The sequence below is a fragment of the Vanessa tameamea genome, chromosome 11, assembly GCF_037043105.1.
Source record: "Vanessa tameamea isolate UH-Manoa-2023 chromosome 11, ilVanTame1 primary haplotype, whole genome shotgun sequence".
Classification (NCBI taxonomy): Eukaryota; Metazoa; Arthropoda; class Insecta; order Lepidoptera; family Nymphalidae; genus Vanessa; species Vanessa tameamea.
The window spans coordinates 8312772-8384860 of NC_087319.1; the positions used below are offsets into that span (position 1 = coordinate 8312772).

General features: G+C 30.3%; 1 protein-coding gene across 1 annotated transcript; it reads left to right on the plus strand.

Moving 5' to 3' along the window:
* Window positions 1–17735: 17735 nt before the first annotated feature.
* Window positions 17736–46614, plus strand: LOC113402575 (uncharacterized). Its single transcript, XM_026642864.2, has 7 exons — window positions 17736–17804; window positions 34651–35065; window positions 40077–40234; window positions 40389–40484; window positions 44199–44357; window positions 45044–45217; window positions 45419–46614. The coding sequence occupies exons 1-7, from the start codon at window positions 17736–17738 to the stop codon at window positions 45599–45601; spliced, it is 1254 nt and encodes a 417-aa protein (XP_026498649.2). The 3' UTR covers window positions 45602–46614.
* Window positions 46615–72089: the final 25475 nt, after the last annotated feature.

A 72089-nucleotide genomic window follows, 5' to 3' on the forward strand; every position in this document is an offset into this window, starting at 1 on the left:
GTAATTAATTAAATGGATCCTTTTCATCTGATTAGTTACATTTGAAACGTATAAAAAAAATGTTTTCCGCCAATGGAGACAAATCATCTTAGTTACGACAGTACGACATAATCATTTAAAATTACTTGACACACACACACAAATTACATAATCATGTTATATAAATAATCAAACGATATCAAAATAGATAAAATATAAAACGAAATCACGAATTATAATTTTACGATATTGTATTCATTCTGATCATGTTATTTAGATAAGTATTTAATATTATTTTCTACACTTGACTTTGGATAAAATTTTCCCCTATACGACCCAAAAGACAATTCCACCACCCCACTCGGGTAACGTGCTTAGCTTACCAAAGGAACAGTCTTTAAATATAACTCACGATGTTTTCTTTCAATGCTGTGTATGGGATGAGTTATACAAACAAATGAAGCAACTTAAAAACTCATTGGTACTTACCGGGTTGAAACCCTCAACATTCCTTTGAGATTCTGTTGTGAGCAATGTAATGACGTCAGCATATTTTTATATTTATATATTTCAAAATAATATTTGTGTGTTCAATAATAATAACCTTCAGTATAGATTTTTTATTTTATTGCCAACAATTCATTTGATCTCATTATATATTATTATTATATAATGATTGCGTGTAGAGAAACTTTTATGAAAGAATCGATAATAATAACCAGTCGAAGAATAACAAGTCCGCACCCACTCTATTATCTGCCAATTAAATGCATTTGTAATGTTTTCCAATAACTCGTAAGAATAAAATAAAAAACGTGCTCCCAAGTACGTTCCATATCACAATGAAGTAAAATATTGCCGAAATAAAACTTTGAAATTATTTATTCTTATTATCATATTCTTCGACAAATTTCTTAGTTGCAATTTATATTTTATATAATATAGCCTGATATTATATTATCTATAAAATCGTTCCTAATAAATGGACTATTTATCGTTAAAATAATTCATAAATCAGATAGATCTTGAGAATAACGCGCTCATAAAGACAAACGTAGTTTGTTCAGCGTTATATAGTCATTTAAATGTTATAATATAAAGTAAACTTGCTTAGGCCCATTATATATCTTATAAACTTTTTACCTTTGACAGATAAAAAATAGTATGAGATCAAATTGACATGAAAAAGGCCTTAACCTTTACTTAAACAATCTGTTGACGAATCCCTGTGTCTTATTTACAGATGAATCGCACAAAATAGGACCTAAGTTAGTGTAAGTAGTAGAAACTTGGAAAGAACGGTCATGCACAGTTTCAAGATACAATTAAGTCTTATAATAAAATATAAAAGAGAATTGATTATATTTTTATTTCTGTCCATTATGGAATTAATTATTTGTTTATAACATTTTTTTTAGGTGTTAGCTTGTCATGGATTTAATGATTGACAAATATTAACCACAACAAAAAAATAAACGCAAGGTCTTTGATGATTTGATAATCTTTGTAACAAATAATACAAAGAATTTGCCTGAATGTACGCTTATAAAACTGAACATTGAATAATAAAAATAATTTCAGAATGTTGTCAAAATCGTCAAAAGTGGTTCATTTAGAAAAGATTGAGAACCTCCAACTTTTTGGAAATCGGTTAAAATCGTACAAAATGTCAGACCAATGTCAACTCATATAAGTAGCTGTTACATAACCTTGTCGAAATGACATTTGTCATTAATGTTAATGCATCAGAACTAGTTCAATTTCTGACTTTTAACAAACTATTAGAAACATTCCAATCCTACGAGCTAGAATATATTCTCATAATATTTTATAGTTTATGAATTAATGTAACATGAACCATTACAAAGCGTTCGACTAATGAAAATAGAATCTGAAATAATAGTACTGGTAGATTCAATTTTGCTTGTGCGGTATGTAAATAGACATCTAATTTTGGCTTTTCGATGGTTGATACACCTAAACCTAACCGTTCATTCGATAATACTAATGCTTATACATACTTATACATAGTAAATAAGAATATATCTGCTCTACGGCTTAATGTATATATTTTACTGATTAAAATAATCGCAAATAAATAAGGCTTCTACTACACTAAACTTGGTCTGGAGTTGATGCAAGCCCATCTTGATGTGTACCATCCACTAATCACTTACTTTGATCATAATGACATCATAGTCCCAAAGTTTGGAGTGCACTGTTGATGCTAAGAATGTATTTTTAAAATGTCTTACAGCGGCAATGTCTATGAACGCTGGTGAACATTTACATACTATCAGGTGGTCTACCTATGATATTAAGTAATAAATGATAGTACTAGATTTTTAAAGGTCATAGTTTTAAGTGTGTTCTCTATAACTATTTTAAAATTATTATTTCAAACTATATTTGCATTTGTACCATACATCAAAACATTTTCAGACAACCACATGTGGCTATTATCGCACACGCTCTCAATCTCAAAAAAGAACATCGGACACGTTCGTATAAATATGATTAAATATATCCTAAATATACAACAGAGATGGCCCAGTGGCTAGAACACGTGAATTATATTTTTTAACCGATGATTGTGAGCTCAAAACCAACTATATTTTAAAATATTGGATTTTTTATAATTTATCTCGTGTTCAGCGGTGAAGGAAAACATGTACAAATTTTGCACATGTGTATCTATCGCCTCGTATAGAAGCAGCGTGGTAAAATATACATTTCCTCAAAAGTAGAAGAGGTCTAAGTCCAGGAGTGGGGCATTTAAAGGCTGATTGTACTTTACTTGCCAAAAATTCGATGCTCGTAGGAAAGTCGGTTAATTTTAAGCAATAATGGACAAGTGACTGATGAATCTGACTAACCAAAATATTCATTGTGACTGACATTCACAGAAGCTTCACGATGAATTAATTTCTTGTAGTTAATATCAAATACAAAGGGATCAATCAATTTGCATGATGATGCCAGTTTTATATTTTTTTCCTAGAAATTTTAATGGTTATTTAGTATTGCGATAATAATACCGACAGTGCTCATTTTTTTATTAGATAAATATTTACGTTTTATTATTTTTATTTATATGATAGCTTCATCTGATAATACAGATTTGGGTGTTTACATGGATAGTCTTCAAGAAAATATTATACAAAATTTCTAATGTCGCGAATGGCTATGTGCAATGGTAACCATTTACCATCAACTCGCACGTAGCAGTAGTTTATAATATATTACTTTATTGCTAATTAAAGAGTCAGATAAATTAAAGATACGATTCTCATAGTGTCTCAAATAGAACTATATACTCGTATTTAAGTATAGCCAGTAAAACAAATATAGCTAAGTGACTTATAAATCAGCACGTGTGTTTCACCAGCAGAAATTAGTATCTATTAGTGATGACCTAAATACATGTGTCTTGACATATTCGAAATCTATACAATTAAATGAAAAAATATTATTATAATTTTAATTTATATTCCGCCCTGCTTTTGAATTACAGTACATTGTAGTAATTGGCCTTATTTCGATTACGAAGGGTGTGTTTCTTTCCATTTGTGCTAAATCAAGTTTAGGTCCTTGGACAGTAAAAATTTGGGCGGTGTCTGTACCAAATTTAATTCTTCACGGTATTTAATTATTTTACATTATACAGAAATTAGTAGGCGGGGCATCTGCCATAGCCCATAGGCCTTATTACGCTATGATTGTTTATGGTCTAAGTTATCAGGATTTAATTTTAAACCAACATCATGTGCTCTATATGTTGGAGATGATTCTTATTATTAACTCTAAATATGTAACTTTTCTAGTGTTTACTTCATTCCTAAGCAGTTGTAGATATTTACTAAACCTATAATCACGATAAATTTTGAGCAATCCTTTTGAATCCGGCTTGGGCCGTAAATGGTACAGTTTTTGTCAAAAAATCTCAACAATAGCAGGAAATTGTAAACTTTACAATAACGAGGCAGCGCTCTGTTATATCACCTGATATCTGTCTGTTCGTTTTGAATAGCCCTCTTCTCTGTTTGGTAAGAGCATGTGTTGATACATTCATGTTTGAAATTGGCCATCGTCAAGATCACATCATTTTGTTACATGACGCTCAATAAATCGACTATCAAATGCTTTGTAAATGGATCAATGAAATATAAAAAGTATCTGCTTATAAATTTGTACTTTTTACTATTAATGTGTTTTCAATTTATGTAATTTAATTTTGACTGAATCAATAACGTGTATGTCTGGTATGTTACAAGACGACGTATTAATTGACCTATTATCATATAACTAGCAGAGCTAATGTTATGTTTATTTTTTATTTTGTTATAAATTTATATATTGTCAGTATTTATATTCCGTAGTCGTATTGTCACTTCTGGACAATTGTTATATGAGCAAATGGCGCTGTCAGGAACAAGGGCAACAGTATTATTAATTTGTTAAGATTATATGGTCTTAATGTCTTAATTATATACAGACGCCTTGCTTTATGAAAGACGCAGATTCGATTAGATTTTCAAGGTATCATCATCTCCACACCTAATTCAAGCGAACGCAGGAATAAAGATATTAAAAAAAAAAATATAAAGAAAACAGTAATTTTTTTAATTAAAAAATTAAGTAACATAGTTTTCAATATGATGAGCTCTAGCTGGACGCAACACTATAAGAAAAATTATGATTGCGTTATCTTTACAAATACTAAATCATAAGAGTCATAAAACCCATTGACCTTTACTAATCTGTAATTAACTAAAGACATTTTTCTGTACTTATATATAATTATATATTTGACAAAAGAAGGTACAAACCGTATTTTTTAACAGGATTTGAATCGGAATCTTTACAATTACTTTAATTTATCGAAACAATATAAACTACAAAGTTTAGTTTTGGTTGAATAGTTACAATTTAAAATTTTAAACTAAGAAACACGATGGTTTAGGCGGTCTTTACATGAATTATTATTAGACTCCGTTCAACCTTTCAAACTGTTTTGTACTCTAATAGAATAAAGTATCGGCTAGTAAATGTGGAAGGAAGTTTGGATCTTACTAATTTTGTTCAACAGTTCATTCCTCTCTCTACAATCCCAATATTTGACGTTTCTGTAATGACTTCTGTCAATTTTTGACATCTAAACGGATCATTTTGACGCTTCATGTATATTTTGACGTTTTTATTAAATCAATCTTTGAATTAAAAATAATTTAAAAATTAAACTGTTCTCTTTGATAATCTATAATAATTTACAATACGAATAGTTTGGCACTTATTCAATGATATTAAACGGCAATTAAGTGCATATTAAACGGCATTCATTAAGATAAATTTGTAACTTATATTAAACATTTTAGATATCCACTTGAGTTTAAATGCATTATATATTATGCTATTAAATACTTCCTATGTACCAATATATGTTATGACAACGTGCACATTATATTAATACAAATAAATATTCATACTATGTACCGTAGTGCGCAGTTTTATTATGCGTGATTATAATGATAATAACGTACAATGTACAGTTACAATCTACATTTAAGTAAGTTGATCTAGGTAACTATAGTTTATTTACTAAATCTGATTTAAAGGAGCTATGGAAAAATCTATCTCCAAGTTTCATTAACACGTAGGATAAAACCAGTTACTGCAAAGTTCTATGATGTCGGATTACGATTTATGATATATTATAGTTGGTGTGAGTGCTTCGTGCAAGCCCTTAGACTGGATAGGTGCCAACCACACATTATAGGTATATTTTACCGCCAAGAATTAATAGTTGGTATTGTCGTGTTTTGATTTAAAGGGGGCATAAGGAACATAGCATCTTAGTCAATAAGGTTGGCAGTACATTAGTTATGTAAAATATTATTAAAATTTCGTACGACGCCAATGTTTATGGGCAGTGGTGACCACTTAACACCAGGTGACCCATTTGCCGTCCGCCTAACGATACCATAAAAAACCATCTATGAGTGCCTACATTTATGAATTTAATGTTCGTTTTACAAATAGTTCATAAAAAATATTAATACTATTACCATTTAGAAAATTAACAAAAGCATCGTGTTGATATCATATGACGAAAATATTAGAATGCGCCGAAATAATTTCCAGGGAGGAAAGGGTTTCGGGCCATTCTAATATTTTTCGAGATTATTGATATCGAATTTTAAATGTAATTTCTTTTGAAAGTAACCTACTACCAATTCCGCTGTACACGTCAATGTTCCGTTCCTGAGATAACATCTGCCTCCGGTGCCTTAATCAATAATGACCTAAGTTAAGATCAGCTTTGGATTTTTGCAAAATAACCTATATAGGTAAGAATATGCAGGTGCATATTCTTACCAAATAATCAAAAATATAAGTTGTACCTATTATTGGATGCATTACTGTGCCCATAAGTATGTCGTTAACCTGAGAATAAAGTTGATCGTATTAGTACACTAAAAGTTTACTTTTTAATTTCCAACACTAAATATGATGACTTAATTAGAGCAAGCCATGAACCAAAGATGCAACCTTAACGACGATTTTATTAATCAAATAAAATCTGATTATATTAACTGTATGTTATTTCCGTAAACGTATTTTTTAAACCGCAATCTGTTTATAAAGTAAATGAAGGGATTCGCCTAATATTTACATATTAAATATGTGTATGATTTTTGTACAAACGAATTATTTCCGCGTATGTTATATTATGTGTCAACAATATCGAAACCAAATATTTAAAATAGTTAATCATATTTTTTTAAATACGATTGTTTGAGAACGATTTTTATTTTTGAACTCTTCTAATAGGTTTAGTCCTACTTTAGTCTGTTATGGTAATAAAATTCATGTATTACTTTTTAGATAAGGAAGTACCTATTATGTAAAACTTTTATGTACAAATAAATGAATCTTATTAATTTTTATCAAATTACATAATATATAAAATTATATGACACTGTCATAAATCATATGGTCAAAATATATTTTCTCACAGATAAATATCTTTTTATATCTTCCCCGTACAATACGAGATTAGTCAATTAATTTGTGCGTAATTGGCACGACAAAAATTCATCGACCAAAGACTTGAATTAAATATTATTATTATTTCAATGGGCCTAAAAGGTCGAAGCCAATTTTGTTACGGCCATTGATGCTTACTTCTTCACTCGGACACTATTTAGTTCGTACTATGCTGTATAATTAATGCAGTTTTACTACTTGCCGATAGATGTCGTTTGCTGATCCTATAATATAAATACATATTATATAATTTTAGTTAAAAAAAAATTATCTCCTTTATGTTGATATTCAAATCATTTTTTTATTTGTATTAAATACAGAAACATTGCTTTATTACGCAATATTTTAGGTACTAAAATTGTTATATCTACTCGCTAATAGATGTCGCTATCAAGGTTACTATAATATATGTGCTTATGTTTCATAACAAAAGGTGTCGCTAGTGTCACAATACACGATGGATTATATTTTTTTCTAACAATTTATTTCGTATCGAGTGAACTAGTTTAAGCCGAATAGGTTTAAATATTAAATATAATATTAAACCAGGTAAGAAATATCTACCACTTAATATGCCATATATATATTGTATAATATCAAATGAATTAGATTAGTAGTTAAGTTTCTACTTTATTGTTTTATTACTAAAATTCTTATTCATAATAATAATTATTTTTACACTTTTTTTAAATATGGGTGCGTAACTAAAAAGCTGCGTAAGCAAAATAATTTCCAAGTCATAAAAAAAATTCCATAGACGGTATAGTCATAACGCATAATGGATTACCCACATCAGCTTCTGAGTAAAAATTGCGACATTTTCAGTCGAAGTTAATATCTTAAATCCCAATCACGAAATGTATACGTTATCATTGTAAAGGCTTGCCGATTCTGTGAAAAGTGACGTTAGCGTGCGACGTCACAGTGTCGTCATGTCGTACGCGACACGCCGCGTCAAGGTCAATCGTCGGGGAAACGGAACGATTATAAAATAGTCGTAATATATTAAGCGTTACATAATATTTACATGTTTATATTTAGACATACTAATTATAATACAATAATTATGCACAGGAATTTAAGTAATTAATTAATAATGTCGTTTTATTTTTATGAAAGTTAACTTAAACGCGGATCTAGGTACCTAAGCGTGGGTCGTTTTTACGCAATTAATGACTTCATTTTAGTGACGTTAGACAATGCATCGTTTCTAAGATATTGTTACTGGGATTTTACCAAATCTTATCTGTGGTTTGTGATAATCACGATTGAACTATTCTCGCTTCGATTACAGATAATATAGATCACGAAGCTTTTGCTACAATAAATATTTCTTTCAATTATATAAATGTATGTCATAAACAAGTATTATAATTATTGATCGTATGGCATAGAAATAATTACAGTTATAAATAGGTATCAATGACGGAAAAGCGGTCAACGCCCTAACGTCGAGGATAATACACTTAGCTTGTAGAAATAAACGTGTTTCCTTTGCAGTTTCTGTGTTTCCTTTAATCGTGTTTATGTTTTTATTGATTAATATTTTATTTATTAATTGTTATATTTATTATTGTTGTTCTGAATTTAGTAGCTATAATTATATATGGGCCATAATTTAGATTAAAAAAATAATGATATTGAAAAAGAGCTACTTGTAACATTTATTTCTACGGACATAAAGTTAAAATTGGGTCATTAGCGCTTAGCTTAATTATTAATTCAAGGAATCTTAATATTATTGTCCTACATACACAAGATACAAATCTTCCTACAATATCGTGTTTAACCTCATTGAGTCACACGACATCCTGGTGGTTTTAGAAAAAATCCACAGTGTGAAATTTACTGAACCTTTGCAAGCGGATCTGACGTATCACAAACCAGGTCGCTGAATTAACTTTTGTTTAATTTTTCCATTCGTTCGCAATTTTTCCGCTAGAAAATTCATTTCGTCAATCGGTTTTCCCATTCACAGCGAGCGAAAACTAAATTATTCCATACAAACGGAATTGTATACAAACTACTATACGGATGTGCATTTCATTACTCACTCAGTCGATATGCATAATATATTAAAACATTTGTAAATTTTACCGTGGAATTTGTATGAAGGTGATGAATATTATTTTCTATTTTTCCATAGCCTTATAAATAAAAACGAACTAGTTAGTCAGTTAGTATGAATCATGTGTTGTTAATATAATTTTTTTTTAATTTCTTTTACTTATAAAATAAATTAAACAATGTTAAGACATGTCTTGGAGAAAGAATTTATTTTTTGTTACCTGTTTAAATGTACTTCGTATATATTTAAACACATTATATACGACGAGGAATCCTACATATTTGTTGTTGTGTGCGTTTGTTTTTTTTTTGTATATTTATACATATGACCTACAAGGAAAAATATATTGCTTGAAGTTTCACTTCTTTCTTCAGTTCTTTACTTCTTTTCTTTTTTAAGATTGTAGATATGCGAATTCAACCTGTTTGTAAATAATCGACTCTATCCATACACGTTGGCAATGTAAGTAATACAAAACTTCTAATAACCTTAACCGTGAATGCATCGCCTTAAGAAGTAAAAAACTGAGTGTCCCAGCTGAGCCTGCATTATGATAGCAATTGTTTTAACAGTTAGTTTTTTCTAAGTAAAATAAATGTTTTTTAAGTCATAAGATAAAAACTATTGAAAAAGGTAATAAAGTGTTACATTGTGGAAGCACTTTATGGTGTGGTTTGTCTTGCGTCAGTCTGGTTAACTACCACCCACTTCTCAATCTTACGCTGAACAGAATATCTAGGGATTATGGCGATCACTTACCATGAAGTGGCCCATTTGCCCTGTCACCTACCGATTGTATGAAAAAAAAAAAATTTTTTTTAGTTTTATAAATATACTAATCTTATTGATTTGGAAATTTCATAATAAGATAGAGAATAAGAGTTTATATAGTCAGAATAAAAACACTTCATTTCTCTAATAAGTTCATACATTTTACATTTAATGAATTGCGTTGCGAATTTAATGCGTACATTTAGAGTTCATTTTATTAAAAAAGGACATCAGATAGGAAACCTATGTCATGGGATACTGAAGCTGATTTTTTATAAATTCTTTTGTGAAGTTAATTTTCAATTATAGCGCCGTAAACTTTTTGAACGTTTGGCAAATATATACAAAAGAATTGGATGTTCGTTTCATAAAAGAAAGTAACATCGTAATTGTATTTTTCTCTAACTCAACATTTATACCATAACTTTTTGTTTATAATTTTGTCGTCAAGTGAGAAAAAGATACAGTCGGCAGAACATATTGTCGTTCTTGTGGACTAAATTTATTAATTTTAATGATTTACTGTATTCGTTGTTTATTGTGATAGGATTATTTTAAGATTAAAACGTTAAAGTTTATATGTATGTTATTTTATAAAGCTCAAGATTTTAAAACCAAAAATGATCAGTAGTGTCAGACTCAATATCACCAGACTCTATGTATTTTGTTTTAAAACTAAAGTTGTTTTAAATTAATTAGTTTTTAACTATATTTATAATTTTTTAATAAATAAATAAAATAAGGGTTATATTATTTTTATTCCAGTGTACCCTTAACTTCCGTGTATCTAGTTCGTGCAGGACTGCACGTGGCTTTTTTTTGTAATTATTCACCCGTAAATGTTAGAATTAATTCATATCGATCCTTAGTATTTCGATCGACGTCAATACTTTTTCTATGGATTATAGAAATTTCAGCGATTGCAGGTTTTCCCAATCGGAATTCAGTTTAACGGATACATTCAATTCCTATTTACTGACTCACGATCGATGACTTATTCATTCATATCCAGACCGGAATACCGCCGTGAAATTTGAAATTTCATGCCTACCATTGACATTATATCATGAAACTTACCTAGTCGATAGTTGTCAAAAATAACATAACAGATACCTTCAAAACATATCATCTACTTGTATTTTTAATTAACTAAAATATTTATGTATAGGGTGCATATTATTCTATAATTTTTCTTGTTATTATCAAAATCTTAATATTCTAGCTATAATGATATTTTTGATCCAGATCTTTTTAATTAATAACACCGCAATTAAATTCTTATCGCTCCTTCTTTACTCTAGCTGTTCATTTTTATTTATTAATTATTTTAATATTTCTATTATTGCAGAATAAAAAAGACTATTCCAATCGAAGAAAGAATAAAGATGAACAAACTTTAGATTTACGTATTTCATACGATTTGCCAAAAGCTCAGCTATATTGTACACTTCAAACAGTTCTTGATTAATATGTCTTTATTTATAATACAGTACTCCACTTAATTTGTTATATTCACTTTAATTTTACTTTCAAAATTTCGATAAAGGCTTCAATTCCATATTCCATTATGTCATATGTTTTTATTTGGTTTTTGTCCTCTTGTGGTTGGAATAGGCTATATGTACAAATTTATACCAAAAAATCGATTTTTATGTTTCTTTAAGAATGTTTTAGCATAGGAACAATACCTGTCAGTACCTGCAGTTGTAATAACTTTTCGGAAAATACTTTTTATATCAATTCCGAATAAAATATAATCCAACTTTATACAAACTTTATTAACATGTAACTTTTTCTTTTTTCGTATATTATACAGTTTTAAAATATTTTAAAATTAGTTTACATGTTAAAATTTATAAATGTTAGGTAAATTTAAATTTACATACATATCAGTGACTGTTACGAAGTCTATGTTTTTATTACTTAGTGTTGAGTATGTATACTTACCGTTAATGTACGATTTGAAATAAATAAATATATTATAAATAACAAAATGCCCCCAACCGGCAGGGCATTGCACGAAAAGGACGTTTACACTTGTGCAAAAGTATAATAAATATATGTATATGTGATATACATAATTTAATATGACATTAAATAATAGAAAGAAAAAATGTATATTGTGTATCAACCCCGTAGTAAAGCATGTTTGGTATAAGATACAAGTCTCCTCCTTTTTAAGAGAGCGGATAAAGCAACTAAACTCTTGGCTCAACGGAGTGATATGGAGGACGGAGGGACTGATTTAGGAGACAATTATTAATAAATTTAAATTTCATGCAACAGGAGATTTTTACGAAAAGAAAATAAAGTAAATGGCAAAATCTTCAAGAAGAATCTTCAAAAACGCTAATTATGTGCAGATTTAATTATTTATTAGGTTTTGAATTGATAGATTTCCATTGGAGTGGTTTATTTCCAGTCAATATTGGATATTCCTATATTTACAATCGTAATACAAAAAATTGTTATTGTTTTAAAATACATCAAAGTAACTTAAACAAATAAAAGGGCTTATGTCATTTTCATGGTCTATGATTATTAATAAGGATTCAATACTGCAATAAATCTATAAATAGTCTTATCTCAAGTCTAACAGAACGAGAGTGAACAATTACGGTGAAGTCATAACTAAACTGACGTGACAAATATTTGTGTAATCTGTGACTAATAAGTTAAGAAACGCGATATAAGGTTTTACTTTGAGTATTTGTATTGGTGTGCTGTCGATCACGTTCTCATATGTTTTGAATCAAGTTACAAATCGGTAATATCAGGTACGTGAAATTTACATAACGTTTATTTCGGCAATATTTATTTCGTTATTAAAAATGGAAGATATCTCTTATAAGCCACCTAATGGTGAACGCTGTCCATAGTTGTGCATGTAATTGTCTGACTTATTAAATACGTCAATTATTGATCACGTGATAAATCGAATACATATGCAATTTTTATACATTTTGATACTTTATATAAAGTAAATCGACAATCGCTATGTGAGTTTGTATTGTATATGAGAAAAGGTTAGAAGTCTTCAAGTGTTTTAGTTTTAGGGTAGGCTTTTATCATAAAAGCCAAAACCTAACGAACTTTATAACAACGTACCTACTGTAGTTTCAAATAGCATCCAAATTTTACCGGGTATGTTGGACTACAGTATCTCTCGATTTCTCTACTTTAGGTACATATATAAACACTGTTTATTATTAGAGAAATAAATTATACGAGATAGGCAATTGTTATAACCTAGATATATCAGAATCAGTTCTCCTCTCTCATCGTTCCTCTCTCATCAGAACTCCAAAATAAATTATTTTTATTTGGTGGTGAACATTGTGATTTATGTGGCCTATCTAGTTAGTTGAAAAGCAAATGTGATGTAATTGTATGATAAAGATTTAAAAGTGACTGTACTCGTATTTAAAAAAGCTTTCCGGGATAAAGTATACTTATATTCATTTTATGTTAGTAAGAATGATGCAAGGAAATAATGCTAAAATGTCTTCACGACATAGATATTGTACAACAACAGTAATTTACTATTGATTAAATATCAACACCAAGTTAATCTAAATTATTCATAATGAACGATAAAAGTAACTAAAATATCGTCGGTTCCTGATTAATTAATTCTAGTTGACTAATTGTAAGCTTGGTAGGTCATAGAATGATAACATCCGTAACCTATCATCAGCGGTGAAGTTTGACACAGTTACAAAAAAAATTGCCCGGGGAAAAACTAAATTGTGCAATATTATCGACTTTGGATTGTACGTCATCATGTATTGCAAAACCAAGTCTAAAATTTTTTAAAGTAAAATTTGTGCTCAATTATTGAATAGAAAAAAATAGGCTCATTTTATTATTGACAGAATATCATTATCATTAAAATGATTGTTTTAGATTTTAGACAACACAAATACTATATCTAATTGTAATGTGTGTAGGTACGAATCATAAATAATAGCGTAAAGATTTTTAATTTTTTGAAAGATTTCGTAAACTTTAACATTAAAAGTTACCAAATTACGAGAACTTAAAACATTCATACATACATGTTCTTACAATTTCAATTTTTAAATTTTATCTCTTCTATGGCATAAATACACTCTCTGATTTTACGTTTTTATATGAAACTTTAACAAACATTGTTATTGAGTTTATGCAAAACTATTAAATACTTTTGTAAAACAAAACATTTCATTGTATTAATCTAATTTCACCACCATCAAATGATGAATTTATTCAAATTATCGTAGTTCCTGATGAAGATCCTCCAAGGAATTTGATCTTATCGTTAGTCATATTGGAAATACCTTAGTTAAAAAATTTTGACAGTCAACTTAAACATAACATTTGTTTCTTAAATAATCCATATTGACCTTTGATTTGTTTGTGTGATATTAACGTAAGATTTTTAATTTTATGTCATCCGTGACATTGTCGAAATGATCTGTGCTACTGATACAACTAAAAGCCAGCCTTTTAGGTTTGTGATAAATTACTACAAACTATTTTTAGTTCCATATTGTTTTCAAAGTACATCCAATGAAAACACATTAGATTAACGGATATTAAAATTGTTTATACGGGCTTATATAATCATATTATAAGGTTTTATTACTTCCGTCAAACTGACCAAGGTATATTTGACATAATAGAATAATTGGTCTTAATCAAATACAAAACCTTTTAATCCTGTTTAGTGTACCCGGAGTGTATGTATATCTTTAATATCCTACTACAGAAAGACATAAAAAGCTATGTTGAATTTGAATATAACCCTCATATACGTATAAATTTTTATACTTACGATTCAACTTACATGTGTATGAAAACATCCTTTTTGTAAATAACTATTTTGTATGTTTCACATTATTATAGTTGCAAAATAGAAATGATTTATTTTTCAATAAAAATGTTAAGTAAAAATATCATCAATGATATTTTTACTTAAACTTTTTACTTTATATTTAAAAATGTCGTTTTTTATTTCTAATATTTTTAAAATTATTCAAATCATGTCTATTATGAAACAATAAATAACACTATAAAGTACAATACACAATATAAAGTAACACTAATAAAATTATAGAAACAATATATTGTAATATTAAATAAATCCTTGAATATTAAAAAAAAAATACTTATTAAACGATCCATTATTTATTACGATAATAGATCCATTATTTAATTTATTTAATTTCCATATTTGATACAATGTTAGAATAGAAAATCTATACAATCGGTTTCCTTATATTTTAAAAACATAAATTCAAAGTCGGACAATTAAATGCTTAAATCAGAGCTAGTCGAAATATAACTAAATTGACTCTCGTTTTCATTTTTAAAATCAATCATTGAAAATATTTATTCGATTTAGTAAAATTACGTTATGAAATGTATACAGTGAACGGTTAAACGCATTCATAAAATTTCATAAGAATGCCGTTAATTATACTACTGCCATCTGCTCTTCCGTGATTCATATGTGAAAGCGACCTTCACATTAGCCAACAAAACAAATAATATTATAAAATCGACTGTGACTCAGAGATTCCGATCTGATTCGGATGCTGTGGCCATGTTTCAAAAATTTGCTAACTGACTTCCGGAAGGTCAAGTTTGATTCATATTTCATATAGACATTGATTCCGTTCTAATAGTTTTTAATATTTCAATAAGTTTAATAATAATAATTCCTAGTTATAGATATGCAAGGTTAATATTAAGCAATAGAATGATAATTCAGTTTTAATAAAAAATATATACGCAAAAAAAATAGGTAGTACTTTCCATACCCATATAAGCGGCAAAAATTAATTCTCTTTGACTAAAAGGGGTCGTCAAGTTTGTGTTCTAGCATTTATTTTGTCAGTGAGTATTTCTATCAATATATAAGTTCAGTGGAGCGGAAATATACGAGATAGTTAAATAAGATTTCGTCGTGACTCGTCTCATTGAAAGTAGGTTACTTTTCATAACATTGGTAAAAAATTAAGGCTGTGAAGGGAGTTTAGTCATGGTATTGCAATTCGAGATCTGAGGGGATAGGATAAATCCTGGAATGTGCCTAATGGCCACTGTAGTATCAAACTATCTTTACCTTATAACTAAACTTTTTAGTATGTGATTTAGCTGGGAAATAAGAACATTTGGAATCTAAAAATTTAATGGAATTTAAAATTTTTATACAATAAATTTACGATTTTTAATTTTAACTATTGGATTCGTTAGGTGGTTAAGTTATTGCACAAAAAACACGTATACTTATTTATATATATACTGTCACTGTATTCCTTCTTAACAGCTAGACCAATTTTGATGACTTTTTTTGTCTCGGGATTATGTACATTGGTTGCAATCAGATCTTTCTTTAAAAAAGAAAAATTCTTGTTTCACCTGTAGGGATTCGCAACGGGCAATGTATCCTATAAATATCATCATAGTTGAAAAAATTGACAATTTTTTTTATTTATTAGAAATTTACATCTAATATCCGACGATAATAATTATGTACGGAGTCGCGAGCAATCTCGGTATAGTAAATAAGAGTAATAGTAACCACAGGAATACCTGAACTTGTCCAATGAACTCAATAAGGTAAGTCGTTATTAGCTAAGTAACTTGTTAGCAAATGAAAGTACAGCAAGCCTTGCGGATTTGCGTTCCGGAACCGAATGGAATCTTGTTGTCATTTGCGTCATTTCCGATTATTTCGCCATAGGCGTGTGCGTCAAGTGTTTTAGTTAATTTTAAATTTAATAGATGTATTCATATATATGTGGTTTTCCACTTGAACATGCTTTATTTTTTCTTATTTTTTAGTTTACAAATCTATACGTAATTTAATTATAATACTTAAAATAATTTCTTACAAAAAATTATATAGTGTTTGTCCAAACAAAATAATTTTTGAAACAATAGATGCTTTCTAGTACTATTTATTATACTAGACTAGAACAACGTAGATATATTGTGGATTAACGTATACATAAATAAATATAATCGTTTTTTATTAATTATTACAATGTCAACTATTGCAAGTAATCTTGAACAAATTTTAATAGAAAATCGTAAACATTTTAGATCGTCAACTCCTTAATAAAATAAATACCTCAAATGAATGTATAACGGTTACTGTGATGTAATATTGTCCTCTAAATATTTTCTAGGTTACGCACTGTATTGAATGAGGCGCCAGTGGCATTGCGTTCTATAATAAAATCGAATATTTGCGCCTGAGTCATCACACTTCGACTTTATTTTGCAATAAAAGAATATCAGTTTCTTCAATTTTGTTTGATTTTATGATTTGATTAATCAAACATATATCAATATCCTCCATTCCAAGTTCAATGCTCTAACGACAAGATAGAATCAAGAAACAACCTCATTCAAGGTCTTCATTCATTCAGTTATACGTCATATTCATTGATGGTTGTACGAGTGTGTTCGTGACTGTACTGTGTACACGCCGTTTGAAACGCAATGTGTAGCGAAGCCGTCTTTTGATTGTGTGATATCAATCGATACATTTACGCACACTAACGTGAAGACGGTATTTATGTGTTGGGTCTTAGAAAATCAATAGAGGTCTCACAGAACAGTAATTTTACTTATGAAGGTCTATTAATATATTGTTATAAAAATATAATACTCACAACGACGTACATTATGTAACTTAATCATACTTTAATATTTATTTTTATACAAACAATACAATGTTTATGACGTTTAAGTGCGTCACAGAAAATTTCATGCGAAGTCGCGGGTAAAAGTTAGTAATTTGTATGCGTGTCCGTACGCGCATGCATATTTGTGACAGGACGCTCAACAATAGCCGGAATAGGAAGCGACAAGCAAAATGGCCGTGCAGACTGACTCTCCAGACAAGTTCCGTAACCAGGTTCTTGGCACGGGACTTGCTTTTAGGGTTGCGCATTGAAAAACTAGACTAAAACATGCCGTTACGCTCAATTTACATAGCATCCTTGCTAAACAAAATAAAACTAAGCATTAAAGATGGGCAAACCTTAATTGATTTATGTAACGATAGTAATATTGACTGGCTAATCGGTGTGAATTGGGATTATCAGTAAAAATATTGTAAAGTTTAATTTAAAAGGAATCGTTGTTCACAAAATCATGATTGGTGATTAAAATTCGTCGCTAGTGAACAATGCTCCCGGCTTCACGCATAAACTGCTACTGCCCTCATTGTTGCAGATGCGAGAGAACGGAAATCCTGGTTCATTTAAGTATTTACAGAGTTCAACTTACGTAGGCGTACAAATAATAAGAAACCTTTTATAATATTTTTATTTAGAGAACTATCTTATCATTGTTTATACCATATCTTTGATATTTTGCAAATACCTGTAAACGTACATTTTGTACATTAAATATTATATAATTTACGAAATTATAAGTGTATATTTAGCATATATATTTTTACAATAGTAAAAATAATTGCAAGGCAAATTAACATAATATTTTCATGTATATCACACATAAACAATTCCGTTTTTTTTTTGTTGGATTTTTGCATATTCTCTACCTACTTACATGTAAATAACAATTTACATATTATTTTATGTCAATAACTTTTTTGAAGAGATAGTAGTTTTTTTTGCAATAGGCGGACTTAATGCCCAATACATTATCCAGTCAACCTTTAGGCTAATCAGAAATAGGTACATATTATATGATTTTAGGAAACCTGAAAAACATCTCACCTTTAAAATAAATTTATCGTAAAAGGGTGTTCGTTTCCACATTAAAAATAATGCTGCAACTTATCTTTTAAAATAAATTTATAAATTGCGGCATCACATTTAAAAATGATTATTTAAAAAAATATATTGGGTAAGGATTACATAATTATAACCCGATTAATTTTTCAACGCCACGCTTGACTTTTACTAAGCTAGAACTCACCTAATTTTAACTTATAACTTGTTTAGACTTGTTTTTGTCTGACCTTTATTTAACACATATCATATTTCCGAACACCTGAGAATTATGTAACACCAAAAGTTAATTTGATAACTAAAAATAATATAGAATACATATTTTTAATTAAAAATATTGCAAGCTTTTATTACATTTTAAGGAACATTAAAATAACGATGATATCTATGTAAATATGTTGTTATGTATGATAGGAATTTTTACATTATTTTTTATTTTTAACTGTTATTTACAACCTATACTGGTTAACTGAACAAATTCCTATTAGTTTATAAAATAAAATATTTTTGTATTATAATAATTATTATAATTATGATTTTTTATCTACTACGTTGGTCATGAATCAATAATAAATAATCGATAATATCAACGAAACAACATTGTACTGCCAACATTTTGCGCTACTTGAAATTACAATGACAATCAAAGTGAGAAATATCTATATTAGTATAGTAAATAATACTATTCAATATTTTTAATATTTAAGAGCGATTAGACATTGTAATGAAATGTAAATGCATTTAGTACATATGTATATGCATATATTTTATGTTCGTGTATCATTTAAGATTTAGGTATATAATAATATGAATGGCAGTTATTGTTATGACCTTCTCATGGGTTCGTCATGATCTTGTCAGTGATATGACAGGTTATAATTTGAAATACTGACCAGTTTTTATACTTCGACCTACCTTTCTCATACATGCAATTCACGTCCTTAATATCACACAGTCATAAGGAAAATTTTAGAAAATCGTTCAACAGAATTTATTTTGTAAGGGCCTCTGTATGGTGGTAATACCTCTACAAATATCTAGGGCACGAATTGCTACCAGCCTGAGGCTTAAAAATCAAACCGAAATACAAAATTATTAAATGCAGCCTAATGATCGGTTTGGATGCAAAACGCAGCAATATTAAATTGTTTGTCTGTGCTTGTGCGGTCTCTCTCTTTCATTATTAAATAAAATTAAATATTTTCAAAAACCGTACTTATTATATTTTTATTTTCAGGTCCCCAGAATCTACTGCCAGCTACTTTTAAGGTAAAATTTTCATACTCTCATATTGTTATATTTTCCTCAACTACAAAAATTGTTTTTTAGTATAAATTATACTTTTTATGTTATATTTTTTTACATTAGCTGTCGTGCTGTAAGTATATAATCTGTAAGAAAAATTATCAATGTTAATATTGACAGTTACGTTTAGCTTTCATAATACATTGTGTAGATGTGAAAATTCGAATTGATTTTTGAAATATTTTTCGTGTATCTATTTTTGAGGGAATTATTTATTTTCGTGGGCAATGATTAGGTATCATGTGGCATAAATTGTTAGAAATAAAAGTGCATTTCGGATTATTCCTTGGTAACGCGAAACACGTACTCATAGGATTGTCAACATGTTGAACGAATGGTCGCAAACAGGAAAAATTTTTCATTTAAAGAAATTTCAGGTAAAAATTTAATTTATATTATTAATATTTAAAAATATATATTCATCAAATTAAGTGACGTTAAAATCTAAGTATAATATGTGAAGTGTTACAAATTCGTGTCGCCATTGGTAAAATAATAAAACCATATACATGTATACCTATACAATAAATTAGCTTTAATTTTAATAAATATATATATAAAACTTTAGATTTTTTTGTTATAAAAAGATTTTTTGATTAGCGATTTAGAAGTTAAATTTGTCACAATAAGAAAATGTTATATCATCTTGACTTGGTATTTTGCGTCTAATAAATTTTATCAATCTCAATCAGACTCGTGTCTTATTGAAATTGTAGCTGATTGGGAAATTTAAAGTTGCATTCTTTTGATTACTTTTTCTCCTGACTAAAGATTATATGACCAAACTCCAGACAAAATTTAGTATTTCTTATTGTTCCGATACTAAAGTTATAGCTTTGGTGTTATAGTAAAATTAGTTGACTTAAGAAACATATTACAGTTAGGAAGCTGGAGATGATTTCATATTTTATATTAAAGACTAACGTTCAGATCTATACAACCTGATTTAGCGCACTTCTGCATTAAAACGTATACTTTGGTACGAAAAATATTATAGTGTTTATACAGTGGGCCATGAGGCGAGGGATTTTCTTTAATTTCATTGGACAGCTCATGAAAATAAAGAAAATCCATGAAACAAACATCCAGCGCTCTGTGTTACGATACGTAGGTATAAAACTGTAGAGAAAAGGCCCTATTACGTAGACCTACTACATACGTTTGTATAAGTAATTCAAGAGATTATTTTTTTATATAGCGCCTTGAAAAATTTTAAAATTCAACATTAAATTATTATGTCATAGTCATAATAAATTAAATTTAACATTAATTTATAGTGACTTTTTTAATACGATAATATGGAAATGCATACTTATCTTAAGATTTGCATGTTTTGAAATTAATGGTAATGGATTATATATATGTACGTACTTCTAAATATTTTCATAAACATATTGAATAGGTATGAATGTGTGTGTTTTTTACTGGATCCTTGTTGCGAATGTCAGTTTTTTCGAATTAATAATTCAATGACCTTCGGAATATTGGATCTCTCGTTGATTAGCTTCGTTTTTAAAAACTTCTGAAAATTTGTCCAAGAAGCAAATATGCGAGATATTATTTTTTCACTTTTAAACGCTCGATCGATAAGTAGATAGTTATTGAATTAATTGTATTTAATTTTTTTATCAATTGTAATACGATTAATTAATAATTAAGGGCAGGGTACATTGTTGTTCTGTCGTATTCACCGTTATAATAATTATTTTACTGCACATGTGCGCTGCCTTGCGTTAAGAATTTTCACACACGTTTTCTGTACCACAGACAATAGAGAATTGCAGAGGGTACATGTGTTGTTTGAAGAAAAACTCAAATTGCAAAGGGATACCTTTCTTACAGTGATATTATCTATCGTTTGATATTTTTTTTGTATTACCTTTTATTCTTTATTCTTTATTTTTTCATTAATGTATGATTAACGATTTTTAGCTATGGTTAGTTCAATTAATGATGCCCCTCACTCTTCTCTCTTCTCCAATCGCTACAGTGCAGATTTGAAATGTATGCTGCTGGAATGTGAATACTTATGCTACGCTCAGAATATCTATGTGTGTGTCAAATGGAAATATGCTCTACGATATATTCCCGATTTAAATAATTTTGTTATTTATTCCATGAATACAATATTCCGTATTATTCTTTTCTAAAAATAATTATTTGTAATAAAATTATTTTCATTTACAAATACGACAAGTTTAATAAAAATATTGATAACGTAGGAGCAAAATATGAACACGATTTTATTAAAAATACATTTAGGAATATTTGATTCAGAACAAATAAAAAATCATAGAACAAAAAAAAATAAGAGCAAATTTACCAATGATAACGTAAATAATATCATATATTCATGGCAACGTAAATTAAACTACCCATGTACGCCGAGCCGTGGTCAACAGTTGACTTCAGACTAACACTTAAGTTTTAGTTTCCCCGTAACTCGCGCTTTCCCCTAGCGGAAATTAGTGGGGCGCCCCTTCGTGGGTTAACTAACTATAAATCCATTTTCTCAGTTTGTTTCTGTTCATAATTATTTATCATATTTATAATATGTTTACAGTCTCATGATTATGAAAATTACTATATTGTTATGTAACGTTTATTGTGTTTTAAAATATATATATATATATATATATAAGTTAGATTGTTAATTTGAAATTTAATTGCAATTAAAAATTAGTAATGACATTTCTGTATCGCGATCGCTTCGTTGATGATGAACAAATCTGGATCCTCGGCAAAAAGACGATCGCTTTGCTCTCGACTTTTTATAACGATAATGTCCTCCGATTTTAATTATTGTCGAGCTAATTACGACATAATTTTAAGAAGCAGTAATGTTTTAATTGTGCACCGTTCTCTTTATATTTTCTTGCCAATTAGTCGTAGTGTTTTAATTATTATATTATCTGTAGACAAATAAGGAAAAGTCAAAAGTGCGCGACGAAATATTGAGTTTTAGAACGATACGTTTAAAATCGCGTGATCAAAGCGCGATGGTGGTTTGTCTCGATTGCGTGAGTTTGTGTAGCAAAGCGGTTTTCGAACGTGCAGCGATTTCGCACAGTTCAAAGTTTTAAATTCGAAAATGGTAAAGAAGAAAAAAGCCGAGAGGGCCAACCGCCGCGGTCTGCCCACCCAGTCGGTTGGCTATACGGCTCGCAATGCCGCACCGCTGCGGTCGTTGGCGAATACCGCCAATTCCTCCGCCATATCTTTCCCTAACCTGTACGTCTTATAATCCTTTCCGGAAACAATCAGAATTTAACTCTATTCCCATATTTATTGAATATATTGTCCCGTACAAAGATATGTTGCTAATTTTCCGACAGAGATAATGATTAAATTGTTTCGGCATGTCAAATCAAACGAAATTATGCTGTTATATCTTGTTTAATAGCTGTACCTACTTTTACGTCTGTTTTGTACATACCTGGATGATACCCTTTCAAAGATATTTGTTTAAACTTAATTCTATAAAAATAATCTATGACAGCGAATATATTACATTTTTTCTTTATTTTTTACTAATTGATTTAGCATAATATTGACACAAAATTATATAAACAGTAAAATGAAAGTGGCCGAGAGATCCTTATGCATAAATGATTATTTTTATAACATTTAATATTTACATACTGACATCATTATAAATCTTATTTATTGAAGCTCTATATGTGTAAGGAAATGACTATTTATAAAACTAAGATGCTTAATTAGGATCTATATTAGTTATCTGCAACATAGTTGCTGGACGATCTTGGACGTGCATCTATGAGGAACTGGTCTAGATAGCTATATGTTATCATTGGTTATCTCGTCTCGGTGTGTCGCCGATTAGAATTGATGTTTTTGTTGCGGCAATTGTGATCAACATACGTAAGGATGTTGTGCTGTTATACGCGACGTTTGTTTCGTTGCTTGTTTTGTACGCATGATTTTATTTTTTTCCTTAAGAGATTTTTTGAATACAAATAAGTTAATGAAACAATATATGCCATGAAAAATAAAGACGGACGTATGCTGTTGACAAATGGATAAAACATAACATTTGCATCATACAATGTTCGTCAAATGTAATGATCTAAAAACTGCATAAACTTACATACCTATTATTAAATAATAATACAATAATGGCTCGCCCTGGCTTCATACGGGTGCAATTTATTAACAAAGAAAGTTATATAATATAAATATAATTTATACCCTATATTCCTCAGGAATAATGTAGCCTTCTAACGATCCTTTTTTTTTTTAATTGTATCATCTGCTTCTGACCAATAAACAATTTGAACTTTGTTGTAATATTAGTATAGTTAATGCCGCGGATTAGACGCTTTCAAAATTTATGTTTAATTTATTCATATATAAAATAAAAATATCTAATCAAACGAATGATATTAACTATTTGAATACAAAACCGTATGTTTCATCCAAGGATCCATTCATGCACTAGTTGACGTTCCCTTGTAATGCCACACGTAATTACACTTATGTAACTAAAACAGCTTTAGTCAATATTGTTTGCTTTTTTATCGGCATCATTAATGTAATAGCCACACTTTTATCTTGCTATCTGTAACAATCTCTTCCGTTTTTACTTTTTTATTTAAGAGCGGTATCTGCAAGTTGTATATAAGCTTTTTTTATCTTTTTTACTTTTTAATTGTTAGATAGGTAAGTTACAAATGTGTAAAATGAAATATATATATATTTTTAATCAATTTTCTTATTGCCTAATATAATCTTTTCGGGATAGAAAAAAGCGTGGACTAGAAAGAAGCAACGAAATTTTGTTGTTTAAATAACTCTAATATTTTGGTGCATTTATGAAATAGCCAGTAGGCGATAGTATCAATTTTTTTACTTTTTGTATTATTAAAATATTAATATCACTACTGGCGTAAAAATAAATTAATCAAAATTTTTTTTTATAAATACTATGTTAATTGTATTTTAAAGCCGTTTATGTCTCTTTCCTGATAAGTTAGAGTTAGAGAACAACTTACAGATGTCCCATTCTTAAGACGATACTATTGAGTCAATTTGATATGTTTATATATTAAAACACATCGTTTGTCTACTCTATTATTTACTTAATTTATTTCTTTCGCTGAATCTGAATACAAATACATGAACATAATAAATAACAATAAAATATTTAATTGTATCTTAATAGCTGATATAAAAATAATTTTAATTCACTAGCGAGTCATTCCATGATTCTTTTTAAATATTTGAAGTAACATATAATTTATATTTATTAAATAAAAAAAAACAATTAAAAACAACATACAATAAATGTTTGTACTTCTTAAATGTATTACGTGTATAAATTTCCTCGAAGTAAAATGAGAGTAGCATGTACATTACTCGTTCCAGTCTTAACTACGCGTAGGATTATTTAATAAGCAATTATTGTATGACGAATGTCATGATCGTACAGACTCGTTTTACGTCAAACAATTACGTTGTAATATTCCACTGGGATCAACTAAGAGTCCGCCGTCCGACCTCTGATTCACCGGTAATGGTTAAAGTTCGCGTTAAAAACCTGTTTAACATAATTGTTAGTGTTAGTAGTCATATCGAGGTAGTATAAGTCAATTGAGATGTTGATACATAAGAGGAAAATGCAAACATCAACGGGATTTGCTTTATCCGATTATAAGTAAACAGTTTTGGAAAAGCATTTTCATCTTTCAATAATATGGATATATTGTATTTATTGTAATAACTGAGTCAAACTCATTATTAAATTATTAATAATATAATTTGCAAATATTACTTATGATTGTACCAAAATTCTTAATTTGTACACTTATTCCACCGGAAAGGGGCGTATTGTTGACGCACAATTTATCAAACACAAAAATCCAATGATATGTCTATTGACACCGTTTCTAAACGAAATTTCACGGTCTCCACTTGTTAAAAATTTAATTGTGTTGCATGCAAAGGACCAACAATGTGCGCATCGTTTATAAAGCCGTCGGTAAACTTACAACAACAATGCAACAGTGAAATTTTTACAGCAGTCGCACGCTAGTTTTTGTGGCGTAACTTTATGGACCTCCTCGGAGCGGTTCGGACTCTACTACCGTTAAAATAAAAACAAAAGTCCTAAATAGACGTTTCAAAATATACACGATCGAAAACAATACATCAATTTATTGCGTCATATATAACCTAGTGAAAGTTAACTTTGGTATTGTTTCAAATATTCATCTGTTAACGGTAAACAAAACAAGAACTTCGCGGTGTAAAGAAGCCGCTCTCATACAGAAGTCGGCTATTATAGTCGCCAATAAACTGTTTGCAAATTTAAACGGCCTTTTTATGATTATATATTTTACGACAACTGTGGACCAAACGAGTTTCTAATTTGGAAACTTGTTTTTGATTTTTGAATGCGATTCGTGTGTTGTCAAAATAACAATTACATTAACATCACAAAAGGTAAATATTACACAATTCAAGGTCACAACAAATTATAACATTTAATTATAAATTCCAAAATGCTTCATAACAGAGCATAAACGGATATAAATATTATACAACAAATATGTTGTTCTATTGTTTTAGGCATATTTTCACTAGTGTCATATTAATTGCATTACAGGAACGGTAGTACTAAGTATTATGATAAAAAAATATTAAATAAAATAATTTATCGTTCAAAGTGAGTGCGAGTCCTAATTTCGATCCGGCTTATTTTTTACGCTCGGCGGGCCACCGATAGAGGCATCATTGGACGAGATATTTTAATTGCAGTCACTCTGCTGATCCGGGTATAAACCCAGGTGACCAAAAAACTAACATATATAACAATGGTCTATTTTTTCACAATAAACGTATCAAATTATAATGCGTGCGATAAAATCAAGAACAACATGTAACGATAGCTGCTACCGTGCTGGTGATTTAAATTTGTCTTTGACTATAAATGTTATTGGTTATTTATATAATATTTAAAATAAAGGATAAGTTCGGCTGCTATTACTAGCTCTATAGTATTATTTATTTCATTAAATCAACTGTTATTTTGAAAAGGCTGTCTTTTTTAAGTGTATTTGTATCCGGTACAAAGAAATACACTTTAAAAAAAACAGAAAAGAAGGAAAAATTATCCGTAATATAGGAGAGTATTGGATTATTATACTCTGGTCTTTATTTCATAAAATTCGTTTGAGAATATCAAAAGTTATATCTTAAGTTCAATTCAACTGAAGTTAGATAGTTATAAGAACTTAATGAAGGGAAAAGTTGTTATTTATAAAATTAAAATACATGTTAATTAATTTTACATACGAAAACAGTCAAAATATTAAAATATTTCTTTAGATTAATATATACTGGCAATTAAAAAGTCCTTAAACTTTATGGGTATGCATAGATATATAAATCGAAAATACGTTATAGTTTCTGGGGTTAAGAATAATTATTTGTTATGTATTAAGTTCGTCTTATTTATTTTAAATGGATAGAAATTAAACATTTATTTCTTTAACATATCTATAACTTAGCAAATAATTATACAAAATTCGATATTATTTCATTTAATTTTTTAAAAACAAAATATAAGTGAAGTTGGTTTTTGTATTCGAATTTCACAATAAGCTCTAGAGTTATTGATTTGACATCATACAAAATAAAAAGCTTCAAACATTCTTCCCTTTGCCTTTAAAGGCACAGCGGGTAGCATCCTCCTTTCGTCTAACTATTATTTATTTAATAGTTTTATGACCGACATGTCTTGAGCACTTGATTGTGTTAACACGAGTTTTTATACAAAATCTCCTTGGATTGAGTCATCCATATCAGTTCAGGCGTAGTATTAGATCGTGAATGATAATGTTTCACCCGTGTTTATAGTTTTATTGCTTAAAATAATTATAAAATATTATTACTTGATTTTTATAAAATACTTTAAAGACTAACTGCTGATAAAAAATAAATATAGATTTCTAATAATAATAAGTAAAACTTTGAAGTGTTAAATCATAATTTGTCGTTACTAATTATGTAGATAATAATTATAATTGACAATATTCATTTTGCAAGAGCTTTATATTTGTGTAATATAAATTGCACTTTATTTATTTTGTTAATTAGTTTTCAACTTTTTTCACACGTTTATTAGTCATGAAACAGGTTTTATGTAATGAGTTAAACTGATAATATATTTAATGAGTTATTTGTTGCCATTTTTTTTATTTAAATAAATGCTAGAATTCTTTGCTTTTTGTTGTCAGACCCTCGTAATTATTAATTCTTAGTAAGTATTATATGTTTCTATGTAAGTCATTACTTATCGTCTAGCATTGACGATCTGTTTGATTTTAATAATATTATATTCATTCAGGTTAGTTATTGTTAAGATAATTTATTTTTTAACAAAACGAATGCTATTTTTTTAAGTCGCGTAAGTACGCTAATATTTTTACTATGTGCGTACAAAATCTCTTTGGTTAAAATCAGGAAAGCACAGTTAAGTTTTCTTTTGATGTATTTGTGTTTATTATTCGTGTTAAACAGTTCGTTAGGAAACCCGCATGGGTATCTTGAAATTCTGACACATATGTCACCAATCCACATACCCTAGAGCATAGTGGTTAAAAAAGCTCTAAGCCATTTTCTTAGGAGATGAGGCTTTAGCCGAGCTGTTGGAGAATTTGGTATAGGCTATTTCATTTTGGTGTTTACGTTTACGATTAAAACTTTTTACTTTTCCGACTACCACCACCTGCTAGTGCTGTGTTCAAATAAAAAGGAACAATTCACGTTGAAGCACAGATTTGGAGTAGGTTTGATACCGCGTCTTAGTATATATATTGAATGTTTAAATTTTTCCAAAATATTATGACACATTTTAATCCCATGTTTCTCTTATCGAAAATATCAACGAATTTCGAAATTGACATCAATATTAGCATTTCTTGTTACATTGCTACGTAATATTACATAAACTGAAAATAGATGCACGAAACGTAAGTGTGGCTTGTAGTACACAGCAGAGCTCACAGTAGTGTGCCTACATGAAGTACCATGAAGTATCATGGCAGGGTTTGTAGTATCTAGCCAATTTTAAATAGGTAAATAAATGTAGTGAAGACCAACATATAACTTTGATGTTGTAACTAGTAAGTTAGAATATCAAAGTTCAAGCTACCTATATGCCTATGAAATGAATATTATATTTTTACAATAATTAATTGGTCAATATTTCGACCACGCAATAAGACCATCGATTATTGCCTCAGTTTACATTTATATTTTATCAATTTCTTTATTGCTTATTTGTAGACGTTCTCGCATATATTTTACGAGTATATTTTAGCTATGCAGAAAACAAGGACAGCTCTTAATTATTTATCTCTTAAAAAATATAATAAAAAGTATATGACATATTTATGTTTTGAATTTTATAGCACGTAAATAAGCAAAATGCTGACACCATCTAATAACATTTAAATATCAGCCATTTATACAAGAGTGCCTTAGAAATAAATCTTTCCTAATTATAAGTATTAACCATTTCTGTGTGTCTTAGAAAAAATGTCAATAATTTATAAATCATTATTTAAATAATCTGTTTACTTGTTTTAATTTAAGTGTGAAAAAAAATGAACTTACTACTATTTTCGTATCATTATAATAAATACCTTAAATAATACTTTAAAGAAAAACTTTGACCTAACATTAATAAAATAACTAAGTAATAACACAGTGATGTTAAACATTTCCTGATTCTGTTGTGCAACTTTCTTAACAGACTTGAATGAAATGAAATGAAAAACAAGATGTATGTATAAATAGTTTATACGATTTTTTTTATAAAAAAATAGTTCTCTCAATAAATTTGAATTTTATTAAATAATAGTACAATAATGAAATATGAATATCACCTCTATCTTATATAAAAACTATAGTATGCAAATGATGCAATAAATCGGGTGCGGCAGAAAACACAATGATTTGCTCGTGTGATTGATAAATAATGTGACTAAGAATAATTTAAAATTCCATTATCATCCTTACCTTGCAGAAATAAACACCATTACTAGTGATCTAACACAAATAAAGTAAGTCAAGTCGAGTCCTTTATCGAGGAATACTAGATAATAATAATTAATAAAAATAAAAAAATAATTTTGCTCGTAAATTTGTTTTTATTTATAAATAAGGTGTAGAAAACGATAAAACGGTAGTGCAAACCGGTTTTCCTCGATTATATCCTTATTTATTTTATTTAGTCATGAAATATTAAAGAACTGTTAAAGTTGTCTGCTAAGTATATGTTTGATAATTTTTTTATGATTATTGAATGCATATGTTTAGTTTCTTTTAAGGAAAATACTTCCAAGTTTTCGATTCAAATCGAAATGATAACTTAAATAACAAGTAAGGATACGTATATTAAAATATTTATGGATATTTAACAATATTTATGACACATCGTAACTTCATTTGAATCATTTCTTTTATTATTTCAGTCACTCATTTTAAAAATTTATGACGTATTCTGTTAATAGAAAATATATCTATACATATAATACTACGCAAAGTGATCGTTAAATTTTATTTGAATGTATACATTATATACAGTGTATACTGTTGACCTAGAGCATTTCCTTTTAATCGCGATGACAATGCGGTTTTTTGGGATGGTACCGTTTTATGAAAACGATCATGACCTGCGTCATATATATTACACGGAACCCGTGATGTTTAAATAACTCCGTTATCTTCGTTCTCAGTATAGCACCTCTAGATTTCCAGTAGTACTAGTGTATACGTGCGAATGAGAATGAATGGTCATTCATATATTACGGATAGCAGTGTGCTGCTACTACTATCTACTACTATATTGAATGAAACAATATATTACATTAATCAAAGATTTGTTTCAATGTAAAGAATCGCGAGCTGATAAGATTTATTTATAATTTTAAAAAGTCACTTGTAGATAATTCTTTGACTCAAAGACAAGATTTTAGGTAAAGGTTTTATTAAGGTAAATTTTCTAGAAAATTGTAAATTTGATCTTGAACATATGTGAAATTATGAATTAATTATCCAAAATTTTTTTTATTGATACTTATACTTTTAACGGGTCTTGAAATTGATAACAAGATTTTTTAATATTTTTATTATATATAAACGAAACATTAGCATTTAAGGAAATGTAAAAAACCAACATTCAAAGCCATTAGTTTTTAAGGTATTCGAGACTATTAAATATTCACATATATAAAAAAATTAACGTTAAAATATAAAAAGGCCCTAGGCACAGAAACTGGGTTAACCGATGTGATCAACATTTACGTCACACACATTTTTCTAAGTATAAACTCTATAAATGGTACCATGTTGTCATTTAATAAGGATTTTCTTATTTTAATTCTAAAAATAAGTTGAACGTAATTTTAGATAACGGTAGTGCGCCTGAACAATCACGTATTGGAATTACCTTTTAAGTTAATGTCAATATTTTCTATGTAAAGGAAGTTTGAAAAGTTCGACTTAAGGATAACAGTGACGTCTTTTGTGACGTATGTGTTACGTCATATTTATCTTACGCTATCAATATTTTAATATTTGTCTACTTAAATGGAATATACGAAGTGGGTTATTTTAGGTTTTTTGTATTGAAAAGGTTTAATCATTGCTAATGTAGTTCTCTTCGTTTGGAAAATGTTTTTAGTCGTTTATCGTTTTAAATTTATAAATGTATTAAGCCAATCTTAATTCAACATCAGTTAAAAATCATAGAAAGTTGTTTTAGTTGCCTTTTTCTTTTTATTATAGATGCTTATTTCGGTACGGAATTCCGATATGATCTTTTAACAGACAGCTTGGCGTCTCTTTCCTTATCAATGTGTATTCGTAATTATGTTTCATTTGGCGAGAACTAATTTTTTTGTTGTAAAAACTTTTTTTTTATAATAAATAAATAAAAAAAAAATGGTTGTAAAAAGCAAATAAAAATGCAGAAATCACCTAATATTTCTTAAATGTTTAATACGAGAAATCTGAATAATCTTCAGTAATTTGAAGTACTTTTATAAGTAGAGAGCTACTTGAAAGCTATAGTTACATCTACACTACAAGCTTTACTTATGTATTCTTGATACTCGTAGGTACAGATTTAAAGCTGACTCGTTGTAATCTTTAAATAATATTACCTTGCATGTTACATTCTAACAAAGCGTCTGCACAGTCGACGAATATCTTTAACGTGTGACTCGAAAGAATTTGATGAATCGATAATTATGCGACGACGCCGTGCAGTCTGAAGTTTATTACTTGGGACATCTTAAAGAATTTATCGAATTATCAACAGGAAACTCCCTGCTGATATAGCACAGGTGTTCTGTGCCGTGATGGGCGTTCACAGAACTGAAATATGACGTAATTAGTCATCCGGCTACATCACGGAATAGTAAAGTACTCGCTAAAAAGCAGTCTCATGCCTTTAAGTGTGATGCGTAATCACTTTATCATATCGTACGGTACGGTTTAGGTTTTTCTGTAATTTGTTTATTTATTTTTGCAAAATATATTTTTATAACTCGTATAAATATACTTATATAATATAAAATGAAGATAGACCTTTGTATTATTAAGACGTAAGTATGTATGTTCTTCTAGATATTGTAATTTCTGAATTAGGATATTTATTTTTCGGAAATAATGTATTTTTATTTAGGCTAGGTTATATTTGATTTAGGTTTGTAATAGGCTGGCGGACGGGCAAATGAGCCACCTGGTGGTAAGTGGTCACCACCGCCCATCGACATTGACGCTATAAGGAATGATAACCATTCCTTATAATACACCAATGCGCCACCAACCTTGGGAGCTGAGATGTTGTCCCTTGTGCCTGTAATTACACTGGCTCACTCACCCTTGAAACCGGAACACAACAATACTAAGTATTGCTGTTTGGCGGTAGAATATCTGATGAGTGGGTGGTACCTACCCAGAAGGGCTTGCACAAAGCCGTGCCACCATGTAAAATAAATACAATTTTCCTTAAGATTAACATTAATAAACATTTAAACTTAATGTGCGAACAAATATTGAGATATTTATCAAAGTTGATAACATACCGTAACAATGACATGTTCATTTGTAACCTCACATTAACATATATAAACAAACTACGAGTATCTACTACGAGTACTTATTTGACCAAAGAACAATATTTTTTTATACAAATTATACATATATCGCGTAAGTTACATATGTATTAGAATCTCTTTAAAGTTAATCCTTATATACCTAGTATTTTCCCAAACGTTCAAAAATGTTGTAAATACCCAAGTATTTTTCAAGCTTTCAAATAAAACGAAACCCAGCCGGATCTCTTTGCAGCGTAAAACTTAACGTAAACAAAGTCGATCGGAGATCATGTCCCTTCTCATTCATAATTAATACAAGTCTACGCATAAATCAATACTAATTGTTTGTTGATATCATTGATAAGTAGTTTCTTTACTATATTGGTGTGAACTTGATGGAAATCCTGTTACGATTTTGATCGACTCATTTGGTAGTTATTTGAAAAGTATCTACGTCATGGTTTTTATGTTGATACAACTGATTTATTATGAATATGTAAAAAGTGAATAACGGCGCGGAAGGTTTTATCGATGGAAATGTTTTTTTTTTTTTTTTCCAGTCACGACGTATGATATGCATCCAGCGGGCTATCTATTTATAAATGTTATATTAATTTATTTCCGGTAATTTTTAAATGTTAATATATAATTAAAAGCTATAAATTGAAGTTTTTTAAAATGAATTAAAACTATTTTAGCGATTATTTTTATTATTAATATATATATTTATTTAAATTATATATTTAAGTTCTATGAATAAAATTAAATATAATTGAAAACGAAAACAATAATCGAAGAATCATAGATCTTTTTACACATATCTACATTTGAAACAATCAAACGTGAAATACAAATAGACTTAAATTCATTTAAATAGGTATGAGATAAATTTAATTTATTGAGAGAAAGTAAATAAATACGCCATATAATGGATCCGTCTGACTCAACTGAAATTTTCAGTGACTAACTGCGTTACGAGTTTGTTTAATGAGTCAAATTTGCTATAAAGTAATAACTAGAGGAAATTAAGAGATGAGAGTAGGCGTTAGGATATTAAAAATAAGTAAAATATTTACAAGACATCTAGCAATAGTAGTTAACCAGTGAATAATGTAATAAATTTCTTGTTTTTTGTTTTCTCTGTGGCGATGTTCTTTTGTTTTAACTGAAATTCAGTCGAATTGGTTTACATATTTAAAGTATAAATATGTAATAAAATGAGACTTAAATCTCATTTTATTAGATATTTATGCTCTAGTTTCGTGAGAGAATCTTGTGTTAACTCGTTATCATATTATGTCTGTAACCGTTAGTTGTATCTATGAGATATGGGCGTCATTGTCCGACTTCACAGTATAAACAATATTGCATATATAATTTTATGCAGGAAAATTTTTCTTTGCTTATTTGCGCGGACGGATATAGCCTACGCTCGTTGTGATCTCCATCAAAAAGTTTCGCTGTAAGAAAATTCTCCAGTCTCAACCCTTGACTACGCGGGCACAGTTGGACCCCAGTATACAGGTGCTTGCAACTGGGTGGGATCGAGACCCGCCCTCCGCCCACCATTGGCCGCCGCGGCACCGCACCTTAGTACCCTGCCGGCTATTCGTCGTCCCGCGCCCCACTGCCGTTACCACGTGCTCGGTGTACACTAGGCTTTATCTTACGCGCCGTCACACCAATTCATTTAGTCGCTCACCCGACACGACGCGTGCGACATCAGTTTTGGGGATGTCAATTGCGATCGACGGTTATGGATTACACTAAGATCCCATATTTCGCGATGTTTAGACAGGCCGGTACTGTGATAGTCAGAGTCAAAATGGAGGTGCCGGAATCCTTCTGCAAGCCCGAGGCATGTCCCAGATCGGACTACCCTCAACCAGTGCACAGGCCATCAGGCTGTGAACAATGTTCTAGGACTAGATCAAATAGCCGAAATAGTGACTGTGATAGTGATTTAGTGGACAGATGTCGACCTTACAGAGCGAGTTCAGCGAGAAGCAGTAAGCTTATTTTTTTTGAAATATACTAATTTTAAGTATTCTTCTTTCGAGAAGTGATTATATAAAAGCGACAAGTGAAAATGCAGTCGTCGTTAACAATTTCTCAAAACCTAAACTGTAAAACTTATATGTCCTATAAGTTATTAACGTAATAACTTATAACAATAATAATTAATGCAGACGCTTAAAAGTTTTAGTTAACATAACACAATTTATAACTCAAATATTCGGTCGAGATAACCCGACGCACCTATTCTATTTGCCCGTCTCATTGTCGCTACTGTATCTATGCCTTTGAGCTTACAATATCATTACGCGCAAAAATGATGTTATTATGCAATGTTAGACATGAAGATCAGAACTAAATAGCCAGGCTTAAAATGCAATTATACAAGTGTACTGTTACCGCAATGACATATCTAACTAAATGTTTGTATCCTTTAAGAGTCGTACAGTTATGTTTGCGCGTCGGAGGGAGCAGTTTCGTAATTAATAGGTAGGCTTGCCTCTCTATATAGGGCCATGAAATGATTTAAATGTCGTGCTATTAAAATACACATGTACAAGATCTGACTATAACTTGTCACCTTTATTTTATGTTATTACAATTAAACATTAGGTACTTAGGTAAATATATTACGGAAATATGGTGATAGGTTTTAAATTAATCTTAAGATTTTTTGTATTTTAAGTTATAATTTTTTTGTGTAGCAATAGCTAACAAAAAGTAATACACGGCTTCCGTTGACACTTTACAAGTTTTTATATTTGCTGGACGATGAATATGAAACGAAAATTTAAGTTTTATTTTATTTAACACATTCCATTAGTTTCTGGCTGGTATATTATAATAAGGTATTTATCCGTCAAATATACGATACGATTAAAAATAAAGAAAAATAAAATGATCAAATGTTTGACAGCTTTTTTGCGCAAATATAATTGACGATATCTATATCTTACTTACTAGTTCATAAAACTACAATTGTAAGCTTAATAATTGCATCATTATGCAACAAAAACTACCTATGTATTATAGAAAATTACTAACAAAAAGTGGTAATGACTTTGAACGGTAAGTAAGATACGTATGTGCCTACTTACAATACAGGATTAAGGCTAATTTGCAAATAAGTGTTGTAATGTAATTGTTCTGACTACAATGTTATCTATAACAGATATTAAATAATAATTAAATCGCGCGCGAAATGTAATCCGTAGACACGAAAAAGCAAAGGATCAAAATTGTTCTAGCACTATCCCGGAAGTGGAGTCGATGTATTTCGTAACAAAACTCGATGCAGAAATTAGTGATATTGCAATTTACTTGTTTGTTAAATAAGGCGGTATCATGACCGTTCCTTTTAAAAAACCCATTCTGCATCCGCTATTAAAGAAAAAAATCTTAAAACCTACTTAGGTTTTGTCCCGCGATTGCGGAATACTTTAAGTTTTTCATTTTAACTTATTTATGCACGTTCCCATAAATTATGCATGCAATAAAAAGTACAAGTGTTAAATATCTATTTAAATTAAGTTATTAGAAGATGTAATGTTGAAAGATGATGTGTAGTATAAAACTATACGCTTACTTGACTAATTGTCATCAATTGAATGATCTTCATTAAAATATTTATATAAAAGATAACTTACAAAACTGAGTTAATTATCGAGAAAAACTCGTACTAAAACCTTAATTCTTCAAATGTAATTTTTCATGTTATGTTCGTTGTCTCGCGTAAATTATAATTATGAAGTATGGAGTAATGATACGAACAACTCTAGATTTAGCAATTATAATAATAATATACTATCAAATTAAGAAGTAATCGAGAATCGAAGAAAAAAAATCGAATCGAGAAATTAAAAGTAATCGAGATCAAAATGGTAATAATAAATATATTATTATAATATTTCACGCATTCGTAATTCAATATATCCGATCTTCCGTCTATTTACAATAATATAAATATTACACGCGTCATTGTTTAGCCGAGTAATGGATTTTATTTTTTCAAAAACTTTTCCATTTTGGTAATTAAAAAACACAAACCGAAAATTACGCACTGTTATTTAAGAACAGATCATAATTGTAATCTGCCATCCAATACATCTTCAAGGCATGTATCCAATTTTTATTTTCTTGTAAAAAAAAGATAAGTACATCCCTTGAAGCAACACAATTCATGTATCTTCAGTTTAAAAAGTTATCAGTAAAATTATGTAATATCAGTGGTTATATCATTAAATTTAATTCGAAGAAAATTTGCGCTTGTTTCGTTAATTTCACGAGGTCAATCGCCGATGGTATAGCGTTATTACCATTTAGAGTGATTTTCATTTAATGAAGTATATATCACCACACACCGTCAGGTAAGCGCCGCCACACGTATTTCGAGTGATAATCGCCCTTATTATGTGCAGTCAAATTTTACGACCGTATCTGTCAACCGTTATACCAATTGAACAACCTACTTTATCAAATCTGTACTAGCGTTGAATGTTAATATTTTGCATTATCTAATAAAAAACATTTGTACATATAAATATAATTTTGTGTGCAGCATGAATCTTTGAGTGAATGAGATCGTGAACGATAACGAGCCTGGCTTTGCAAAAGATACAAAAATCATCAATAATTTGACGCGCATCATTTTGTAACAAGCCGCGAAGACTAAACTCGCTGCAAAATTTTGACGCATTTATGTTCAGAATTTACATAATGATTGCGGTGGCGCCGACCGCGTCGAAACCGAACGGTGCAAACTTTTCTCGGTTTTCGAGCCAAAATTCTAGTTAGCGGGCGCGCGATTTCTTTTTAAAAAGGTTAACAAGGTGCTCTCGTTTGGGTCGTTTTTCGTGCCGCGCAGCCTCCTTTTGTGTACGAGCGAGCTGTTAAAAAATAAACGAATTCTTTGTTTCTCGGGTAGTCGGTCCGACCTCCGACGCGGTCCCTACTTTTTTATGCCCCCTTATAACCTGTGTATTACCTACGTGTAGGTATCTACGGTTTTTATGGTCGCTCGGTCAGCTCTTCAATGGGCTAAGGAATTCGATCGAGTCTCCTCTTTGTCCATTTATAGTTTTTTTATAGTTCGTAATTACAGATCCTTAAATGAGCGACTATTGAAAGTTTGTAATTTATTGACAATACAAAACCATTTTTGAGCCTAATTACAGTCTCAAAATTTCATTCTGTGCCGTCATTAGCTAATTAATGTCGCAAAGCAATCGACTTACGCCTCGCATTTACGTAAAGTTATTTAAAATACGGCAAAAAACTGTTTCATTAAATAAATAAAAATATATACATATATATTAATGGGCATGTATCCGTATCACACGGTGACTCTACATCTTTTTACGAGCTGACCTGTTATTTTTTTTCTGGTTGAACTTTTGACGGCGGCGGCGGTCTCGCGGTTGCTTGCTTTTGACCGGCGAACTAATAAAATGTTATGATCGTGTGTTTAACGCGTGTTGTGTGTCGGACCTTCCTTTTGACATGATCGTTATTACCCGACTCCGCCTTTGCGGTCGCCTTTTGTGTTCCGACTGTAACAACGTTGTTATTGTGTCAATTAGTTTGATGCCAATACAGCGCCTATAACTAAATCAGTGCTAGTTAATTCTTGACATATATATAGCTGCAATAGAAATTATTTTACGCGAATAGATTTAAATTAGTGAGCGTGATGGTTGATCATGCGGTCTCCTTCAGATCTGAACGAGAGGCGTGATAATCGGGATCCGTTCACAGGGCTTAGTTAAATAATAAGCGGCAAGCACCCTATAACTATAATTTTCTTTTATTTGACCGCCGCGTTCGCCCCGGGCTAAATAACAAATCGCCACAAAACTGGCTAACAAGATGCAAGAATAAAAAAACACGCATACAATTTTACACGGACAACAACCGAGTTAAGCACGTTAAAGTTGTATATGTATGTATATATTATATTTAATATGTACCTTAAATACTTAAGAAAATAAAAAATCGGGAAGTAATATTTTTTAAATATTATCTCAATAGTATAAAGACTATTATAGTACATATTCAAGACTCTGACTTATTTCAAAATAATAATTAACAAACCTGGTTTTTGATATTTTACCGCAATGAGGAAATATGCAAATACTATGCTCTATGTAAATCATGAATTCACACGAAAAAATAGTAACTCGACCTACGATAGTACGAGTACAAAATAGTGTAAAGATTTGTAACGTTAGTCATGAGACTCGAGACATAACACACATGATTCACACATTGAGTCAAAACACTGAGAGCCATCAGTGAGTAACAACGAAATGCGTGTCGATTATCTAACTGATGCACTTATTTTAAGGTCAATAACTTGTAACGATTATAATTTGTAGGACCATTAAAAGTGTATTAATTTGGTCCGAATTGCGAACGAAAATATGCACTTAGCTTACTCCTAAAAGAAAAGTGGTCCATCCAGTGAGAGAGATGTATCCACATTTGCGTTAGAGATGTGCAACATTTTATCGATATCGGAAGAATGTCCGGTTGGTTGGCAGCCACCGTTAAATTGTACCGCATTAGTGATTCACAAAAGTTCACCGGACAATTAGCAAAGGCTGTCCACCTCTGGGCCGCGATGTATTTATTCATCGGATGTTCATCGATTACCATAATCGACAGCATCGTGCGTGCCGCATACGGAACAACGGACTCTAGCGTTTTCATTGACGAGATGCATCAAAATAAATTGTTTAATATTAAATCCTATACCTCGATCGTATTCAAATAAAAGATAAAAAAAAACAAACATTTTGATCATGATGAATATGCACGCCCATTTATAACAGTTTTCTACAATGTTATATAATTATTTTATTATATTTTTTCTTATCAATACTACTGTATTTAGATTCACACTTTTATCGTTTAAAGTTTACAAAACGCTATGATTATGCTTTTCTAATGCAAGTGGATATGTATGAACTACTATTTCCAATTTCCTAAACTTAACTTTATTTTCAGGATACGTCAACGTCTGTGCAGCGGTGTGCTTGGTCTTACTTGTGGGCGGTCTCTCGCCGCAGTCAACAGCAGCACCGCACAAACGAACCATGGATAGACAGCGCCGCTCTGCGCAGGAGAACAGCCTTTGGGGAAATCCTTGCGACTATGACTCTAATGTGAGTAAGACATATATTAACACACATCATCGACTAAATCGATTAATCAATCATACAAATCATCGATCAAATCGACTAGTGATATATCGATTCAAATTTTTATAATGTATGAAATAAAATCTATTCGGTTTAATCATGTTATTTTTTTTTTCAGTCAAAATCAGCAAAATATACAGCAAAACTTGCAAAAGATGTCGCATCACAAGCAAGAAATGCTTACGAGTCAACGGCAAAGTACAAAGATAAATTCGTAAGTGTTATTTTATATATAAAATAATCATTGTTCCCTTTCATTGATGGATCCAATGCAGTGACGAGACAATCGCAACGTAGTATTCGCGTTCGCATCGTTATGCCCGCCGCGTCGTTCTAAATGAACGGACGCGCGCTGCGACCGACCAATACCAATAAAACTTTGAACTAAGGACATCGGCGCATACCTTGCGAGTTTAATATGATTATATCAGCCTATGAATGAAAGTGTCTGTAGTAGCTAGCCAAACAAAATGAGATTAAACGTGAAGTTAAAATTGCCGAACGAGAACAAATTATCACATTGTACTTCAAAAAGATTCCCGTGAAATTCATCCATTAACGATTCCTTGCGTGCACGTTTTTAACGTCATTTTCTCACCGCGTCGGATGGCGTGGAAGAGAGATTGCATCGGCTCGGGCGCCGCCGGTTTCGCCTCTGTACGTCCGGCCGCGGCCGCTTCCTCCCTTTTAATTATAATTTCGCACTGCTTTCATACGACGCCTTCATCGATTTATCACTTTTTGACAATATTTAAATGTTCAAGATACCAAAATATATATATATATTCATTATTAACAATAAAGAACACCTATTTATTGCCACCGATGCGCGAATAACCACATTTACATTCAAAGGCCAAACAAAACTGAGTTACTAGAAACATTATAAGACAATCTGTCATTCTGCTCCTAAGAATATTATATTTCCGAATCGGAAGTAAGGTGGCCCGATGAACGAGCAATAATGTGATGTCGTTGTCGCGCCACGAATCATTTATGGATGACCTTCTACTATTTTATTTATTTGTGGTATCGAACGAAACGATAGTTGAATACATTTCGATTTCAATTGATAATGATAAAAATATGTTGAGTGTAAAGCAGTCAATGGAAATGGAACAATGAGTCGGTTTCGAGTGAATTCATCCAGTAGTGGTGTGTGGCGTTGGTGTATGAAGTATGGTGGCATTTGTAATAGGCTCGCCGGTCGTAACGACGGCGACGTCCTGTCCGCTCGCTGCTGCCTCCCCGTCGTAAAATGACATTATCGACGCACAGTAGCCGGAACGAAGTACAGGACGGTGCGCATACGTATCGAATACTGATTGCGCATTAATATTGCGCGACACACCTGCCCGATGATTTTTTTCTGTCTCTCCCCTTAATGTCGGTCATTCGTTACTAATGTATCATATTTATTGCGGGTTAGACAAAGCTTGAGCTCGATGAACTGCCATTGTTAACGCTACAAGGACGTTTACTTGCTCTTTGTTTCGGCTTGGCATTTTCCTTCGCAATTGAATCTCGAATCAGTTAGATTAACACTGGAACAAAGAAATAATAAACACAAAAAAGCTTGTCGACTGAGTGGAATCTTGTGACATATAAAACGCAATACCCAAATTACTCGCGCTATCATATCTGTCGTCAACCCATTCCTTATAAATAACTGGCCGCGCTGTACCGAGAACGCAATAACAAATTCAACGAACCCTACCGGTACTGTGTGACTCCGCACCGGCCACCGTGTGAATGTGCTACAACATTCGTGCTTTTGGACCGTACCGGTGTCAAATTATCGCATCATATTTTGACTTTAAAACTGCTTAGATATCCATCAAAAAATGTTCACATTCTTCACTTTAAAAAAGCAATGTGTATCGTGATAACTCGATCCTCATACAGACTCGAGCATGTCCAGGTGTGAGGCTTATCGTGTCGTAATGTCGTTCGATATTACATAAACATTGAATTATACATCACATTACATACAATATGTACATACTTAGTGCGATAGCGTTGTTCACACGGGCGACAGGCTGTCTGCGGCGGTGGATGCGTGTGAGAACGTGTGCTGTAAATATATGTGCCGCGTATGTGTGGGTGCATGTTTATTTGATAAGCTTCCGATGTTTCGAGCTAGATATCCGGATGCTATGTCGTCAAATTTCTAGCTGATGCCCACCCACGGTATGTTCGTATGCAGACATAGCAGTTTTAAAGCCATATGACTATGGCTCGACTATGGGAATATAACATTCTTCAGTTATCTTTGCCGAATCTCCATCATATAAGGTTATGTTCCGGACTATATATTTTAATAAAAATATAATTAAATTACCGCATTCTCGTTATTTTAATACAGACAAAAAACAAAACTTTGTCCTTTGGTCATACAAGATAACTTCATGCGACATTAATTTATGATCTTAGCTATCTTCTATTTTTTATCACTTTAAGAATTTATTTTATTTAAATATTTCACATTCTAATTAAAACAAAATGTATGCAACGTCAAACATTTGCAATTAACTGAAAAACTATGTGTAAGCGAATAACGACGAGGTTTCGGATATGGAGCGCTAGACCGGACGAACACCTGCGTTTTGTTATTATGAACTTACTTTAGTGCAACAAAAAATTCCATTTCTACTCTACATTAATTTAAGTTTACTCAAATACTCAAAATTCAAACTACATTACTCAAAATTTAAAGTAAATATACGTATAAAATACAAGTATAATAATTCTACTGTATATAATTTCGATAAAAATCTGTGCGGCTGCTCATTTTATCTCCCCTTAATATACTTTTGGATTTTGGAAAAAGCTCGTTAAATTCCTCGTCGATGTTTAGAAATTTTCAATTGAATTTTTATTGCATCAAAACACAGATAAGATTGTTGTACAATACGGTTTTCGGAAGTTTGTCATGATTTGGAAATGTTTAATTAGCTGCATTGTTGAGCAACAATATTTCAACCAAATCAGCGCCTATTGGGAAGGACAGCCAATTTCTATCAAATCGGTTGCATCTGCCGTCAATTGTTCGGTTGATGTCGCTTTTGCAACTTTATTGCGAAAATTTTAAGGTTTAAAATTCAATAATTAATCGTTAGTCACGTATGTTCTAGACATAGTGTCAAATTTTTATTTCGAAACGGTTTTGTTACGTGACATGTTGGTAGAAGCGGCGGTCAGACATCGCATTTCAATCTCATCTTTCATATGACCTTGACAGACCCATAAAATTGATAGCTGATCACATAACTACTACTGGTACATATAAACACATTGCTTCCTATTCCGAATTTACGTATACTTATATAATATAATATAGTAAAAAAACGTACCTTTAATATTGTGATGAATAAGAAGCAGTAATGTTGTTTGACATCAAGATGACCACTGCAAGTATCTTCATTCCGAACTTATTTATACCGGCTGCAACAGAGGAAACAGCGACACATCTCATCTTCCGTTCAATCTTCTTTTTCCATGAAAGTCAATCAACGCTACGTACTAACTAGTACATCTATTTTTATCGTTCAAAGAAATCAACGGGACCCGTAGCGTGACAAAGCTGATTCATACTTGCTGCAGAGACTATGTTTTTGAGCTTCCATGGATAAATCGATTCAAAGAAATCTTAATTAACTTTCTTATATATAAACTCAATAAAACTTTGTTCTTTTTTCTTTAAATCATTTTATCGACTTAACGAATAACTTCTGGGACAAATCTGTATGAAAAAATATCATATATAATTTTTTTGTTTTTTTATAATTTTTGATTGATTACTAGAAATCAAATAGAATCATCGAAAAGTCAAATGTTAATATAATTATTAAGCTATGTAATGAAATATAAAAATTATTGTGCTTTAATAGATTGACGATTTTACTCAATTATTTATCTATTGTTACAGGCATTAAAGCTGCACAGTTACCCAAGTTTCGACGAGCTATTAACAGTTTGGAGCAGTGATGACTGGCTTCGAAATTTCACCTGGTTCCCTGAAGAAGGCCTGCCCAAAGAGAAAGTACTTTATCAGGCTATGCCTGCCGAATATATGGATAAATTGATGGTGAGCTACTTCAAATATTTAATGTGTCACTCTTCTTCGAGTCTTTAAAAAAACATTTTAACTAACATTTCAAAGAGTTTATAAGGAAAGTAATGTTGTTATCTGAAACGCTTGTCTCGTTAAGATAATGACGGTTACTTAACAAAGTCGATCTGATTGTTTTATAATCGAAGGGCGGCGAATTCGCTGATGCCAAAAACGTGCATCCGTATAAGTTTTTCAATCGATTTCAAAGAATCGACATCGTCGGTGGCACTCATTGTTGTCAGCCGACTGTCGTTTACGTGAGAACACAATGGTTTTGCAATGTGGACGGTTTAATCTCATGTAATCGATGAATTTGGATTGATACCGAGATTTGAGTAATGAGACTAATAAAACCAATCAACTAATATAAATATATAATAATAATCGATCAATATTATTACATATGACGGTAGACTGTATTGCATTATGTATAAATTATTTATAAATATATTATATGTATATTATAGACTTTATATAAGACCAGCATATTCACAATATTCTCTTATTTAACAGCCACACTTCTTTGTAATTGTAATTTAAGTATCTGTATAACAATTTGCAGAGACCCTGAGATTCAATAAAGCCGAACCTATTAGGACTAGGGCATTTTCTACTGATACGATCAGACAATTTAATATATATTTTTTTATTGTCCACAGAAAAAAATCGACCAAGTGTTACCGTCGATGTTCAAAGGATTGAAAATGGTAGTTGCAGGGTTGTACTCTATATCCAAGGAGGGTCTTAATGATGATATCTTCTCAGATGCGAGCATGAAACATAACATAACTGAGAGCATGCACAACGTGCGAGCTGTTCTTTGTTTGTTCGATGTAAGTTATTTGAAAAGCAAGGCAAATTACTTAAAACACTTTAAATAAACTAAAAATTTGCAATAATAACGATATTTAGAAATTCATACTTGTGTTAGAAACTTGTTCATATTATGTTAAACAAACGTATCAATTTTACTTCTAAAATAAAACAACAAAATTGTACTAAGACATTATTACAGTGACATTTTTTTTTTGCAGGAAATAATGAGATCGCGTAACTTGGAGATTATGCCCTTACCGGATTCTGAAATCCCGGACATGAAGAATGTGGATAAACTCTCCTATGCGTTACTCGTTTACCGAGACACTCTTAACTATTTGGAGTACCTCGCCCAAGTTTTCCAGACGATGTACGACATGGACCCGGATAAAGCTGATTGAGGCCAGAAACATCGGTTGTGTTAACTAAACTTGACTTCGCTGTAATTAGCGAAAAACTGCCCCATTTCACCCGAATTTTTGGGCTATCTACTTAATTTAATTATTGGTGCTTTTATTTATGACTTAGACGTAATTTATTTTACGTAGATAATGCTCTTCGTTTGTCAGTACCGCCTTATTATATAAGACCGTCTAGATACATATTATGTTTGTGGCTTTCTGACGAATTGTATTGTGATGATTTATGTGCTAAATCAGTATTTAATGTTGTGAGTAAAGTATATTTATTAATGTGTTTTCGTGTAAGTTATTTTTGTCTCAAGACGGTCTTATCTTATGCGCGTACTCGCCCTTATTCGTTGATCCAGTACAATGAATCTCGTAGTTCAATTGTTTGCACTTTTGGCTGTTGATAGTAGAAAATGTCTTTGCCATTACATTGCCATTTCGGTCTAGAGTGAATTAGTTCCTTTTTATAATATATATATATATTTTTGTAAATAGCTACGAATTTAATATTTATTTTTAATATCAGGCAGCTTAACATTCGAAATTTTCCGATATCCTAGTCAAGGTGTTAACTTATTTATTTCTCGATTGTTCTATGTAATTAGTAACGGTATTATGTGACAATTAGTATTAAACCATTCCATCAAACTCTGTTGATGTCGATGTATTAGCAAATTATTTAGTTAATGTGTCAGTGGCTGGTTCATAACGACAATATCTCTTTGACTTGTGATTGCGGTCGTGGCTGCGATAATTGATTGTAATTATTACATTTTATTATCTAGTTTCATTACTTTAATTCGATACTTTGTTAACTATTTATATTCCTGTTACAGAGATCCAATGAAATATGACTAGCTTTAATAAAGCGGTTAATTATATTATTGTAAAGTACAGATCCACTGTATTTATGACTTAATCATTATTTGTATAGTTCAAATAGTATTTATATCTATGCAAACATTATTGCTATGTTTGTGATATTAAATTATTATTACATTTAAGATTTGACTGTTTTATTTACCTTCAAACTACACTCAAGCTTATCGTCTATTATTACATAGAATACGAAATATCTATCCTGTTCCTTAAACCTGAAAATTGACTGGGATCCTTAAAAAATAATTTTCTTTCAAATTTATAAAAATTAATATTATTACCCGATTTTTTTTTCAACAGTTTTAATCAAATCAAAAACAAAATGTAATTTATATTATTCTGTATACAAACTATCCCTATGTCCCTATCCCTATCCCCTATGACTTTTGATTGGCAAAATTTTTTTTAGAAACAGCGCAGATTATTCGGAGACAACCTCCAACATAAAAAGAAACGAACAATTTAATATTTTTATAATATAATTAGTAGGGATAAGAAATTTCAAGTAAATAATAATTTGAACTGAATTGAATAAAAGCATTTATTTAATAAATAAAGCGAAACACTTTTCTAATATACACAAAAAGCGCTTTAAACTTATAGGTTGGTAACATATAAAAATAAAAAGCTCAACAAGAAGATTCGTTCGTCTATTAAAAACAAAAATACTTGTCGGTAGAGCTTTGTGCAAGCCGGCCTGGGTGGTACCTCACTTATCAAAAATGTAACCACCGAACAACAATACTTAATATTGTTGTGTTCTGACTCGAAGGGTGAATGAGCATATATAAGGACACAACAACACATTGGCGATACTAGTGACTGGTGTTGACATTGACGATGTGATAGATGGTCAACATTTCTGTGTTAATGCCGATGCTTACTTTTAATAAAACCTTTAACCATCGGGGCATTTGCCATTTTGTCTATCTAATTAAATTAATTTAAAAAAAAACAAATGTCATTACAAAGTAAAAAAAAAACTTAAGTATATGTTCATATATATTTTTGAAATCAAAACGACTACAATTTTTACTTAATTAATATATAATTCGTTGCTATACTGTTACTAACTTATATATTGGATAATTTTAAAATGATATATCGCTATAAAAATCGATTCGAAATTATTTTAATCGATTTTATGAATTCTTGGATAACTTATTTCAAATATGAACTTTTTAATAGACTTTTAAATACTAAATCTCTTATCTAATAAACAGGCGAATAATGTAATTGTGGGCACACATGTTAAAAATCATAAAATTTTAACTAGTTCAGTTTATTCAAAGGTCCTCGTTCCTCATATTAAGTTCCCATGCGTCGAGACTGGAAACAATTTCACATCTTTACACAAACCATTCACAAGACGACACGTATTTGCATTGGTGACTTGTCGCCTGACGAATTAGAACTCCAACTGAAAATAATAAAAAGCAGCAAAGAATCCGTATTTCATAAGTTAACGACTTTGATTCAAGGATTTAAGATCTAAAATCGTGTGCCTAAGAATAAGGCTTCTGAAATCGTTCCGATCAAAAGTCGGCCGACTTATTTATTTAATAAGTTAGTAGTAGCAAGCTGTCTCCAGGAGTCCTGTAGGTGTTAAGTTTACTTAAGGATTAGATATATCTATAAAAATCTTTGAGCTTGACCTCCTACCGCGCATTTTTTCTAACTATACATTTCTTTTTAAATTAATAAATTGTCGAATTATATTTATTAGAAATTATTTTGAATAAAAATTATAAATATCTAAAAATTATCCATAATTAATATTTATATGATAATGCGTAATTTTGCGACGGAAAAAGCCAATAACTTTTTTTAATTTCGACTAGGGGTTTAATCTGGACCTTGGGATATGTGTCTTAGCTAGTCAGTAGAACAACATTCCTGGTTGTTCTACTGACTAGCTAAGACTTCTTGTCATAGGTACATAAATTTATTATATGATACAATCAGTCTAAAGCCAAGCGATCTACCTTTCCATGCATATACTCCACGTATATTTTTCGAATACCTATCTTATAATATCTCTTTAACTTTTAGCAACATCGTATAAAAACTGTAAATTTAAATGATTTTAATTTGGAAAATTTAATTTAACTGAAGGTGTCATTTATTAACAGTTAAAATTAAAATAGTGTTTCTTCTAAGCAAGAAATACCGCTTATTGTGACGTTATGCATAATAATTGCTGCAATCGCTGATGTTTTTGTTTTAAATTTTTAAAACTCCTAATAAAATCACAATCTAGAATAAGTTTTAAATTATTTATTTAACGTATAGACGTAGATGATAAAAAGGTTAATTGAAATTTTATTCATCAATAAAAAATGAAACATCTAACACTGTACACTACATAGCATGTGCTGTTACGGGCACCTTGTAAATGCTATGAGATGCATCTCGAGCTCGTTTTAGTTATTACAAGAAATTAAATTTTATTACCCCCCTCTGGACCTTAAAAGCACAAAATATTTTCACATTCGTTTAACGATCCGTCGGCGGGTCACAATAACGTTTAGGGCGCACCGAACGCGCATGCGCTCTTTATCTTGCTCACGTTCCCTTGTTTTATTTATTAGAAAGATTTATTATTTACCGCAGGGCACACACACGATGTGTCACGAATCTGGGACGAAAAAACGAGGATATGGTAATGCGCGACCCGTCGCACGTGACAATCTCCTTTTTTTAATCTCTTATTCGATTGCTCGCATTTAACCAATTTCCTATATTTTTGGCAGAGCAGTGCAATTTTATATTCAACACAAATAAAATACTACCTACATCTAAAAAATATGTGTTGCTATTAATGAAATTGTTTTTGAGAAGTCGAAGTGCGTGATAAGAAATGAAATCGTTTAACACTCCACATCAAATAAAAAACGTTCGTTACACCTCCGGCACTTTTACCTGTAAGTCATTGCTCTACTAGCTGATTTTTTCAGTATCGTAGTCTGGAAAACCCAATTGGAACCCGGGATATGCAAGTCATACCTATCATATTGAAATTGAACGGCTAGAAATCTCTTTAACGTATGGGGAAGTCAAATCAATAACGTCACAACTTCGAAAAGGGAATTACATTACTTGAATACATTAAACAAACTTAACAAATGAGATTGATTAAAAAAAAATGGCAAAAATCCTACGATACTTACGCACTTCTTAAAAAGGTAAATACGGTCGTGATTGAATCATACTTGACCTGTGCAAAACCACACGTCTGCCGTGACCGAGTAGACAAACACACATACAAAAATACATGAACAACACTCGTTGTTTGACATTATCTGTTTACTTTACCCACTAAGCAAATATGAGCACCGACGTACAATAGCAACGTCAAAGTTATATATGGTAGTATTTTAAGATAAAAAATGTGTGTATTGAATATCGTAACTAATCGAAGCATATTTCGAATCAATGTATAAAATAATTGCCGCGTTTTAAAAAAAAAACCTGAATTTAAATTTTCAGTACCTAATATAAAACCGCTTATATAAAGCAAAAATACTTTCAAGCTTTATAATGATAAAACTCAATACATTCACAATTAAGTAACGTATACATAAGTATATAGAAGAGAATATAGTATATATCCGGACAATATTTGTTTTCGTGTTTACTTTTGTGTTAGTCGATAAATGATATTTGTTTAAAACATTGCGAACCGTTAAAATAATACTGTATTATAATTTGTTAGTCATCAAAATATATATGAGACTCGGATAAAGATTTGTCCACAACAGAGGCGATAATCATAAAAGTTACTCTTTTCTTGTTTGTAGCTGGATTAATTTCTTTTTAGTATAGATTACACGAAGTATGTAAAGCCATGTCGGACAGCGGTAACATCACTCACAGTTGTCGCCACATTACCACCATTTATCATACCTAGGTCTATGTCTGGCTCTCTCTTCATTTAGCTTAACTATAGTTTTACTTTGTAGTAATTGCATCAAGCAAACACCGACGTTCCTTGTCATACAATTAAACAAATACCGCTGGTGTCAGCGCCTTTCTGTTTTTGCTGGCTCGATAACATTCCTCGCTCTTAAAAACATTTTATTATTTTTAGAAATGTTACAAGTACATATAGAGATTAGACTATACGATCAATTTATATGATAAAAGTATAAACCTGAATAAGAGAAAAAACACGACAGGATATGAAATTCTTCAATTTTTAAAATGTATTTAAAGTTAATATATTTAGTTATATATACTATATATAAATATTTTAATATGAATGTAGTCATACAAAATTTACATAATTATGATTGCAAAATTTGAGTTTTTACTTTACAGTTAATCTAATAATAAAAAATATAGTTAAAATACGGACGGACAAAAAATACCAAAAAATTATAGGATAGTTCTGGATAAAAAAATCCATTATCCTATTTTTTATACAATTTTCCAACATAAATTGCTACATAAGTATACCATTACATATGAGATAAGGCTAAAATATCAACAACTTGATAATAAATACAAGTAATTATTATATTTAAAAAAAACTTAATCGTCGTTTTAACTTAATTGATATTGGAATTATAAACTGTAAAATAATTTACTTGAATACTTTTAAAAGTAATATCCTACAGAAATTTAATTTGCTTATGATACTTATTTCATATTGTTCACTCATAAATTGGCCTTGATATATATAAACTCAGTTCAAAGATAATAAAATCTAGACAAGAAGATAAGTAGTTGTACCAATTAATGTTTTTTTCTCAAAAGGTCACACAAGATTTGTAAATGCTACGTCCTTGGTGTAGTGCACATCTAAAAGGCATAAGAAGCTCTATTTTCTTAGATACATAAGACATTATTCCATTAACCGCCACGCTCTCAAATCTATGACAGGAAGTTCGGCGCGTGCCTTTCTTCAGAGATTGCCAAGCGCTGGAATTATTTATATAACATATACTGTGTCAATTATTACAAGTGGAAATAGAGTATAGAAGGTTTTATACCTAGATTATTGCAATAATAAAATAATGAGACCATAAATATTATGCAATGGTGGAGGATTTAATGCAAAAAGTGCATTACTTTTATTAATAGTATTTTTAGTTTAAGAAATAAAGAAAAAAACGCATATGTTGTTTTTTAAATTTTGAGTAGATAAATGTTATTATATTTAACTTTTATAATTTACTTATATGTTAAACATAGAAGAATGATTTTCTGTAATCATTTTCAACTCTCAAATCAAAATTAATCGAACGTAACGTTAATGTAACTAGAGCACTCGCTTTTTATGTTTAAGTTTGCATTTTTATATACCATTATATTAATATAATAATAGAAAAGTAGGAGATGTAGATCACTTGACTTTACATAGCCAATAGCCCTAGTAATATAATAGAAATGTTGATCTTTTGATTCTACAAAACAGTGCATTGTATCTCTTATTCGTGTAATTACACCAGCTTACTCGCCTTTCAAACGGCATTCAAATTTTTTGCTGTTTAACAGTAGAATAATAAATAAGTGTGTGGTACCCCACACTAGTAAGTACCAAAACGGTATATTATATGTAATAAACAGGGTACCAAATCTACTAAAAAAATTACACTTCATCGTAATCGATCGAAAAGTTTTCGATACCGTTCAGCCGTTTTCCTATTCTAATCTAACCTAACACAAAGATATATTTATTTATTAAATATAGCACACAAAACAGATTGTGGCAGTATACAGGTAAGATATAATATATACAACATTCAAGGGCTATGTGATAATCCTGAGCGTGTGTGCACATAGAATTTACAAAGCATTAAAACAAAATTAGTAATAATATAAAACAATAATATCGTAAAATAGGAAAAAATGTTAATAGTCTAAAAGCTCGCAAAAACTTGTTGTTTTTACAGTTACAACTTAGGTTTTAACTGTAAATAATTAAACATAAGTTATTACCCTCGTACACTATATTAATATACACATATTTTAAAAATAAAATTGTTATTCATTTTTTTTTTTTCATTTTTAATATGTTTAAGAAAATATTTGTAATTTATTGTCTAATATGTCAACACTACGATCAATCAGAATGAGATACACAATATATTATACATATACAAATATGGCACATAAGAACGGGTTAAGATTTTAAAATGACGTCTTAGTTAGTTAGTTTAAGCAGCTGTAGTTGGGCTGAAGTTAAATCGGAATAGAATTGGGAACGTACCATAGCCATTATATATTAGTAGAATTTCCCTCAGTAAAAACAATATATAGAACCGAATTAATAATATATATATTCGGTTCTATGTACCTAATAATACCATAATAATAGTAATAAAAATATAAATATTTTAAGAGATTATTGGTCCACTCTATTCAACAATAAATTTTAATTGATTTACATTTTATATGTTAATTAAAACAAACGTCATTTTTCTACACGCAAACTGAATGGAAATTTATTCATATCTATTACAAATTGTAACAAAATAAGACAATATTAATAACAGCGTGGAAATAAACAATAGCTTCAGTTTTTCCCCGTTGGTAACTCCTGACTATGACGCAGTCGTTCCGGCTGATTGTTATCAGCAATTACCGTAATCAAATCCAGTAGAGTACTGTAAACTATAAACACCTGTTAAATTGTATTTTAATAATGATTACTTTATTTTTTTAACAAAACTATTATGACGTTCGAACACTTCTACGCCACAGAAGAATAATTTGTAAACTAAAAAGTAATGCTAGAATAAAATAAATAATCTTGCAATTATAAAAATTAAAAAATTGTAAACAGAATAGCCTTAAAACAAATTAATTAATTACCAATACCTATTTTGTTTTAGTAAATCTGATAACATGCAACCATTTCTTATAGATTATACATTATAAAATATTAAAAAGCCGATATGGCCCAGTGCATATGAACCCGTGGATTTTAGTTACAATATAACCGATTCAAATCTAACCAAGCACCACAAAGTTATTATGTGCTTTTTCTATATATATTTAAATTCACCTTAATTTTGTGGAAAGATCATGTGAACATCCATGTGTATCTTTGAACCTGCATAGCAATAGAGTGTATGTACGATGTGCATGTACATGTATGTGCACGTATGTGCAATGTGCATAAATGTATTTTTTCCTTACAATTAAAAATACATAGTTATGTTCCTATATTTTTGAACGTCTTCCTTTCGTAGTTATATTATATATGGCACATAGAAATAAACAAATTATTCTCATTTGATAATGCGGTATTGATTTTATATCTCTTTTTTTAACTTATCAGTGTATAAAATTATATATCACAATTGACCAAATTGATCAAAACCAAATTCATATCAGTCAGTAAAGTTAGGAAAAGTATCTGATTAAAAGCTTACCTTCATTAACTTCATATGTATATCGATTAAAAACACCTAAACACTTTCAAACACTACCATCCGAACCTTTGCGATTCGTATAATTGTTATAAATTATATATTTATAGTTTTTTTTTTATATAAAAAAATAAACATTAAAACGTACATGTATCTTTTCAGTCTTGTAATCGGATACACCATATGGTATTTTGACATTTTATTATAAAATATCAATAAACATCAATTAAATAAACAAAGGTTCTTAAACGTGCATAATATATTATTTAGGTCAAGCACCGGATACATATGCATTCTTAAGAGACCGATGAAGCCTTTCTCACGGCACCACGCGACCTGTGATGTCCTATGATTCACAATGCAGCGAAAAAGTCATTTTAGTCTTAATAAAAAACATTTATCACCTACAACAAAATATGATCGAATGAACCCAATGGAAATGAAATCCAAACTTTTCCTATTAGGTAAAGTTAGCGTAAAATTATTAATTTTTTTTCACTTGTGTAGTAGGTATATACATAAAAACAAAGCACTGTTTTTTACAAACATATTTTTTTAATATTAATTGATAATAATAACTTTTATATAGTGATAATATTTAATTATAAAAAAGTAATAGTTCTCAAACACTTTGCTGGGTTAAAACCTAATTTTGAAGAGAAAACTTGGTGCTTATTTTACCATGTTGCTCCATGGCGGCTTGATAATTGATATCAATTATTAATGATAATAATGTATGAGAAATTTGAACAAAACAATATTTGTTTCTAACAAAAGTTTTTGTACGACAGTTTTTAAATAATACAATATTTTTCTTTAAAAATTATCGTTAAATTTTCATATTTTGTTAAAATTGGTCTTTCATTTTTATAGACAAATGTATGAATAATTTTGCTATAGTTGTATGTATGCCGGATATCTGCAATGGCTTGATTACTCTTCACTTGCATTCGTTACGCTCTTAGGGCTCGGACTTCAATACTGAGTCACCGTACATTAACTTATGATTTTAAAAAGATTAAGGTATCGAGTGAGACGGACAAAGGGAGAAGATGTAAATTAAAACATAACGGTATTATCAATCAAAATAATACGAGGTGTTTATTTCGATTGTGTTAATTTCTAAGTTCATTTATAAAAGAGAAAGGAACAAATTCGTCTTTAAAAAAAAATTGAAGCACGTTATTACAAGTATATACGTGGAATCCTAGAACTATAGTTTGCACTTTTTAAACAGTTATTTTTTTTAGAGACGACAAAATAGATGAAAAGAGAAATAAAAGTTTGAAATTGTCTTTTCAATTGTTCTATTTCAGCAAGTTTATTTCCTATCAATTGTTAATTTTATACAAATTTTTCGATGCATTTTTCTTGGCATATCTTTTCAAATATGGAACGTTCTAGCATATTTTACAGTTCATTTTTGTATGTAACTTTAATACATATGTATAAAAAGCGTATTTACACTTTATATAGGTATATATAACCACGAAACTACGTGTTAAAAGAAGTTATTTTACATAGGATTCATTAATATATTCATATATCAATAAAGTTTTAAGCAATAAATAAAAAAAACTGCGTCATAAATAACAATAATCGGAAGTGCCACTCACAGATAAAGAGGTAATTAAACATTGAAATATATAAGGTATAGTTAGTTACATCATTCGGAATCTCTCACGTCAACGCTTCATTGAGAACCGAGTCACGTTGTGGCGCTTGCCGTGTCTTCCGATTGAGAACTTTCTTCCATTGATGTGTTATAAATATATTGCATTTATATTGATAAATATGAAACATAAACAGCTATTGCTGGTATCCATCAATGATATATGTTTAAAAGCAATAATAATTGTGAATCTTGAATACTTATATAGAACATTAATTTGAATATGAAACATTAAGCGATGCGAACGAAATTAACATATTGTAGACTTATATTTTTCTAACGTAAGCGTTACTGTTTAATTAAATTGTTTAATTTAATTAAATTATAAATTATATTACTAAGAGGACGATCTATAACTTAAAAAAAAATCAATTTAACAAAAAAATTCGAAGACAATGCTTACTTATTTTCCGATTTATATAACAAACATATTTTAAAGTGTGTGAATTACTACTTTTAAAAGTTTTATGTAACTAAAGGTGACAAATCAACCAGTTCATTTCATTGTTACCAAGTTTGTAAATTAGGATATAGCACTAAATGACAAATTTTAACACTACCAAGCGAAGGCAAAATTCAATTAAATACTTCGTCATGAAATTTGATTCACACTAATGAGCCATGATCAAAAGGCCACTTTCGTGCCCCGGATTTCGATTGATACTTTCAGCAAAAAGTTTCATTCTCCGAACCGTCATTCACACCGAATAAGGGATTTTGTTTCTTTTTCAATAACAGGACTTGGTTAACACTCTATTTCACACTTTTTCTATCAATAAATGAATGAAAGTATTCACAAATGTGTGTTTAAAATTTTTTTTTAAAGTACCGTTCCGAGACTTACACATTATCAGTGCAAAAACGAGAATTAAAAGCCATACAGGCAAAAAAATGACATACTGTTTATGAACAAAACAACATTAATATACGATTATTAATATAATATAACCGATTAATAACGGTTTTATTTAAATAAATATAGTTTTCTTTAATAGTATAATTGCAATAAGTAATTAAATAAAGATATTTAATTGAAAAGCAATTTAAGCTGATATTTAATAAAAAATTGCAGATGCACGTTGCTCTTTTCATTGGAATTAATACTGAAAACCCGTAGTTATTCATTGAATGTTATAATTACTATTTCAATTACACACTATTATCATTTAATTGAAACAATTACATTTAACCAATAAACATTAAGATACTTTATTTCTGAAAATTAAACTTTACTGAAACTCTATATAAGGGTAAAAATTAATATGAAGCATTATTTTTACTGTAAGACAAGACGGTGTCAATAACTTTTCCATACGTAAAGACATCGACGACGACCGGATTTCCAACACGCTATTTAAAACCCACTTGATTTACGAAATATTTAAGTTACATAAGATTGTATTTTTCAAGGTCATCTGATCTCGAACGCAACGAAAGTGATTCATACATATTACATCCGAGTAAACATAAAAACTAGGATGAGTAATTTTATTGTTACAGCGTAAATAGATACATCGCGTGCTTATGCCGAAAGTAAAATTAGCGATTATTAGCTCAATCCTTGTAGTTAAAAAGTCTTAAATACGTTGGCAAGGAATATGTAATTTTTATTCCGGTTTTTCGTAACTGCGTTACGCAGTAGTGCAATGAACTTCTCATCTAATGCTATTAATAAATTAAATTAAAATATGTCAATATTTTTATATAATGTTTGTATTCAATAATTGTTATTTGGTGACAATAAAAAATGCTTTTGTATAAAATAAGTTTTTAAGATGTAAAATATAAAAAGGTATGTTAAGAAATTCGATTTTTTATCAAAATAACTTGAATGGCAACCGCCAAGCTAATGAGAGCAAAACAGTATGAGATGTAATGATCATTATGGACCATGATTCATGGGGTAATACGCACCTGATTCATCGTGTAAATATTCTATATTATTTTCTCCTCAAAATCGCAATCACCTATGTGTTGGAGAGTTAATTCTAAAATAAAAATAAAAGCAATTTACATAGAAACTATTATAATAATGATATACCTACATTTCTGAATTTTTGTTTATTTTTTTAAATCGTGAATGCGTGTCTTTAAAAAAAAATTTTTAGCTATGGTTGCAAAGTTTGTTAGGAATATATATATATTTTTAAGCGTTTCATGAAATTTTATATTTCATATTTTAAATTTCATGAAACACGACGTGTATAAGTTCTTCGTTGACTTTCTACTTAGCTTTTGAGGTCATAAAAAAATATATTTTTTTTGTCAATAAATACTCACTAGTAGTCTGGAGTCAGAAAGTTGCCAGTGAGACCTTCTCGTGCCTCGAATAGTACCTAAAGCCGATCCGTTCCATCGGATTGCCATTCCATCGGACGATGAGTGTGAGATAATAGAAGTCGATCTCATAAACATTAAATGAAAAATTATTTATGATTGCTAATATGAATTCGTCATATACTAGTACCTATATACATATAGTCTTATCCAACCAAAAGAAGAATAAAATTAAATAAATAACGTCGTTATTGAATTGACGCGATATACTCGTAATTTGTCAAGTTTTTGAATAATCTATCTATTATATTCATTTTGAACTCCCGAAAAATGGCTTTTTGAATGTCGGCGCAGTATTTATCGGAACATTATAAGTAACATTAGTGAACATAATTAGTGAAGTGGTATAGCGTTGCAGTATATCTAAAGATGTATTTACCAAGAGCTGTCTTGTTCTACAGGTATGAGAAAATCGAATGTTATCTGAAAATCTAAGGTTTGTTTATCGTTATACGTTAGTGATATTATATAATTACTAAAAACTTCCTTGAGGTTATTAAGACTATAAACCTTAGTTTTTTGTTTTGTGAAATTTGTAATATCACTGTGGAAATACCTTTTATGTTTATTAAAATTAAAAAGAGGACTCCATTTTAAATAATAATACGTTAAACAGTTTCTTAAACATATGATCAAATATATTTTATTTAAGTAATAAATGTCAACATTAAGAAAACTGCGATTAAACCGTCATCAATTACAAGCGACAAATCCATTTTACGTCCTATTTGAAAGGTTCGACTCTAAAAATGTTTCATCGATAATAAATTAGCAACGCTAATTGGGACACCGTTTGACATGATACCACCTTTTTATCAGTCAACAACTCAACTCGAGCTTGTAAAAGATCCGCTTAGTTCGAAATCACTTGTTTAAGATAAACGTCTAAACAGGTGTGAGGTATTTTTTCGACAGGAGCAAGAATTACTTTTTTAAGTAGGAGATTAGTGGCTATTTCTTTAAACAAATATATTGTTCTTTTAAGATAAAATTTCTAAAGCGTCACGGATTGTCAAGTGAGGGACTTAGATAAATAAATTCCAAAGGACGAAAGATATGTTCCCATAGTCCGAGTTTGTTTTGACCGCGTTAATTGTTCCGTAATCTGTTATCGTGTGAATGTGTTTTACGACACCATGACACCGTCTTGTTTTCTCTTTCCGTGTTTACTTATAGTTTGCGGGACAAATTACAGATTTTAATGTTTTTTTAGGCTGCCGTGTCCTTTTCTGCTTTTCACGTGTTGTGTTTACTGCCGCTCGACACGGTGGTCCAATTATCATGATATTTTAGGTGGTTATAAAGAACTTAAGGATAAATATAAAATGATGAGCTGACGAAAAGGTTTTTTTTTATAATATAATTATCACGAATGATATTATATTTATCAGTATTATACGGATCTTTAAATATTTTTTCTAATAAACATTATAAATTTACGTTATAAAAAAATAAGTATAATCATCGAGGATTATTCATTTACTAATGCTTGACTTATTTACGATAGCTATAATGAAGCAGATAGTTCCGAAAGTAAGTGCCGCCGGAAGGTAAGATGATACTATAACTATGTGTTCTCATTGTGGGAGATAATTCCTGTAGACAATTTAATGATGTTAAAGATTAGTATCGTATTACTATGAGTTTTGTATTTGTTTGAAAAAAAAAAAAAAACTTGATGAACTTTAGTATGAATTCAAATATTGGTACATTATATGATTTCACATATCTTCATTCATTTGAATAAGAATAATATCTTATTTAAAATGATTATTAGGTATTACACTTGTAAATACGAGTACTGAAATATTTAAGAAATAATTCACTAACTCTCATCGGATCAATGAGATCGATATACAAACGATAACACAGAAAACGTAGCATCGCAAAACAAGAAATTCTTTAAGAACATGTCGTGTAGGTCAAATAAAAGAAATTTGGTCCTTTAACAATAACATAATCGGAAGCGCCCGCGCCGGCGCCGGCCGGGCGACTGCTTAGCACAATACCACGAGAAATCATTTAAATCGGTCAAGGGAATACCCTACTATTATTTGAAAGGACCCGTATATTGACTTATTTACGCCACGTTTAAAAATATTTACTTAACATAAGTATGTCACATGATAATATTATATTTAGTCTTCATTTCTACTTTTCATTATGCCAATTACAATAAGTATTCTTTTGTAATTAAATAAATAAATTGGTATATATAGATTACAATATTTTTTCGGTTTATATAAATAAAAGGATTCACTCGCCACGATGAATTTCCACCACTTGCGTCCTCGATGTACGGTCGCGTATATTATTATTTTTTTATTTATCAATGAAAGCGTTGAGGATATTGAACCAAAGAAAAAAAAATTACTTTTTTATTACACCCATTTGTTTTGCTATTAATATATTACATTTTTGTAAGCAAACAAACTGTATGAGTGCTGTATCTATATCTTTTACTCTATTATCCAGAACGAGTTTATAATTTCGATACGGAACCCTATTGAAAGATTTAAACACCTACAACGTGTGAAATCGGGGTTGACACCACTAGGAATAAATAAATAAATCATATTTATGATACTTTGAAAAATATTACTACAGTAAGCATTGGGCATAAAAGCGTTATCTTTAAATCATAAAAGATTGAACGATATTCTGCGTAAAATATATATTTTTCCAAATTCTATATAGGAATTGAACAAAAAGTATAATCGGTGTTCAAAGTTTTTCTGGTGATAAGATTTTGGGTGAATACCAACACCTCAATACTTATTCTATCGCTAAACATCAATATATTGTAGTCCAGTGGAAGGATATGTGAGCCATCATCCTCCTGCCCTTATCCCAATTTTATTTGGGGTCGGCGCAGCATGTCTTCTTCTTCCATACTTCTCTGTTAGACGTCATCTCATATGTTACTTACATTATTTCCAATCATATCGTCTTTCAAACGATTCATCTTTCGTTTCTTCGGTCTTTCCCTTCCTCTAAATCCATCTACATTCATGCTCAAGACCTTTAAGGAAGGATAAGTGAGCCAGTCTAATTAAAGGCAAGAGACCTATAATATATTAACTCTCATGGTTGAAGCGCATTAACGGATAAGTTGCACATCATGTTGTTACAGTGATTGTGCCCGATGGACCACCATAAGATGACCAAATGTATATATTTTTGACTAAAACAAAATAAAAAAGTTTTTCATTTCGTTTTAGATCCTTGTCCAGTTTTGTTTTTTTTTTTTGGTTATTTGTAATTAATATATGTTATCACTTAATTAATTCTTTACAAATAGGCCATCAAATTGAAAATTGCAACACAACACGTCAGACGAACCGTTTCAGAATTAATTGGACATAATTAATAAAGCGTCTAAAACAAACTCCACCCAACTCCCGACCGATCTTGTGCGTTGAATCATTTTATTTGTTATACCCCAAGTTTGCAAACATAAAAAATACATTAAAAATTATAATACACTCTTAACACATAAATTTTAAAGTCGAAATTCGTAAGATTTCCGTCTTATGACTGCATAATGTACTTTATCGTAGTGTGTATCTAAGGCTTTTTTGTTACAACATTCCGGACAAAACGCGAGTTGTAAAGAGCACCCGACGATACCACCCATTCATAAGGACAGTGGTGACCTATTGAGAATGATCATTAATAAAATACTATTGAGGATATCCCTCTTCTTAAATAATTAATAAATAATTTTGGCAAATAATTATTATATGTTTAATATTTATTTAATATTTACTGTATATAACCGTTAATATTAAAGAAACATAAATGGTGCATCTATAATTACCATTATAAAGTGATAATTAAAAAATAATAATAATATTAATTTTGTATCTAAAAAATAATATTACTGTGCTTTACAATGTTAAAGATCTAATAAAATTAGTAAATTATATTTAAAGGACCATAAACTTAGATGTCACAATTAATTTTATGACCGCAGAGACATAAAATAGCTACAAAATTAGCAATTTAATTTATTTGTCACAACGTTAAATCATTTTAATTTATGCTAATCCATGTTATGATATCGTATGAGCCCACACGCGGTTTGAGACAGCCTCTTGTAAAATCGACTTTGGGATTGAGCGTTGCTTGTTTCTTTTGTTGGAAGCTTGGCCTTGGAGGCTGAATTTACGAGCACCTTCCACTAACATAATGAGCGTCAGCACTACTATTAACACCTTGAACTCAATGAAGATGTTCAGTGAACTCTTAAAAAAATATGCAAAAGACAATGAATGAGTTTTAATGCTAATGCCCTGAAAGGGAATTTTGCTCTTTGCTGTATCCACTGCAACTTGCCGTATAATTCTATTTTTTAATTGACTATAATTTAAAATTACACGATGATTACCGAGATGCTGTTTTGTTTATTGAATTCTATGTATATGTAGAGTAATCATCGTGTAATCAATATAAATAATAATTATTTGTGACCAGCCCGGTATTCACATGTGACTTTACGCACGTGACCAAATTAATTCTAGAGTATGGTTTCCAAAGCCATATTTCTCTTTATTTCAAGCGTAATTATCGGTGAATGATTGCAAAAATTTCTTTAGTGTAAATATAATAATATAAATACAGAGTTGAAGCGTATAATTAGCAAATAGCCAGTTTCGTTACCGATCTCGACCCAACGCCTCCCTTGACACCTTTTCAATAAATCCACTGTCAAAAAGTCGTTTATGATTTTTAAAAGATTTCAAACATCCGAACGTAAGAAAAAAAATAACAATTTATGAGCACTTCACCCCCGCTGTAACCATTCAAAGCCCAATAATTGTAGATTCTTTTACAGTAGTGTGCCGTTTATTTTGTATAGCCGGTGAAGGCACCACAGGGGAAAAAAACGCATTCAACCAAAATCACAGGCGCCTTTAATCACCGCTATTGAGATCTATCGCGGGATCAAAGCGCGCGCGGCCCCATGACGAAATCGCACCTCAAAATATTGTCATAAGGTCTAATTTAGCATTCGACACGGTCACGCTCACTCGTCTTTTTTGCGATCGAGCGGATGCTCGTGTCAAACGCTTTAGTATTTTGAGTTTGTTTTGAAAATTCTTTTATCTGATGCATTATTTGCTGTTTCCTTTGTTACGCTTGTTCATCTGCCTATATCTGGGGGCGATTTGTTGGTGCTGGGGGTTGCGAATCGCCTTCGTGCAATAATTTAGATGTCAAATAGTAAAGTTTTTGTGGGAGCAGTGGGCGAAGATCATTTCAGGGTTATTTATGACTTTGACAGCCTTTAGCGTGTTGTGTGAAGGAATCCGCGGCGGCTTTGAAGCCGGCCACCGAGACTCGTTGGTGGCATTTCCGTTCTTGTGCTACATGGGATTTTTTGCAAGCGACATGTAGCCAGTTCGAGCGATGCGTGAAGTTGCATGTTTTTATATAATCATCAAGTTACATGGTCATATTCTTGACATTACTGTCTATATTACTTAATGTTGAATGCTAGCTGGGAACTTTATTTTCCAACGCATTTTATGAAGCTTATTTCAAACGTTTCTTATCATTTTTTATTTGCAAGTAAACCATAAAATAAAAAGAAAAATAAGAAGAAAATTAAGACAACTATATTTTTTATTTAAATATATGATAAACATATTATGTATCTACGATATACATTACACTTTCAGAAATATTTCTCTATCGGTGAGGTTAAAATAAAGACCCGTTTCTACTTTTTTAATATATATAATGTATATAAAAGTTATAGGAATTTAACTTAAATTTAATTAAAGTATATATTTTATCATTACAAAGATAGTTTAATTGCTAATTAACATTGTAAAACTAATATATATTATAAAATAATTAATTTAAAAGTTCAAAATAATAGTCAGGCAGATACTGTCAATAGTAAGATATTGAAATCATTTGAAAGATCAATATTTAAAAAAAGATCATATTAATCACTTTAATATGATAAAGTTTAGAATTATTAGGTGAAAATACCAGTTTATGAGCTGTAGCATTTACAAGCTCATAAACTCACAGTTCGTAGCGCGATCGTCTATAAACCGTTACGTTCGCTACTGAAGTAAAAGACATCAACGACTGTATACATGGAGTGACTTTGTAATTGGTATAATATGTAATTTAAGCAAAATTTCAACTTCGTCGTAAATTAACTTTGTTTAGCAGAAACAGATTAAAAGTTAAAAAAAAAAAAATAGCAGGTATAATTTTTTTTATATCGATTAACATAGCAATAAATGAACTCCAGTAAAATTAAATCTAAATAATTATAATATTTTGCTCAATAAATTTGCATTTTACCTATTAAGATACAAGTTAATTATTATTTTATTTGTACATACAATATCATGTTTTGTTGCAAAGGATAATAAAAAACAAAGATGTGCCCTTAATATTACAAATGACCCTTTTTATGTTTGTGTCCGTAATAATAACAACCGTAAAATACGTAAAAATATTTATAACACAGGTGGATGTGTTTATTACTACTTCTTAGTTTATAGCGCCAATGTTTTATTTATTCAATAATAATAATTAATCTACTTTAAATTATAAGCTATAAGCTCATACTAGGTAAAATATTTACGTAATAGTCAAAAGTTTTAAATTTAATAATATAATCTCGTTATTTAATATACTTACTGTTATTGTGACATAAAATAAATAAATAATAATGCTTGTTGCGAGAAACTCTAGTCTTAAAAAATAAAGATGAAAGGAAATGACGCTGCCGAAACACCTCATTATTTCTTGATCACGTGTAACTTGTGTCAGTTTAAACCATTTATAATGATAAAAATAATGATAACAATTACCAAAATTATACGTTTAATTAACGTTAAGTAAGAAAGTAAGTGGATAACCGCAACAGAATTCGGAAGATGTTTCATTGATTCGTTTCTTCTGTTGGCTAAAGGTTGTCGTCCACGTTAAGATTTGTTGTCACCTGCACATCTTCTGTGCATTTGATTAGATACATTCACTTCAATTGTTATTTTAATAAAATTTAAATAATGTTCACATAATCGATATTATACAGCTAATTTGACATCAATTCTAAGGTCCCGCCCATTTATACATATATACATAATTACATATACTCATGATGTTATTCGGAGTGTGAAACACAAAATTTCATTATTCATTGGCGGATTACATAAACAAATTTTTGTTGTATAAGTTAAGGTGTATAAGTACTACCTATTAGACTCGTATTTACTAAACTTATGAAGTGTTAAATGCGTTACAACCTTTAACTGTCGGCCATTGTGCGCACACCTGTCTGCGCGTGCGCACCCAGCTGCTTCGCCATTTGCAATTGTTACAGGCGACGGGTTGTAACGAGATTAAATCAATGTCCTGTCGACATGTGCTGAATATCATATCGATTTGACAAAATTGATTTTTGATTTAGACTTGGAAAGTGACTAATATGAGGAATTTCTCAAATCTGAAGGAATTTCTTTTTAATGGTGTAAATTGTAACGAACCTGCTAGCTATATATTACATAAAATACGCGATACGCGACTCAAATGCAAAAGGTTTTATTAACGGGTGTTTCATTAAAAAATAAAAATAATTTTCATATCGGAATGCTTTAATTACCGATTTTGCAATAAATGAATATATATAATTATTATTTATATAAGTGAATACTTAATATTCGCTTATAGAAATAATGCCTTGTATATAAATATAGTCTATATAAAATACTTTTTAGCAGTCATTCCGCATAGACAAGCGATCGTTAAAATCTAAAACAGAGACCTTAAAAATATCAAATTACCCTACCAATAAAAACCCTGTCCAAATATTTAGTATAATAAAACCGATTTAAACTTAATATATAGCACAATCAGAACACTCAATTTGTATTCATTCAGTATAAAGGTTATAAAAAGATTATGTTCGTCATTTTAACTTCTTTTGTGAGAAATTAAAGCATGCGTCCGCTTACGGCGACCCTCACGTAGAAACACGGTATAATTTGTGCTTTCAATAAATTATAAACAAATCTTAAAAGCTTCATCATTTTTAATGGCTTGACAAAAAAAAACGTTATTTTTTTATACTCATACTTTAACCATATACGACAAGCTTTTTGCAAATTTCTACTTATAGGTAAATAATGTAATTCATATAAAAAAAATACATTAAATAATCTACACATTAACATATGAAAACGAATCGTCAATAAAAATCTAAAATCGATTTCGATCGAACATAAAAAGGGCATCAAAATCAATTTACGATTACATCGAATAACTCTAGTCATAACAGAGATGGCAGCATTCGAACGCATCATAATCCTAACGCCACTTGTCAAAGTGGAGTCTTTATAATATTATGACAATAAAAAAGTATTCATTGAGACAATAGTGGAGTTAGGAGCACAATAAATTCTGACACGGTCCATTTATCACGCGCGATAATCATCGGGAGCGCTGCGGCTCGCACACGGGGCGAAATTCTTTTGAGGTTTATTCAACCAGTTATGTCAAATTTAGAACGATTTTAATGAACTCGACTTAACGATTTCGATCTCGAAATTCTTGTATTGATTAAAGAAATTATTCATTATGTATTGTTACAATTAAAATATTATTAATACATAATTATTTTAATCAAAAAAGAACACGTGAGTCGTAATGTACTAAATAAAAGATATAAAATCTTTAAAATAATGCAATATTAATTTAACATACGTCAGTGCGTAACCCTAAATATTGTGTCATTTACGAACAACTTTCTCGTTCTATTATTCCCTATAATTTTTTTATGTAAAACCAACACATCGTATTCTTATTTTATTATCCTATGAATATTGGAAGGGTGAAATTTGTTTGATGTTTGGAGACGAGAAACAGCTCCGCAAACCCCTCCGTGTGAAACAAACAAAGGCAAACAAATCAGCCACAATGTACGGTGAACCAATCGCGTCAGAAGCAGCGGTTCCTTTCACGTCCCCTCGCTCCTAACTCAGTTTAGCTTTACGCCCAATTATTCGATCTATTATCCCCATATAAACAACCTTATTTACGACACGCACACTATTACGTTTTATTGCTACTAAAATATGAAATTGCGCATCAGTATACCTTTCACATCCGAGATTCTCATATCACTGAGGGACATAACTCCAGATTTAGTTTTAGCGGGTGTTTTGTGCCGAGATGTCTTGATGCCTTATTTTTATGAAAATATATATTACAACCACCAACTGGTATGGACGGTGCGGTTTATAGCTTTCGCCGTTTTGTTACCAAAAGTCATGATAAATGCGCTGTAATTCTTAGCATTAGACATTTATAGATATTTTAGGATATTATTTAGTTGAAGCTGTGATAAATAATGTTAGCTTACGTTTAGTTTCCGATGTAAAATAGACTTTGATTAAAATTCGTGAAATTACTTTTTAACGTTAAATATATCGAAAATTTAATTAAAAGCACGCTAAATGTACCTTTTATAAAGTATATAAATAAAAAAAAGTATTTATTATCGGTAAAGTTCCGAAATTGTGTTTTTTCTCTTTGTGACCAAACTTATGCAGTTTCAAGTAATAAATAAATTAAATACTATTGCACATTCTATGATAAGGTATAGATGTATATTAGTCATTAGTATACCTAGTTATATATTGGTAAACATGTAATTTATATTTTCTATATATAAACTATAAAATCGCACTAGTTTTTTTAAACAATTCCACCTTTTGTTTTTGCAAAAATTCATGAAATACTTTTTAAAAGAACAAAAATACTTTATAATTAAAGTTGATAAAAAACAAATTCAAAATAAATTTGCTTAACATTTTATTTTACATTAAAAAAACTTTACTGTGAGCTAATTAACATTACATTTTAGCAAGACGAATTTCACAAATGAGCGACTCATTAACATAAAGACTTTTGTTGTCCGTTTACAGCTCGACCTCCTTTTGGTCCTAAGTACCTAGTAAAATTGCTCAGTCTTTATACATTTGTGTCATAATAAATTATACATTATATTATCATGCGTTCAGTTACTTTTGCATATAAATTAAAAAAGCGACAACGTGATCTCAAAATTATTTTGTTGACTACATAAATTTTCTAGCACTGACTAATAAAGAGTTCCGCTCTGGTATATTCGAGACACATTTACAAAGACAGCCTTTATAATTGCCGCTAATGTCTTAATTTCGGGAAAGGACCTCCACCGGACAGCAAACATACCGCCCTCTGAAAGAATCCCACTGAGTGCACCCAGGTGCTAGGCAAGTTATCACTCGCCTACAGTTGCAGTGTGCAATAAATTAGGTAATTACTTGACAACAAAACCGTGAGAGATCGCGCCGTGGGCGAGACCAAAACCCGGAGCCCAAATAGCCCCCCGCTGGCTCAGACCTCACCGAGCGGGCGAAGGTATATCGAACACTTCTGTCACATCAGACCGCCTTTGTTCATCCAAATTTGCTATCCCTTTTCGCCGGCTGAAAATGCACTCAAAAAAAGAGAGGAGCATTCGTCGGCGGAGCCTTTGGGCCGCGCTCATCATTTTTCACGTCTTATTCAATAACTCGCTGCGTAGTCGTGTAGATAGTGATCGAGTTTTGAAATATTTCGATGGGAGAGCGCTACATTCCCAAGGATATGGTGTTACTTCGCGTGCGGAATGTTGGACGTATATTGTTATTGGTATATACCGAACCGCACTGTGTGAGTGACTCGGTCCCTGTTGTCATGTGAAATTTCGGCAGACAAGCTCATGATTTATATACAATATCCTTTTTGTAAGGAGCTGTAAGCGTAGAAACGCTATTAATGATCAGTAATTACTTTTTGATATTGTTAAAGAATATCCACAAAAAAAAAAACACATTAAAATTATTGAAAACAAAAATAATTAAATAAGACCACTACGTTCTTGCTTGTTTGTATTATTGAATTTTCTTTCTATAGAAGATAAACGCTTAACCCAATTTAAATAAGCGCAAAAGCATTAGACCGGATATGGCAACCCAAAAAATTTAAGTAAGACGTCAATGAATCATCTAATTCTTCATTTGCATCACTGCGCACATTATGTACCGAACACAGAAGCGTCAAGGCGTTACAAGTCCTGTAATGTCATTTACTTGCACACGACTCGAAACCTTTGTGCATAACATAATAGCAGGCCACTACTTTGTTTGCTTCAACAATTGTAAAAATGATTATTCGCTGCAGTCGGCTACTTTAACGGATTAACGCTTTGTGGTAGATACATTCGGAAACAGTTTATTGAATATCAGGTACAGTTACCTCCATTGAGAGTTTAGCAGAGATGCTAATCTGTAAAACAAAGTGGTTAGTTTTGCAAACTCACAGTTTTTGCTACATCTTATCTTGTGTGATCTTGTGGATTATGGCTTTGATGAACCGCACGAGTCTTGTTAACAGTGATGTGTGAGATTCTGTACTTTGTATTGTAAAAATTTAAAGATAACAATTATCATAATCGAATGTTTAGTTTTTTTCTTATGTATATCATTTTAAATAAAGCTTAAAGTATTCCCTTCTAATCTATGTTTGCGCACAAACACGTGCGCTATAATATACCACGCGTAGTTGAGGTATCACTTGAGATTAGCTGCCGTGGCTGAAATCGGTCAGGTCGTCATCATCTTCATAGTAAATTTATTACGAATAAATTATCTTATCGCATATTATATTCAAATAAAAATATTGAGCATTCATATAATAATAATAAGTACACCATATTTACGCATAGGTTAATATTATTACCCTAATGGTTAATGTCTATTGATGTTATGATCGTCACACTTTCAAAGTTTCTAACTTTTGAAGGGATTTCTTAATAAGATAACAAGATTGGATTAAATATAATAATCATCATTAAAACGATTTTCATTTTTATTGATTTGTTTATTAACAAATTTTGAAACTAAAAAAACATAAAATAAAAAAAATACAAATTATAACACAAACATGCATATTATGTAGATCGCGTATCTTTTAACAGCAGCAGACTGGCGATTCGCGTGCAAAAAATATTAACACAATCTATTTTTTGTATTGAATTCGATTCGTTTCAGCGTCAAAATGCTTTAACAATTTAACAACTCCAAGCGCACTATTTAACAAATATATTTTTTATTTAAATCTAATATTTATAAATATCGTGCAATATTTCCTTAATTAAATAATTAATTAAATATTTCTTATACGAAAGCTTAAATACAATAAGTATGATCTTTCAGTGTATTTCTTCAAGGAAAATAAAGCCTAAAATAATAAAAATACAGTAGTCACAAAGTTCATTCAACGGTGTAATTCATAAAACTTTATCAATGAACGTCTTCGCGGAACTCGACCACCGCTGAAAGAGAAAAACGCGAAAAAAGTTCTACAATATAAACGAATCGTTCCAAGGCGCCAATTTGTTTGAAATCCGCCTACATCCGGTGGCGCCTAGGAATTTAATATATACTTCAGTTTAATAATACTCCTGCTAACGAATGTTTTATAATCTCATTCGAGATGAAAGATACCGCGGTCAGTCGAACCGCTGTCGATGAGATAAGCCATAAATTTTGAATGTTTAACCTCTTGTTAAATGTGCCGTAATTTAGTATATTCAAAAGTTTTCTAATTACGTCAAATATCAAATGTATGAAATTTTGAAGTTTTTGCAACAAAATAAATCAATTCATTTGAGAACACAAAAAAGTGTTAGGTATATTTTTTGTACCTAATCTACAGAATAAATTTATTTTGTATAATTTAGTATAGCCATCCTGCCGAGCTGGTAGATCAAGAAAACAAAACTATAAGTAGAATTAAGATCGATTTTAAAGATTAATTATAGATGAAGCACCTACGTATTATTATGTAAAGTAAAGGTTTGGACTACATAAGTGTTTAATAATCTAAAATGGATACTCCTGCCATCTAGCGTCGAATAGCAAAACTTATAATATAAACAATTCTAAAATTATTTTTTCTAGTAGGTACCCCAAAAAACGGCATTACTTATTTTTTTGTGCACCATTTTTTATTTAGTTACAAGCACTATTGTATATAATAAATGTATATACTCTAAAGTTATAGTTTTCAACTTTTTTACATAGATGGCGCTACAAACTATACGATATGCAGCAAATAAAAAAAATATCTGTAAAAAACGATTACTAATATTTTAGTACTTTGTTAATAGATGACCAAAATAAAATTAGTTATTATAGTATATTAATACAGGTTCATTAATTACCTTGAAATCGAATATTAATATTATTTTTAGCTCCGTCGAACAAGCAAAAAGGGAATTAAACAGAAAAAACATATTTTTTCTTAATTTTTCTTTAAATTATGCTATTGTAAAAAATTAAAACCTATAAAATGTACTATAATATTTTATCTATCATGAACATGAAATACTTCAGTAATCTAACAATCGTTTATAGTGAACATTTCAACCCGCTATTATCCATTTTTATTCACAAGGCGCAACCTAAATGACCATAACATCGTGTTAACGCTCCGAAAACTCAATTTATACACCTAACAAGAGAATCACGTCTGAAGATCGCTATCGAGCCACAAGCAAGGACCGCAGTGATATCCTGTCATTTCTACCATTTAAACTCTTTAAAAAAGAAATCAAATGGCGTGTTTATCTTCAATCGGCACCCTGTTACTCGTTCCATGTGAAGGTTAACACCGATTCATTAAAAAAGGACGCATGTAGACCCCCAAAAGACTGAAAAAAGAAGAGAGAGCTCCAAAAAGATTACATTTTGGTAACCGAGCGGCGCCTAGCGGGTGCTGTGGCGGCGTCTGTGAATGCGAGGCTTTTTACACTATACGATTTTTCATGAACAACTCTTTCTTAACTGACCAATTCATTTTAATTAATAATATAACGAAAAATTTAGAAAATTATGAAATGGGACCGTTACCTTTTTCACAATTTTCCACATTTCGTTAGTGTCATTTAAATATAAAATAAAAGTCAAGACGTTAAGGTAAAATATCAATTTAATTTAAATACATCTTTTAGACAATAGTAAAAGTTTATCAAATGATATATCATAACTAATCACGAACTAATTAAGAATAAAGAACACGGGGTGGAAAATCGTGTCTACGGTCGTATTGTATAAATTTTTAGATGTTTTTACAGATATTCGTCGGGCGGCGT

Coding starts and splice junctions, on each gene's coding strand:
- LOC113402575 (XM_026642864.2), top strand. CDS start 17,736: ATGGCCGTGCAGACTGACTCTCCAGACAAGTTCCGTAACCAGGTTCTT. Junction 17,805..34,650: donor GCACGGGACTTGCTTTTAGG/GTTGCGCATTGA, acceptor ACCGCACCTTAG/TACCCTGCCGGCTATTCGTC. Junction 35,066..40,076: donor AGCGAGTTCAGCGAGAAGCA/GTAAGCTTATTT, acceptor CTTTATTTTCAG/GATACGTCAACGTCTGTGCA.